At 36.7% G+C, this 71,705-nt stretch overlaps 4 protein-coding genes, 1 long non-coding RNA gene and 1 pseudogene across 7 annotated transcripts; 1 reads left to right on the top strand and 5 right to left on the bottom strand.

Moving 5' to 3' along the window:
* Positions 1-29,760: 29,760 nt before the first annotated feature.
* LOC114419088 lies at positions 29,761-38,445 on the top strand (annotated as a pseudogene).
* Positions 38,446-42,607: 4,162 nt separating this feature from the next.
* On the bottom strand, positions 42,608-43,889 carry LOC114417810. Its single transcript, XM_028382855.1, has 2 exons — positions 43,815-43,889; positions 42,608-43,304 (listed from the first exon to the last, which is right to left on the bottom strand). Exons 1-2 carry the CDS (start codon positions 43,850-43,852, stop codon positions 42,887-42,889), a joined length of 456 nt encoding a protein of 151 aa, XP_028238656.1. The 5' UTR covers positions 43,853-43,889; the 3' UTR covers positions 42,608-42,886.
* A 4,619-nt stretch (positions 43,890-48,508) lies between these two features.
* On the bottom strand, positions 48,509-53,956 carry LOC114419087 (chlorophyll synthase, chloroplastic-like). The gene is made up of 15 exons (XM_028384689.1): positions 53,812-53,956; positions 53,541-53,585; positions 53,339-53,427; positions 51,959-52,046; positions 51,672-51,757; positions 51,479-51,565; positions 51,327-51,392; positions 51,168-51,251; positions 51,006-51,067; positions 50,202-50,277; positions 50,044-50,106; positions 49,833-49,914; positions 49,277-49,353; positions 49,102-49,149; positions 48,509-48,970 (listed from the first exon to the last, which is right to left on the bottom strand). Exons 1-15 carry the CDS (start codon positions 53,927-53,929, stop codon positions 48,908-48,910), a joined length of 1,134 nt encoding a protein of 377 aa, XP_028240490.1. The 5' UTR covers positions 53,930-53,956; the 3' UTR covers positions 48,509-48,907.
* Positions 53,957-55,809: 1,853 nt separating this feature from the next.
* On the bottom strand, positions 55,810-59,383 carry LOC114419086 (protein SCO1 homolog 1, mitochondrial-like). 2 transcript variants are annotated; one of them, XR_003668165.1, is made up of 8 exons: positions 59,185-59,383; positions 58,797-59,015; positions 58,606-58,696; positions 57,579-57,791; positions 57,141-57,230; positions 56,851-56,983; positions 56,674-56,728; positions 55,810-56,215 (listed from the first exon to the last, which is right to left on the bottom strand). XR_003668165.1 is itself a non-coding variant. In XM_028384688.1 (7 exons), the coding sequence occupies exons 1-7, from the start codon at positions 59,326-59,328 to the stop codon at positions 56,107-56,109; spliced, it is 999 nt and encodes a 332-aa protein (XP_028240489.1). In that variant the 5' UTR covers positions 59,329-59,383; the 3' UTR covers positions 55,810-56,106. The 2 variants fall into 2 exon arrangements, 1 of the variants encoding a protein (XP_028240489.1); XM_028384688.1 differs by lacking the exon at positions 56,674-56,728.
* Positions 59,384-63,105: 3,722 nt separating this feature from the next.
* Positions 63,106-65,735, bottom strand: LOC114419085. The gene is made up of 5 exons (XR_003668164.1): positions 65,620-65,735; positions 65,340-65,443; positions 63,356-63,417; positions 63,211-63,269; positions 63,106-63,120 (listed from the first exon to the last, which is right to left on the bottom strand). It is a non-coding gene; the product is annotated as an uncharacterized LOC114419085 (long non-coding RNA).
* A 1,636-nt stretch (positions 65,736-67,371) lies between these two features.
* LOC114419084 (protein trichome birefringence-like 3) lies at positions 67,372-70,121 on the bottom strand. Of its 2 annotated transcripts, none has more exons than XM_028384685.1 (6): positions 69,818-70,121; positions 69,441-69,693; positions 69,143-69,314; positions 68,600-68,796; positions 68,285-68,443; positions 67,372-67,872 (listed from the first exon to the last, which is right to left on the bottom strand). In XM_028384685.1, the coding sequence occupies exons 1-6, from the start codon at positions 69,996-69,998 to the stop codon at positions 67,542-67,544; spliced, it is 1,293 nt and encodes a 430-aa protein (XP_028240486.1). In that variant the 5' UTR covers positions 69,999-70,121; the 3' UTR covers positions 67,372-67,541. The 2 variants fall into 2 exon arrangements, with proteins under 2 accessions (XP_028240486.1, XP_028240487.1); XM_028384686.1 differs by having other exon boundaries at positions 69,441-69,690.
* Between the last annotated feature and the right edge of the window lie 1,584 nt (positions 70,122-71,705).

Genomic DNA, 71,705 nt, shown 5'->3' with positions numbered 1-71,705 from the left:
TTTTCGCAAGATATATTTTAACCAAACAAAATTCGTTTAAGGTGTTGGACCATTAAACGATCTTTTGATTTTTGGAAAGGAGAGAAACGTTAAGGCGTTGGACCATTAACGATCTCTTGGTTTTGAAAGGAGAGAAACGTTAAGGCGTTGGACCATTAACGATCTCTTGGTTTTTAAAAGGAGAGAAACGTTAAGGCGTTGGACCATTAACGATCTCTTAGGGTGGTCGACAAAAGCAGGACTTTTGCTCCTACGTATCCTCAATTGCGATGAGGAAATCAGACCTACGTAGTTCATGCAGAAGCGGTAAAGTTATGTGTTGGTTTTATGCTTTGAATGGTCCATTTTAACCAACAAAAGCAAAGAGGATCGTTTAAGATGTTGGACCTTAAAACGGTTTTAAGTGACTTTTCCAAACAAAGCTTGATTTGTGAGTTGATTTTAGCATTAGTTTCACTTTGGTTATAAGTCAATTAATTCAAAGAAACTTTCAAAGAAAAATGTCCGATTGATTTTTTATTATTATTTTATTCAAATATATTTTGATGATTTTATTCAAAGATATTTTGATTATTTTATTATTATTTGTCTTTTTTTTATTTAATCTAGGTTACAACGCGAACAATCGGTTAGATTTCATTTTAACAGTGGTTAAACGAGATTACAACACAAATGATCGGTTGAAATTCATTTTATCAATTATTTGGCAAGATAACAACTTAAATTAACGGTTAAAGCACGTTAAAAATGGAAGAAGAGAAAACCGAAAGTGAACGAAATGAAAATAAAAGTAAACAAAACAAGAAATGAATTGAAAGTCTCGGATTTGAACACTTATCGGTTGAAGAACGAATAAAGAACGAAGAACAGATGAAGAACGGTGAAGAACGACGGAAAATATTCATGGATTTGCTCATGGAAACATCTCAGAAGCGTTACGGAAGCACCTCGACTTGGATTTTCTTCATGAAAACACATTTTTTTCACCCAAAATAGCCGAAATGCATAGCCTAGGGGTCATGAACATTTTTGAAACAGCCCCCTCCCCTATTTATAGGGAAAACAGGAGGTGCTTGCCGCCCAGAGGCTTGTTGAGGAAGATTTCCGAGCGCACCTTAATTACTAAGTTCACCCCCCTTTTCGTACTTTACAGAAAAGTTACGGAAGCCTTACGGGAGTGTTTCGGACTTGATTTTCCGCTTTTTTCTCTTCCCTTTCACCAATATTAAGTGAAATATGCTAACCTAAGATTTTCAAAAATTTTGCGGAAGCATTACCGAAGCCTCGGATGCCCCGGATGACATTTTTCAACAAACCGGGAAGGAGCTTGCCATCTAGTTGCTTCCTCCTTAAGCAAGCCTGCTTCCAAGATGTTCTGAAAGGGCCTAGATTCGAATTTCTATTTACACCCCTATCTTGATAAGTTCATCCCCTGTTTTTGTGTTTTTGGCTGTTTTCTTTTCGAAACCTCACGGAACTTTACGGATTCCACCGTGATGAGTGTTAAGCCTTCCGAAGTGATCAACAATGATCCCCAAATGAAATTAGAGTGTAACAATTTATTTACACACACCCCACTTTACTAAATACACTCCCGATTTCATGTGTTTAGCTAGTTTCTTCCTGAAACATCCTGGAACTTTACGGATTCCACAACGAAGGGTGTTAAACATTTTAAGGTGGTCAAACGAAGGTCACGTGCCAACAAACAATGGTCCCTGGAGGAAATTAAGGTATGACAGTTGCCACTCGTTACTTATCTTTTATTGGAGATAAAAGGGAAGTAAAGATAAGATATTAATTTCGTTCAAGCTGAATCTTTACCCGACCGGCATGAAGACATTGAAATTCCTTCTTTTCTCGTTTAATTCATTTTCATTTTCATTTTAACTTTTTTTATAAAAAAAACGTACAAACAAAGGACATCAAGTCCTATGAAGCACAGGGGAAAAGGATATTGAAGTTTTTGAGGTGAAGACATTGTCGTCTTCGAAATGCAAATGAAGACATTGTCGCCCTTCGAAGGCATGCAATGACTGAAGACATTGTCGTCTTCGAAATGTAAATGAGGGTCATTGTCGCCTTTTGAAGCATGCAATGATTGAAGACATTTTTGTCTTCGAAATGTGTGAGGACATTGTCGCCTTTGAATTCATGCAATGGTTGAAGACATTTTTTTCTTCGAAATGTGTGAGGCATTGTCGCCTTTGAAGGCATGCAATGGCTGAAGACATTTTTGTCTTGGAAATGTGTGCGGATTACCGTATAGGGCGTCTATGCATGCTACTTGACTTCTCACAGGTTGGGGTAGCATAAATGTGTGTACGGATAACCCTTGGGTGTCTTTGCATGTCACCTGATTCTCATAGGTCGGGGTAACAGATCTTTGTGTGTATGGATAACCGCTGGGTATCTCTGCATGCTACTTGACTTCTCAACGGTCGGGGTAGCAAAACTATGTGCGTACGGATAACTGCTGGATATATCCGCCTATCACCTGACTCATGGGTCAGGATCAACAGATGTTGTGTTTGTACGGATAACCACTCGGGGCATTTGTTGGATCAAGTGGCCTTGGAATAATTAAGAAGGGGGGTTGAATTAATTATTGATGAACCTTTACTAATTAAAAACTTATCCTTCTTAATTACTAGATTCAATTAGGCTTTTACTATAATGTTAAGAAAGTAAAGAACATAAATAGAAACTCAACCAAAAGTAAAAGCGCACAACGGAAATTAAAAAGTGTAGGAAAGAAGAAGACAAACACAATATTTTTATACTGGTTCGACAACAACCCGTGCCTACATCCAGTCCCCAAGCGAACTGCGGTCCTTGAGATTTATTTTCAACCTTGTAAAATCTTTTACAAGCAAAGATCCACAAGGGATGTACCCTCCCTTGTTCTCTTTGAACAACCAGGTGGATGTACCTCCACTTGAACTGATCCACAAGAGATGTACCCTCTCTTATTCTCAGTTACAACAACCCAAGTAGATGTACCCTCTACTTGTACCACAAAGGATGTACCCTCCAATGTGTTAAGACAAAGTTCTCAGGCGGTTAGTCCTTTGAAACTTTGTGAAGGGGAAATAAAAGATATCTTAGGCGGTTAGTCCTTTGAAATATTTTGTTTAAGGGAAAGGGAAGAATCAAAAGAATTCTCAGACTGTGTCGTTTTGAATTCTTTGAAAAGGGAGAAGGGAGACATAAAAGAATTCAGGCGGTTAGTCCTTCATTCTTTTGGAAAAGGGAGAAGAGAGACACAAAAAGAATCAGGCGGTTAGTCCTTGTCGAATTCTTTTTGGCAAAGGGAGAAGAGAATGAAAAAGATGAATAACACAAGTTTTTGAACAAAGAACTTTTCTTGAAAGAGAAAGTTTTGAACAAAAACTTTTAGAAAGATGAAGAGAAGATGAATTATAAAAAATCTGTTAAAAAACAGTTGTTCTAAAATTCATGCCATGGTCACATATTTATAATCATTTGATGACTCAAGTTAAAGTTTATGACTCTTGGCAATTTCTTTAAAACTAATCACTTTAAAAGGTTATGACTCTTTTAAAAAACTAGTCACTTTAAAAGTTGTGACTCTTTTGAAAACTAGTCACTTAGAAAAGTTGTGACTTTTGAAAGAATCTTCAGAAACAAGTCACTTGAAGAATTGTGACTTTTGGAAATGAGTTTTTTGAAAACAGTCACTGGTAATCGATTACACATCAACAGATGTGACTCTTCATTTTGAATTTTGAAAATCTTAACGTTTTAAAACACTGGTAATCGATTACAAGGATTGTGTAATCGATTACACAAGTTGAAAATGTTTAAACACAAGTTGTAACTCTTGAAATTTGAAATCTTAACGTTTAAAAACACTGGTAATCGATTACTTCCTTCTGGTAATCGATTACCAGAGAGTAAAACTCTTTGGTAATGATTTTGTGAAAAATTCTTGTATAACTCAATGTTTTGAAAAACTTTTTAATACTTACCTTGATTGAGTCTTCTCTTGATTCTTGAATCTTGATCTTGATTCTTGAATCTTGAATATTGAACTTCTCTTAAATCTTGAATCTTCTTGATTTCTTCTCATGAAACTTGAAATTAACCTTGATCTTGAACTTATTGACTCAATCTTGAAATCATTCTCTTGGGATCTTTGTCATCATCAAAACTACTTGAATCAACTTGATTCATCATCATGAAGCTTGCTTCTATAGTATTTCCGCCTGCCACCTGACGCATGGGTCAGAATTAACAGATGTTGTGTTTGTATGGATAACCACTTGGGGTATTTCCGCCTGCCACCTGACGCATGGGTCGGGATTAGTAGATATTGTCTTTGTACAGATAATCAGTTGGGTATATTCGTTTGTCACCTGATGCATAGGTCATGATCAGCAAATGTTGTGAGACCAAAAGAGTCTCAGCCGGAAGATGCTGACATCTCCAGAAAGGGTGCAGACAACCACATTGGTCTCTGCGTGTCAACGGGCTCGCTTGCCTCTTGTTGACGAAAGGTGCGGATAACCATAAAGTATTTCTGCATGCTACCGAACCCTTGAGTCACGATATCAAAGGTGAGACTTTTTCGCGGTCTCGGTCGGAAGACACTGACATCTCTGGAAAGGGTGCAAATGACGACATTGGTCTCTGCATGTCAACGGGCTCGCTTGCATCTAGTTGACAAAAGGCGCGGATAACCATAAGGTATCTCCGCATGCTACCGGACCCTCGAGTCACGATAGCAAAGGTGATACTTTTTTGCGGTCTCGGTCGGAAGACGCTGACATCTCCGGGAAGGTGCAGATGACCACATTGGTCCTTGCGTGTCAACGGGTTGGCTTACCTCTAGTTGACGAAAAGAGCGGATAACCATAAGGTATCTCCGCATGCTACCGAACCCTTGAGTCGAGATAGTAAAGGTGAGACTTTTTTGCGGTCTCAGCCGGAAGACGCCGACATCTCCGAGAAGGATGCAGATGACCACATTGGTCCTTGCGTGTCAACGGGCTCGCTTGCCTCTAGTTGACGAAAAGAGTGGATAACCATAAGGTATCTCCGCATGCTATCTGTCATACCCTAATTTCGTCCGGGGATTATTACTTGATGACATGCAACCTTTGGTTAGCCGCTTTGAGATACTTGGCGTCCTTTGTTGCACAATAAATGAAGTCCTGAGACGTCTCAGAAATCTAAAGGAAGCAGGCTTGCGCGATCCCTGAAATTCTGTAATGTGGCGGAAGTCGAAAAGAGGTGTTTTTGCGCAATCCGTAAGTTTCCGTAACTTCTTCGAAAGCTAAAAAAGAGTAAATACATAATCCGTAAGGATTCATAACCTTGCGGAAGAAAAATAAGTATCGTTACGAAATTCGTAAAGTTTCATAACATTACGGATAAAGAATCACAAAAAAAAGGCAGGGGGGTGTATTTAGTAAAAGTGGGGATGCAAATAGCAACCAGGCCCACTTGGGCCCTCCAGAAGATTCCTCCAGAAGGCTGTTGCTTCTGGAGGAAGCAACCTTGCTCGCTTGGGCGAGCTGGGTGGCAAGCTTTTCCCCCATTTTGCTATAAATATGGGGAGAAGTGAAGAAGAAAAGGGTTCAGCCCCTTAGGCACTTCTCTCTCTCTCTCGAAATAGCTGAGGAAAATTAGTTCCGTGAAGAAAATCCAAGCCGAGGCGTTTCCGTAACGTTTCCGTGAGTAATTACGCGATGATTCTCGATCGTTCTTCAAGATTCATCGTCCGTTCTTCGTTTTCTTCAGTCTTCAACGGGTAAGTACCTCAAACCAAGCTTTTCAATTCATTCTATGAACCCGTGGTGGTCCACATTTTGTTTCATGTATTTTTATTCTCGTTTTCATTCGCTTTTTATACCCCCTTTTGACGTGCTTAAGCCATTTATTTAAGTCATTTCTCGTTTAATCTAAAAATAAAATAAATTTCCACTGATCGTTTGAATTGTATCATCCGTTAATTTTGGTTAAAATGAATTCCGACCGTTCGGTCGTGCCGTAACCACGTTGGAAATAAAAAAAAAGGAGGTAAAATAATAATATAATAATTAAAAAAATACCTTTTAGTAAAGTAAAACGGAAAATCAATCGGACGTTTTCTCTTTGGGATTTCTCATTCTTAATTGAATTGACTAATAACTAAAGTGAAACTAAGGCTAAAATCAACTCGCCTAGTCAAGCTCGTCCACAAAAATAGGTTTTTGAAATTTTATCATTTGAGTTTCTTGCTAAGTAAAATGGATCATTTTTAAGGTCCAACGCCTTAAAATGATCACCTTTCAAGTAAAAAGAATCACTTGATTCACGCATAAGAAAAAACTACGTAGGTCTGATTTCCTCTCCAAAGGAGGGTACGTAGGAGCAAAAGCCCCGCTTTTGTCGACCTCAAAAAAAAAAAAAAAGAAATAAAGTTAAGATAACACAATTCCACAAATTCTAAAAAATAGGCTGTTGTCCTTTGAGACAAACGTAAGTGGTGCTAATACCTTCCTCAAACGTAAATACAACTCCCGAACTTAGAATTTTCATTTTGACCGGTTTCCTTCGGTTTTTCCGACGTTTTCCACAAATAAACGTTGGTGGCGACTCCGCGCATCTTTCCTCCTTTGGAAAGTGCACCCGTGAGCCTCGCCCTCGCTCGCCCGCGAAGGGCACGTTGCGACAGTTGGCGACTCCACTGGGGATCTATTTTTGTGAGTTAGGCCTATTTTGAGGAATTGTGGATTTTTGAAACTTCGTGTGTGCATTTGTTGAAATTGTGTAAAATGTAAATAACTACCGTCTATTTCACATTCTTTACACTGCATTCTAAGCACCCACGGGTTTGAGTAAAAAAGGGGCCCTACACCCGGGTTCATGGGAATTTAAGGAGTGGAGGTGAATCTATCATCATGCTAGGTCTCTGACTTGCTTGATAATAGTGAAACCTCGTCTAGAGCTTTCTCTCTTTATATTATGTTGTCGCTGGTATTCCATACCGCCACAATATTATTATCTTGAGTGATGATACCTCTAGAAAACAGCTGTGTGAGTTATGAATTGTTGGGGAATAGTTATTAGAGACCCCTAGATATTGTCCTATAGGTTTCCAAATAGGGGCAAAGAGCAAACACGCTCCGTGCCATTCGTTCTCATGCATTTTCGGTAAATAGCACTAGTTTATAGTTTTGCTAGTGATGTTTGGTTTCTTTAGAGTAATACGTAACCTTTTTAATACTACGTTGAGGCGCCATCATGCCCAAAACGTAGCATTAAAATTGGATCTCTGCGGTCTCGTATGTGTGAATTACCCCTTTGTGTTGTTTTCTTTTCGTTTCATGCATACGCATTGCATCATTCATGTCGGAGTCTTGATCCACCCCTTTTTTAGGTAAATGATGGGGACAAATCAAAACGGCAAAAGGTTTTATCAAGTCAAGGTTAAAAGTCTAGATGTCACTAGCCTCAAGGAATTGGGACGATTGATGGGACCTCTCCAAAGGCGAGCCTTCCGCAAAGTGTACGGGAAGATTCTAGATTTGGCCGCAGCGGAGGTATTTACAGAAGCTGTCGTATCCCTCGCCCAATTTTATGACCAGCCGTTGAGGTGTTTCACGTTTGGGGACTTCCAAATGGTACCAACTATTGAAGAGTTTGAGGAAATATTAGGATGCCCTCTTGGGGGGAGAAAACCGTATCTTTTCTCCGGCTTTCTTCTTCCTTGAGTAAGATTACGGCTGTGGTTGGTGATTCAGCGAAGGAGTTGGATTGCACGAAGAAAACTCGGAACGGTGTAGTGGGATTGCCTCGGAAATACTTGGAAGGTAAGGCAAGGGATATGGCAAGCCAAGAGAAGTGGGGCCCGTTTGCAGATATTTTAGCCTTGCTGATTTTTGGGGTTGTCCTCTTCCTGAACGTCGACGGTTTGGTAGACTTAGCCGCCATTGATGCTTTCCTCGCATATCACCATAGCAAGGAAAGTCCAGTGGTGGCTATCTTGGCAGATTTGTTTAACACCTTTGACCGGAGGTGTGAGAAAAACAGTGCACGGATTCTCTGTTGTTTACCCGCTCTCTGTGTATGGTTGATTTCACATCTATTCTGACAAGACACGAGACACCCGTGTCCGCTTCAAAGCTATCGCTCATGCGCCGAAAAAGGAAGAGTCGATTGGGACCAACATTTGGCTGGGATAGGGGGCAGCGCGATCAATTGGTTTCCTCGTTGGAAGGAAGGCAAGGAAGGAGTTCTTTTCTCGTGTGGGGACTACCCTAATGTTCCACTAATAGGGACTAGGGGTTGTATTAATTATAATCCCGCACTCGCCATAAGACAGCTAGGGTATCCCATGAGGGGAGCGCCAACCGAAGAAAGTCTCTCGCCTTTCCTTGTGAGGGATCTAGGCGCGCAAGGTCTCAAGGTTATACAAAGAATCCACAAGGCGTGGAGGAATCCATTGAAGAAAGACAAGGAGCTTAGGGGCATCCGAAATGGCGTCATTGGAGGTTATCATGGATGGCTAAGAATTCATGCGCGAGGGTTAGATTGGCTCTCCAAATTGAAAGTTATCGATGAGGAGAATTTCGAAGCTCCGGAGGAAGATGAAGAAGTCTGAGCTCTAAAATTAGAGCTAGGGAAGACAAGACTCGCCAAGGAGAAGTTCAAGTCAGCTGCTACACACATCCGGAAAGAGTGCACCGAGTTACAAGAGAAAAACGCGGCCACTACAAAAGCCCTTGAACAAGAAACCAAAAGGGCCCGCAAGGAGGAATATGGCCGAGAGAAATTCCGAGGAGCATTGTGGGGTAGTAACAATGAGCTCAAGCTCCGAAGAGAGGAGAGAGATCGGTCACGGGTGCATGGCATGATCTTAAAAGAAGAATTAGTTGCTTGCGCGAGGTCCAAAAGGAGTTTGGCTCAACACTTGGAAGCCACGGAGCGAAGCATGCTAGCTATCTTAGGGCAATACAAGGAAGAATTGAACCAGTCCATGGCCCATGAACAAAAGCTAGTGGAGGATTTTGCACAAGTGTATGCCGAAAAAGAAGCAAGAGGGAGGGTGATTGATGCGTTGCATCAAGAAGCGACTATGTGGATTGATAGGTTCGCCTTGACCTTAAATGGAAGTCAAGACCTCCCGCGTCTGTTAGCCAAAGCAAAAGCCATGGCCGAAGTGTGTACTGCCCCCGAGGAGATCCATGGGCTAATCAATTACTGTCAGCACATGATAGATTTGATGGCCCATATAATTAGGAATCGTTAGGTTCTTTTGTAACACCTTTGTATAATCTTGGCTAGATGAAAGCTTTGTTCTTTTTATAAAATGAGAAGTTCTGGACTCATTATGTTATCTAAAAATCTTGGGGTGGATCCAAGTGCTCCGATCATCCATTTGCATACTCATGTTTTGGTGGCATACTCACCGTTGTTTATTTCTTTGGGAATTTCATCATAACTAAGAAAACACCAAGGCACCCCTATAACACTCGATCCAGAAAAATGGATAATGAAGAGGGCGTGCAGGAACAGATGAAGGCCGATCTATCGGCCTTAAAAGATCAAATGGGCTCCATCTCGGAGGTCATGTTAAAACTTCAGAAAACCATAAAGGATAAAGCCACCACAACCGCCTCCAGTACAGTTAGGGAAGCGGAGCCGGTGCTGCAGCCCGCCTTGAATCCGGGCCTAGACAGAAACACGGCCGTGTTCGGTCGAAGGTATAGTCCGCAAGCTTATCCTTATGGCCTGCCTCCGGACTTCACCCCCCGTGCCACCCCGAAAGATTTAAGCCAAGCCCCTACTTTTGAGGGGCAACTCCCACCTTATGAAGACTATCCCGGGCAAGACGATGGGGAAGGAGATACCCATCTTGGCCCCCTGCCGAACATAGTCCGTCATACCCCGGCCTCACCCACACCCGTAAAAGAATCTGTTCCCTTTGCGGAAGATAAGGGAAAGATTGAGGCGCTTGAAGAGAGGTTAAGAGCAGTTGAGGGCCTTGGCAATTACCCATTCTCGGATTTAGCGAATTTATGTCTCGTGCCCAACATCGTCATCCCTCCCAAGTTCAAAGTACCGGACTTTGATAAGTACAAAGGGACGACATGTCCAAAAGGGCATCTCCGGATGTATTGCCGGAAGGTGAGGGCGTATTCTGCGGACAAAAAGTTGTTGGTCCATTTCTTTCAAGACAGCTTGACCGGGGCAGCTGTAGCATGGTATACCAATCTGGAAGCTTCCCAGATCCGATCATGGAAGGACATGGCAACTGCCTTCATTAGGCAGTACCAGTACAATACGGACATGGCTCCCGATCGGAACCAGCTTCAGGGTATGACTAAACGAGAGCATGAGTCCATTAAGGAATATGCCCAGAGATGGAGAGATCTCGCAGCCCAAGTCGTACTGCCCATGACGGAAAGGGAGATGATCACAATTATGGTAGATATGTTACCCACGTTCTACTATGAAAAACTGATAGGCTACATGCCAACTAACTTTGCGAACCTCGTCTTCGCCGGAGAAAGGATTGAATCCGGGCTACGAAAAGGCAAGTTCGAATATGCTGCCAATATGGCCCCCAACAACAACAGAAGAGCCCCAGCAGTAGGCGCGAGGAAAAAGGAAGGAGACGCCCACGCGGTCACCACCGCCCCAACATGGATGAAAGCACCCCAAAATATGCAAAGCTCATACTAGCCCAGTCCCCCAAATTTTTTAATCCGAGCCGGGAATTCCCTCCCGACTCAAGTAAAAGGACCACCCGCAGCAGAAAGAGCGTCGACCCAACGCACAGCCCCAACCGCACCCCGGCCAGTTAATAATACAGCCCCCGGCGCGACCTATAAATATGCACAGCACCCGCCCCCGAAAGACAACTTCCCTCCTATTCCCATGGCATACTCCGAGTTATGACCTTCATTATTGGAGAATCATTTGGTGGTGGCCATACCCGGGAAGGTTCTCCAGCCACCCAACCCCAAGTGGTATGACCCGGGTGCCAAGTGTGTGTACCATAGTGGAGTTCCCAGACACAATATTGACTCATGCATCCCGTTCAAGTATAAAGTGCAACAACTGATTAGTGCCGGCTGGCTAGCGTTTCAGGAGGAAGGCCCAAATGTTAAAACCAACCCGCTAGCTAGTCATGGAGGGGCTAGCGTGAATGCCGTCGAAGAGGACGGGCCATCACGGACAAAGAGGTTAGAAGAAGTGGTTACTTCTAGACGCTTCATCTATCAAACACTGCAAGCAGCATGCATGGTCCCCCAAGGTGGAGATGAAAGGGACGAATGTTTATTTCACCTCGGGGAGTCGCATGACATGGAAACCTGTCCCGCGGTGGAAGAATTGCTTCAGCGGCTCATGGATTGCGGGCAGCTTGAAGTGTCCATAGGAGGGAGGGAAGAACCACAAATTTGCATGCAGTCAGAAGAGAATAAGGTTCCTCTAACCCCCAAGGCCCTAGTAATATGTTTTAGGAAAGGGACCAGCTCCACACCCATATACCCCCGGGCGGCACCCAAGTTGACGCCATTTGCATATCAAAGTAATAAGGCCGTTCTGTGGAAGTATACCCCTCCCGCATCCAGCGAAAGAGTTGCAACCGAAGTTGACTCCCTATCAGCTAAGGTAACCAACATCACCGGCCTCAGTGGCGTAACCCGCAGTGGTCGGGTGTTCGCTTCCCCTCACCCGGCGGAATTGCCCTCTAAAGGGAAGGCGCCCATGGTCCAAGAGCCCACAAACATAGCCACCCCCTCGAAGGAAGTAGATCCTCCCGTGGCAAGAGGAGCCGAAAAGAAAGAGGGATTTCAAGGAAAAACAGTGACTTTGGAAGAGGCCCATGAGTTCCTCCGCCTCATCCAACAAAGCGAGTTTAAGGTAGTCGAGCAACTAAATAAAACTCCAGCAAGGATCTCTTTGCTTGAACTACTCATAAACTCCGAGCCTCATCGTGCGCTGTTGATGAAGGTTCTTAACGATGCCCATGTAGCACATGATATCTCAGTGGAGGGTTTCGAAGGCATCGTTAATCATATAACCACCAACAACTACATCGCGTTTGCGGAAGAAGAGATTCCCGTTGAGGGGAGAGAACACAACAAGGCTCTACATGTGTCGGTGAGATGTATGGACCACGTTGTCGCGAAGGTACTTATCGACAATGGATCGAGTTTAAATGTAATGCCGAAGACCACTTTGGAAAAGCTTCCTTTTAGTGCATCACGTTTAAAACCGAGCTCGATGGTGGTGCGGGCCTTTGATGGTACTCGGCGGGAAGTAATGGGGGAAATCGACATCCCCATTCAGATAGGCCCCCACACTTGCAATGTGGTGTTTCAAGTAATGGATATAAATCTTGCCTAAAGCTTCCTCTTGGGAAGACCGTGGATTCATGCCCTGGGAGTGGTCCCTTCAACGCTTCACCAGAAATTGAAGTTCGCAGTGGGTGGACTTTTAGTGATAGTGTCGGGTGAAGAGGATATGTTAGTGAGCTGCCCCTCCTCCGCTGATAGGATATGGCCCGGCCGTATTAGCCAGTGTTTCACCAGCGCTGGAATGGTGTCCGAGGAGGAGGTGGCCGCGATAGAAGAGGAGTTCCCTCAAGACCCACCAAGTTTTGTGCAACCATGCCACCCCGATTCCCAAGTGGGGAACTGGCGCGTGATAAGCCAGTCAGAAGTCTATACCGCCGATTCAATGTAATTAGAGCCTATAGATTTCCGTCCTCTTTTGTTTTGTGAAACCTACCTTATTAAATAAACAAAGAGATCTTGTTTCATCTGTTCTTGCAGTACCACCTTTTCTCATATCATTTTGCATGTTTTTGTTTCTTTTGTCTTGTTTGGTATAGATGTGAGGGTCGATTCTTTGAGGAACCTAACAACGAGGGTTTGACAATCGATTTCGATCGAGATATAAGCCAAACGATAAACAAGGAAGAGGAAGAGGACGTCCTGTCACCAGAGTTGGAGAGGCTGGTCGCTCAGGAAGAACGTGAAATGAAGCCTCACCAAGAAGAAACCGAATTGGTAAACTTGGGGACCACAGAGGAAAAGAAGGAAGTAAAGGTAGGAACCGGTATGACCGTGCCTATCCGCCAAGGCTTGATAACCCTTCTTAAAGAGTATCAAGATGTCTTTGCGTGGTCATATCAAGATATGCCCGGTCTGGATTCCGACATTGTGCAGCATAAGTTGCCTTTGAATCCTGGGTCTTCTCCGGTTAAACAAAAGTTACGAAGAATGAGACCCGAGATGTCTTTAAAAATTAAAGAAGAAGTAAGGAAGCAGTTTGATGCAGGTTTCTTAGCTGTGGCACGGTACCCGGAGTGGGTGGCCAACATTGTCCCAGTCCCGAAAAAGGACGGCAAGGTTCGAATGTGTGTAGACTACCGGGACTTGAACCGAGCCAGTCCTAAAGACAACTTTCCCCTGCCACACATTGACATATTGGTAGATAATACAGCCAAATTCGCCCTCTTCTCATTTATGGATGGTTTCTCGGGGTATAATCAAATAAAGATGGCACCCGAAGATGTAGAGAAGACCACTTTCGTCACCCTATGGGGAACGTTCTGCTATAAGGTGATGGCCTTCGGACTGAAAAATGCTAGGGCAACCTATCAGCGTGCCATGGTGGCGTTGTTCCATGACATGATGCATAAGGAAATAGAGGTCTACGTAGATGACATGATTGCCAAGTCTCGGACTGAGGACGAATACCTTGTCAATCTGCGTAAGCTGTTTGGACGGTTGCGGAAATACCAATTAAAACTAAACCCAACCAAATGCACCTTTGGGGTGAAGTCGGGGAAGCTGCTAGGATTTATCGTAAGTCAGAAAGGGATAGAGATAGATCCCGAGAAAGTGAAGGCCATCCTTGAAATGCCGGAACCCCGCACGGAGAAGCAAGTTCGGGGGTTTTTGGGCAGGTTGAATTATATCGCGAGATTTATCTCGCAACTCACCCCTACATGTGAGCCCATTTTTAAACTGTTACGTAAGAACCAAGCGGTCCTATGGAACAGTGACTGCCAAGAGGCCTTCAAGAAGATCAAACAGAGTCTCGCGAATCCCCTGGTGCTCATGCCACCTGTAACAGGAAGACCTCTTTTTCTGTACATGACCGTGTTGGACGAGTCTATGGGGTGCGTGTTGGGTCAGCATAATGATTCTGGGAAAAAGGAGCAAGCCATCTATTATCTGAGAAAGAAGTTTACCGCATGTGAGATGAATTACTCAATGCTGGAAAGGACATGTTGTGTTCTGGTATGGGCATCACATCGGCTTAGGCAGTACATGCTCAGCCATACCACGTGGCTTATTTCCAAAATGGATCCCGTGAAATACATCTTTGAAAAACCAGCCCTCACGGGACGAATCGCTAGATGGCAGGTACTATTATCTGAATTCGATATCGTTTACGTCACCCAAAAGGCGGTAAAGGGAAGTGCCTTAACGGATTATTTGGCCCAACAACCCCTCCAGGATTATCGACCGATGCACCCCGAGTTCCCAGATGAGGATATCATGGCCCTGTTTGAAGAGAAGGGAACGCATGAGGACCTAGACAAATGGATTGTTTGCTTCGATGGGGCATCAAATGCTTTGGGCCACGGAGTAGGGGCAGTCCTTGTATCCCCGGATGATCAGTGTATTCCTTTCACGGCTAGGCTAGGTTTTGATTGTACCAACAATATGGCCGAGTACGAAGCATGCGCCCTCGGGGTTCTGGCGGCCATTGATTTTGATGTAAAACTACTCAAGGTGTATGGAGACTCAGCTTTGGTGATACGCCAGTTGAAAGGAGAATGGGAAACTAGGGATTCGAAGTTGATACCCTATCAAACTCACATCTTGAGGTTAGCCAAGTACTTTGACGATATTTCCTTCCACCACATACCTCGGGAAGAGAATCAAATGGCTGATGCACTAGCCACCCTGGCATCCATGGTTCAACTTGCCCCACACGGGGATCTGCCGTACATCGAATTCAAATCCCAAGGCAGGCCGGCATATTGTTATGCAATAGAGGAAGAGCGGGATGGGAAACCGTGGTATTTCGACATCAAGCAGTATGTCGAGAACAAAGAATACCCACCAGGGATTTCTGACAATGACAAAAGGACGTTGAGGAGATTGGCTACTGGTTTCTTTGTAAGTGGTACCATCCTGTACAAACGAAACCACGACATGACCCTCCTACGATGCGTGGATGCCAAAGAGGCGAACTTCATGATTGAGGAAATCCACGAGGGTTCCTTTGGGACACATGCCAATGGGCATGCTATGGCCAGAAAAATTCTTAGGGCCGGTTATTATTGGCTCACCATGAAAAGCGATTGTTGTGCTCATGTCAGGAAATGTCATAAATGTCAGGCATACGCGGACATTGTCAATGTTCCCCCACATCCTCTGAATGTTATGTCCGCCCCTTGGCCTTTTTCTATGTGGGGAATAGATGTCATTGGGGCCATCGAGCCCAAAGCGATGAATGGTCACCGCTTCATTCTTGTGGCGATAGATTACTTCACCAAATGGGTCGAAGCAGCTTCTTATACTAATGTCACAAAGAATGTGGTAGTTAGATTCATAAAGAAGGAGCTGATTTGTCGATACGGACTCCCCAGGAAGATCATTACTGACAATGGCACCAATCTGAACAATAAGATGATGCAGGAGATGTGCGAAGACTTCAAGATCCAGCATCATAACTCTACCCCTTATCGGCCAAAGATGAATGGGGCTGTAGAGGCTGCGAATAAGAATATCAAGAAGATTGTTCAAAAGATGACAGTGTCATACAAAGATTGGCACGAGATGCTGCCTTTCGCCCTACACGGGTACAGAACTTCGGTGCGAACTTCTACTGGGGCAACGCCGTATTCCTTGGTTTATGGGATGGAGGCAGTACTCCCATTTGAGGTAGAGGTTCCTTCTCAGAGGATAATGGTAGAATCAGGCCTAGAAGAGTCAGAATGGGCTCAAGCACACTACGACCAACTTAACCTTATTGAAGGTAAGCGTTTGGCCGCCATGAGCCACGGGCGTTTGTATCACCGAAGGATAAAGAATGCATTCGACAAGAAGGTACGCCCGCGCAAGTTCAACGAGGGGGACCTCGTGTTGAAGAAGATGTCCCACGCTGTTAAAGATAATCGGGGCAAGTGGGCCCCAAATTATGAAGGACCTTTCATGGTGAAAAGAGCTTTTTCTGGGGGTGCTCTGATACTCACCCACATGGATGGCGAGGAATTGCCTTCGCCCGTGAACTCCGATGTAGTTAAACAATATTACGCTTGAAATCTGGGGCAATCGAGGGGACCGTTGCATGTTCTTTTAATTCTGAGTTTTTTGTTCTTCCTGGTTTCCTCCAGAGATTCCCTTCCTCTGTATTTGTTCTTGTTCTTTTAAAAAGAGGAAAAGTTGGGCGAGGTTTTAGTCCTCCCTTTGGTTTCAAACTTTGTGTTTTAGATTTGTTATAGGCATGAGCCCTCTTCGCTCGGTGTATGGGGTGCCCCAAACGCTTATTTAAAATTGAACCTAACCAGCCTTCACTAAAATAAAATCATCGCATTAGCAACATTCATACATGCACATGCACATGCATATCTTGTGATAGCAAGGAGCAGAATCGTCTCAGGTCACAGTTAGAAGTCAAGACAAGTTGACTGCGGGAATCAACCAAGGTAAGACGATGACCGGTCACGATTGGTCGCATATCATTTGGCTTGTACTTGCAGGTACTTAGGGATGGAAGCGAATGAAGGATAGGATCGCGACCGACCAAGCGCCACCCCTACCCGGCGCTAAACAAGCAGAGGACGTCGCTGCAAGGCAGCCCAGTATCCTTTGCGTTCACAGTTTCTTTTACTATTGTTTGTTTTAAATAAGTAATCAACACCTAATTCTAACTTAAGTAGGTTCAAGTTAGGCAAAACGCTAACCCGTAAGGGAGGAGGGGACATGGTTAATATTCCCCTAAAAAAAAAAAAGGGTAGCAGGTTAGCTCGCCTGGGCGAGCAACCCCTGCACCCAAATTATAAAAAACGAGGGAGGGGAACGTTTTGGCATCCAAAAACTCCCCCCCCCCCTCATTCAAGAAAGAAAGAACACGAAGGCTTGCAGTTCTTGCCCCCTCAAGCCACTTTTGGTTGCCTTTTGCTTTCATTTTTGGTGTTTCAATTCACTCCAACAAGTAAGTATTCCATCCTTGATGTTTTTGCTTCCCATTGATGTGCTTTCTTCATCTTTTGGTGCCTTAAATTGTGAGAACATGCTTATATTTGTGAGGCAGTTTTGGTTTGCTTTGGTGCTTGTTTTCTTGAATTGAGGATTTGAATGAAAAGGCCTTAGGCCTAGGTTGTATTCTTAAGCAATGGGGCATGCCACATTGCTCCCCTTCTCTTGCAATTCATGTCCAAACATGCGCTCACCAAGTGCTCGGTGAGATGCCCCAATGGTGTATGAATATGATTTTGTAAAAATTGGGATGGTGGGGCTGTTTTTATGTATGTAGGTACAACATAGGAGATTCAAAATAGGTGTTCAAATGCAATTCCAAGCTTAGGAACCCAAACTTGTAGCTTCAATGCAAGGAAACATGCTTATGGCTAGGAATCCAAAATTTGGTTTTAGGATTAGAAAAGCATGAAAATAGGGATTTGTTTGTAAGAATTTGGGCTGCCCCATGATTGGTACTTTGCACCTAAGTAACGTGGGAAATGCTTTTCAATGATGTGTAGATATATGTGTAAATATAAAGGGCATGAAATTCTTTGTAAAGGGTGAAGGAATATTGAGGTCCCTTCCTAAATGAATGTATGATAGCACGGGATTCCCTTTTGAATGCAAGTATGTGCATAATGTTATATATCTTGCCAATATGCGTAAGTGTATGTGAAACAATGAAAGTTTGTATGGTATATATATTTTGAGTGTGTGTAGGTAGTTTGTGATAGCAAGTGTTTAGGACATAGTTAAGTGTAAATTTTGACGCAATGCCTTAAGCGTGAGAATGTGTGTCCTTTCCAAAATGCATATATATGTATGACAATTAGAATGTGTTGGATGGCCTCTATGTTGATATAAATAGTAGGATATTCTACACATACGCATGTGCGTAAATGTGCTACTTTAAACGTGCGCATGATTTCGTTCTAAACCGGAGGGGTTAACATGACATTTTTGCGTTAAGACAAGTGTTATCTTGTAAAAGTAACTTCTAAATGTTTGTTCTCGCAGGAAATGGCCCCGAGGAAACTTGCCTCAAAGAGATCCAGGAAGGATAAAGCGGCTGAAGGAACCAGTTTCGCTCCCGAATATGACAGTCACCGCTTTAGGAGCGCTGAACACCAGCAGCGCTTCGAGGCCATCAAGGGATGGTCATTTCTCCGGGAGCGACGCGTCCAGCTCAGGGACGATGAGTATACCGATTTCCAGGAAGAAATAGTTCGCCGGCGGTGGGCATCACTGGTCACTCCCATGGCCAAGTTCGATCCAGACATAGTCCTCGAATTTTATGCCAACGCTTGGCCTACAGAGGAGGGCGTGCGTGATATGAGATCCTGGGTTAGGGGTCAGTGGATCCCGTTTGATGCAGATGCTATCGGCCAGCTCCTGGGATATCCTTTAGTGTTGGAAGAGGGCCAGGAATATGAGTATGGCCAGAGGAGGAACCGGTCCGATGGGTTCGATGAGGAGGCCATCGCCCAGTTGCTATGTATACCGGGGCAAGATTTTGCCCGGACTGCTGCCGGGAGACGGGTGCGGATCATGCGCACCAACATGACCACCCTGACTCAGATATGGATGACTTTGCTGCTCAGCAACATCCTGCCCAGCGACCATAATTCCGACCTCCCCCTGCCGAAGTGTCAGCTGGTGTACGCCATCCTGACGCGGATGAGCATTCATGTGGCTCAGTTAATTGCTGATGCCATCTATATATTTGCAGGTATGGCGCCTACCATGCACCCTCTGGACCCGGATAAGTCCAACAGGGCCCTGGGATTTCCCGCCTTGATCACAGGACTCTGCCAGTCGTTCGGCGTCCCCGTCGCACCTAGCAAGGTGATTCGGCCGCCCATCACCCGAGCTTTTATTGAGAAGTACTGCACGCAGAGACAGGTCCAGGGTGATGCACCACAGGCCGCGGACGCCGCCGCCACCATGCATGTACAGAAAGAGTTTGTTATGTACAAGAGTGTAGATATACAAAGAAAATTCCTTCATAGAAGACCATAGGTGTATAATTTTGTGAATATATAAAAAAAAACAAAAAAGAAAAAAAGAAAGAAAGACCGCAAAGTTCGACATGTTATAGTTAAGAAGTATAAATCATTCGTAAAGAGCAAACGTATCTTCTGGAAACAAGGGACTGATGCTAAGAGTTTATTTTCCAGAATGAACCAAGATAAGGGTGGATGAATTCATTGAACTGATGAAAGAACATAACTTGGAAACGTTGGGTCTGTCTGTGTAAATTCCCAACCGTAGTATCACAATGCCATAAACGGGATGCTTGAGTGCCCACCTGGTTGTAGCCATGACTAATTTTGCACGTTATTTTCAAATCATCATTGTCACGCGTGCCTTATGGAATAATACGGAAGTTCAGACCGAGAGCGACACCTTGACACCCATTGAAACACAACCTTGGACTTTTTTTGAACCTTGGCCTATCCAAAGAATCCTCCTCCTTTCCCCCGAAGCAAAGGACAGTGAAATCTCCTCAAGGGAGAGCGAATGGAATGTTAAAACCCGATTTCCCAAAGAAAGGGATGGGGAAGGAAAATTGAAGGAAGAAATGGAAAGAAAGAAAAAAAGAAAAAGATGAAAATAAAGAAAGAAACAAAAGAAAGAAAAGGAAGGATTCCCGATCAAAGATCGAAAAGAAGTGAAAAGGGAAAAGAAGCGATTCTCGATCAATGAAAGAAAGAAGACAGAAATTCTTCAAAGCCAGATTGCCACTCATAATCATTCTTGACTGGCAATATCCCACCCCACATGAGCAAAGAGGAAAAGACCGAAACACCCAGATTCCTCTCCAAAAACACTGACCTCGAGAAAATCCTATTGGTCCGTGATCGTACGTTTGATCTTTGATTCGATAGGAAGTCGCGTGCAAAATAGAGTCATGGTGCAGTTATGGTTTGGGAATAGGATAAAACACTTGCCTTGTGAGTCTTATACACTATGAGTGATTTATTTTCAGCTTAGCCCGATGTTTCCCCTGCGTGTTCATTTGAAAGCTAGAAGTTGACATCTTACTCTTCATTCTCGGTTACAAGGAAGATTACCCTTGGCACAAGTATATTGTTTCTCTAAGATGTGGTGCTCTCGCGAATGATTTATTTTTCTTTGCAAAAAGCATGTTATCCTTTTAGGTGGAAAAACCCGGTGGACCGTTCGGTCCCGCCAATCACCCTTTTCCGGAGCCACATGAATGTTATTGCTTAGGGCTGTCCATGTGTCCTCCACTTTCGAGTTTGGAGCTGTGTTCCATGATTGCCTAAGAGAGGACTCTCAAGGCAATCCTTCATTCTCACCCTTTTCCGGAGCCACATGAATGTTATTGCTTAGGGTTGTCCATGAGTCCTCCACTTTCGAGTTTGGAGCTGTGTTCCATGATTGCCTAAGAGAGGACCCTCAAGGCAATCCTCCATTCTCACCCTTTTCCGAAGTCACATGAATGAATTGCGTTGTCATTCACGTGTCCTCCATTTTCGAGTTTGGAGTTGTGTTCCATGATTTCCTAAGAGAGGACCCTCAAGGCAATCCTCCATTCTCATCCTTTTTCGGAGCCACATGAATGTTATTGCTTAGGGCTGTTCATGTGTCCTCCACTTTCGAGTTTGGAGTTGTGTTCCATGATTGCCTAAGAGAGGACCCTCAAGGCAATCCTCCATTCTCATCCTTTTTCGGAGCCACATGAATGTTATTGCTTAGGGCTGTTCATGTGTCCTCCACTTTCGAGTTTGGAGCTGTGTTCCATGATTGCCTAAGAGAGGACCCTCAAGGCAATCCTCCATTCTCATCCTTTTCCGGAGCCACATGAATGAATTGCGTTGTCATTCATGTGTCCTCCATTTTCGAGTTTGGAGCTGTGTTCCATGATTGCCTAAGAGAGAACCCTCAAGGCAATCCTCCATTCTCATCCTTTTCTGGAGCCACATGAATGTTATTGCTTAGGGCTGTTCATGTGTCCTCCACTTTCGAGTTTGGAGCTGAGTTTCATGATTGCCTAAGTGCGGACCCTCAAGGCAATCCTCCATACTCCACCTTTGTTCAGAGCACCATGAATGTCATTGCCTAGCGCTGTTCATGTGTTCTCCATTATCAAGTGCGAAGCTTCTGGTGACTGGGAAGCACGTTATTCTGTTGTTTTCCAGATCGGTTCCTTCGCCAAGTATGTGTATATGTGTATTATATTCGTTGTTCTGGTTGTTGTTTGTATTTTGTTTTGTGCAGAAGAAAAAAGAAGAAGTAGAGATGAGAGTCGTCATCACGAAAAGGGAAAGACGGACGAAATCAGTGTCCTATCTTTGCTTTCCTCTTATCTCCGATGAGAGGTAAGTAAAGAGGGGCAACTGTCATACCCTAATTTCGTCCGGGGATTATTACTTGATGACATGCAACCTTTGGTTAGCCGCTTTGAGATACTTGACGTCCTTTGTTGCACAATAAATGAAGTCTTGAGACGTCTCAGAAATCTAAAGGAAGCAAGCTTGCGCGATCCGTGAAATTCCGTAATGTGGCGGAAGTCGAAAAGAGGTGTTTTTGCGCAATCCGTAAGTTTCCGTAACTTCTTCGAAAGCTAAAAAAGAGTAAATACATAATCCGTAAGGATTCGTAACCTTGCGGAAGAAAAATAAGTATCGTTACGAAATTCGTAAAGTTTCGTAACATTACGAAAAAAGAATTACAAAAAAAAAGGCAGGGGGTGTATTTAGTAAAAGTGGGGGTGCAAATAGAAACCAGGCCCACTTGGGCCCTCCAGAAGATTCCTCCAGAAGGCTGTTGCTTCTGGAGGAAGCAACCTTGCTCGCCTGGGCGAGCTGGGTGGCAAGCTTCTCCCTCATTTTGCTATAAATAGAGGGAGGAGTGAAGAAGAAAAGGGTTCAGCACCTTAGGCACTTCCCTCTCTCTCGAAATAGCTGAGGAAAATTAGTTCCGTGAAGAAAATCCAAGCCGAGGCGCTTCCGTAACATTTCCGTAATGTTTCCGTGAGTAATTACGCGAAGATTCTCGATCATTCTTCAAGATTCATCGTCCGTTCTTCGTTTCCTTCAGTCTTCAACGGGTAAGTACCTCAAACCAAGCTTTTCAATTCATTCTATGAACCCGTGGTGGTCCACATTTTGTTTCATATATTTTTATTCTCGTTTTCATTCGCTTTTTATACCCCCTTTTGACGTGCTTAAGCCATTTATTTAAGTCATTTCTCGTTTAATCTAAAAATAAAATAAATTTCCACCGATCGTTTGAATTGTATCATCCGTTAATTTTGGTTAAAATGAATTCCGACCGTTCGGTCGTGCCATAACCAAGTTGGAAATCAAAAAAAGAGGTAAAATAATAATATAATAATTAAAAAAAATACCTTTTAGTAAAGTAAAGCGGAAAATCAATCGGACGTTTTCTCTTTGGGATTTCTCATTCTTAATTGAATTGACTAATAACTAAAGTGAAACTAAGGCTAAAATCAACTCGCCTAGTCAAGCTCGTCCACAAAAATAGGTTTTTGAAAGTTTATCATTTCAGTTTCTTGCTAAGTAAAATGGATCATTTTTAAGGTCCAACGCCTTAAAATGATCACCCTTCAAGTAAAAAGAATCACTTGATTCACGCATAAGAAAGAACTACGTAGGTCTGATTTCCTCTCCAAAGGAGGGTACGTAGGAGCAAAAGCCCCGCTTTTGTCGACCTCAAAAAAAAAATAAAAAGAAATAAAGTTAAGATAACGCAATTCCACAAATTCTAAAAAATAGGCTGTTGTCCTTTGAGACAAACGTAAGAGGTGCTAATACCTTCCTCAAACGTAAATATAACTCCCGAACTTAGAATTTTCATTTTGACCGGTTTCCTTCGGTTTTTCCGACGTTTTCCACAAATAAACGTTGGTGGTGACTCCGCGCATCTTTCCTCCTTTGGAAAGCGCACCCGTGAGCCTCGCCCTCGCTCGCCCGCGAAGGGCACGTTGCGACACTATCAAACCCTCAAGTCACGATAGCAAAGGTGAGACTTTTTCGCGGTCTCGGCCGAAAGACGCCGACATCTCCGAGAAGGGTGCAGATGACCACATTGGTCTCTGCGTGTCAACGGGCTCGTTTGCCTCTAGTTGACGAAGGTGCGGATAACCCTTGGGTATCTCCACATGTCATCAGACTTGCAGTATTGGATGACTAAGGTGTGAGACTAAAATAGTCTCGGTCAACAAGCTCGCTTGCCTCTAGTTGACAAAGGTGCAGATAACCCTTGGGTATCTCCGCATGTCATCAGACTTGCGGTCTTGGATGACTAAGGTGTGAGACTAAAATAGTCTCAGTCAACAGGTTCGCTTGCCTCTAGTTGACAAAGGTGCAGATACCTTGGGTATGTTTGTATGTTATCAGACTTGCCGTCTTTGGATGACAAAGGTGTGAGACTAAAATAGTCTCGATCAACAGGCTCGCTTGCCTCTAGTAGACAAAGGTGCGGATAACCCTTGGGTATCTCCGCATGCCACCTGACTCACAGGTCAGGGTGACAAAACTGTGGGGTGGTTGACAAAAGCGGGGCTTTTGCTCCTACGTATCCTCAATTTGGATGAGGAACTCAGACCTATGTAGTTCTTTAGCGATGTGAGACTAAAATAGTCTCTACCGGAAGATGTTGACATCTTCGGAAAGGGTGCAGATGACCACATTGGCCTTTGCTTGTCAATCGGACTTAGGGTCTCTTAATGACGAGGTGCGGATAACGATAAGGTGTCTCTGCATGCTACCGAACTCTCGGGTCATGATAGCAAAAGGTGTGTGCGGGTTACCGTATATGGCGTCTCCGCGTGCCACCGGACTCACAGGTCATGATAGCAAAAGGAGGGGTGGTTGACAAAAACGGGGCTTTTGCTCTTATGTATCCTCAATTTGTGATGAGGAACTCAGACCTACGTAGTTCTTGCTAAACAGTGTGAGACTAAAATAGTCTCGGTGTTCTCTCACTAAAATGTGAACATGCTTTAGTAAAGAAACAAAACCTCCAACCCATCAGAGCAACATATAATTTTTAGAGAAAACAATGTGTTTATTGGGGAAAGAGAGTATGCTGATGAAATTTTCTCATAACCACAAATGAGATTTTGGATGTTAGCGTTTCCTTTCTAAACAACCATTTAGAGGAAACACTGGGTCCAACAAAATAGAAGAAAATCACTTGAAGTGTATCAATCTCACACATGTAAGTGTTTTATCCTAATTCCAAACCATAGATATGTCATGACTTAATTTTGCAAATCATTTACTATCAAATCAAAGATTACATGCGTGATCATGGATCAATAGGACTTTTTCGGGAATGGTGTTTTGGTGAGAAATTTGGCTCTAAGTGTTTTGGCCTTTCCCCTTTTCTATTTTTGTTTAATGCGGGGCGAGAAAGTCGTCAGCGCACAAGATTTTGGTTGGCAATCAAAGGGAGAGGACCACTTCAATCGTGGTTTCCTTTATTTTCTTATTTGGTTGTGACTATTCTGTACTGTTTGGATATTTGTCTGGTCCGAAGACCCTTCTGTATAATTCTTTCATTTTATTCTGATCTTTGATTGGAGATTTTCTTTTTTCCTTTGTTTTCTTCCGATCTTTGATCGGGAACCTTCTTTTTTCCTTTTGTTTTCTTTCGATCTTTGATCGAGAACTTTCTTTTCTTTTTTGTTTTCTTCCGAGGGCGAGGATGAAAATTCTCATCTCGAGTCAAGGTTTAGGGCGAGTTGGGATTTTGGCTTAAAGCTTGTAGAACGACTGGACATGATATATGTCAGGGTGTTGGTTTGACCAGCGGTTCAGAGATAAAGGAATGTCCCACATTATTTCCATGACACGCGTGCAACAATGATGATTCAGAAATTTTATGCAAAACTGGTCATGCATGCACCTATGTGGACACTCAAGCATCAAGTTTTGTGGTCATGTGACACTAGGGCTCAGGATTCATTTTTCCTATTGAAGTCAACCCAGTGTTTCCAACACATGCCCTTTTGTCAATTCATGCATTCATCCGAGCCCATTTTGGGTGTTCGGGAAAATTTTCACAGCATTCACCCTTCATGTGTAACACATTTTTTCAACAAAAACTCTTTTGTGTTTTGATCGGTGAATCTTTTTCAAAGAAAGAGCTGGAGTTTTTTTCTTTTCGAAAGCGTCTTGGCTTTTTAGTCAAAAAAATATATTTTTTTGTTCTTGTTTGTTTTTGTTGTTTTTTTTGTTTTGGCCATTTTTCAAAAGATTAAAAATAGCTCGTAACCTAGGCACGGTTGATACCCGAGATTACATTTTATTGAAAAAGGTGTGTGAACGAAAGTACACCAGACTTACACACATTTTTGCGTTTTAGACAAATCATCGTAAAGTAAGTACGACCATATTCCAAAAGTGGTAAATTACTCACAATGCGACAGATAACTGCATGTGCAGTTCAATCACAATGGAAATAATAATTGGAAGCAGATGATGTCAAATCACAAGGGAAATAACAGAATAACTGAAAGCAGTAATGAAGGATAAATCGCAAGTTTGGCGATCCTGGTTGTATGGCTTTGCCTCCTCCAAGGAAGTGCAAAAGTTCATCATCCCTCAGCTGCCCCTATCTCTGTCTGAGGAATGACCATCCTTTGATGGCCTCGAAATGCTACTGATGTTCCGCACTCTGGAATTGGTGTTTGTCAAAGCTTGTGTCGGCTTGTGGGGCCGCACTGGAACCCTCTTCAATGGTTCCCTTCCTGGACTGCTTCGCGGGGAGCTTCTTTGTAGCCAATTCTAGGTTGCCTCCTAGTAGTGCTTCTTTAACGTCTTGGGTCGGACACATTATGACGACTTGTCGATCACGGGCCTAGTACCTGCTCGTACCTGCCCCGATGGTTGGCCACCTGCTGGTCGGCCACGTGTCGTAGGCAACGCTCCAGCTTTTGTAGATGAGCTGAGGTGGACTTTGGAGGTGGTGGCGGTGCGTCTGCTGCCCACTGTTGACTGTCCCCAAGCTGTTGTGGTGCCTCGCCCTACGCTTGCCTGGGGGCGTAGTACTTTTTGACAAGGGCTATGGTGATGGGAGGTCTGATGACCTTGCTGGGGGCGACAGACACCCTGTAGGACTGACAGAGGCCCGTAACCAGAGCTGGAAACCCCAGAACCCTTTTGGACTTCTCCGGGTCCACTGGATGTCTTGCGGGCGCGATCCCTGCAAACAGTAGATGACATCAGAAATTAGTTGAGTCATTGCATACTTACCTATGTCACGATGGCATGACCTTGCTAGGGGGGACAGACACCCTATAGGACTGACAGAGGCCCGTAACCAGAGTTGGAAACCCCAGGGCTCTGTTAGACTTCTCTGGGTCCACTGGGTGTCTTATGAGCGCGATCCCTGTAAATAGTGGATGGCATCAGAAATCAGTTGAGCCATGTGTATACTTACCTATGTCATGACGACACAGACCAACTGACACTTCGGCAGGGGGATGTTAACACATGGCAAGTGTACCAAATCGTTACAAGTAGTAAAGTTCTCGGAAGTCCGAGTGTCGAATCCACAGGTACTTTGTTTGTACTTAGATTAATGCAAATCCAATTTAAAAGCAAGAGATAAGAATTTAAAATAAAAGATAAAGAAAGATAGAAGATAAACTAAAGAAAAGATAAGATATTTAAAGATAAAATTAGAAGATAAAAGAAAAGATAAAAGATTGAAAGATCAAAATAGAAGATAAAATATTTAAATTGCGATATGATAAAGATAACTCCTTCTACGAAATTCAAATAAATAAAATCTAAATCTACTAAATCTAAATACTTACTCCTAAACCCCAACAGTAAAATAAGGAATAACTACTTCTAAGAAAAACCAACAATAAAAATATGGAATAAAATCTATATATTAAAATCGCTAAAACCTGACAAGTCTAATTAGCCTAGATATATGGATTCTGGATTTGTTTGTTATCAATACCAGTGAACTAATTCTGCCCCACATCTATCCATCTACTTGCCCCTGATGCCTCATGATGACAAGCCTACCTTAATTTCCTATCTTCCAAATGTCATTTGCGAAGACTCAATAACTAAGATGCCTTAAGATTACATTCTAGATGTTTGCTAAAGCATGGGCATTGAGACATTAAGTCATGCTAACCCAATGATTTCTTTCTTTAATTGTTCTATTAAGCGTTACCCTCTCCCGAGTGGCCTAACCCTTAAAACCGATTCACGCATTCATTCCTTATCCCTAATTAGGCTTTACCCTCTCCCGAGTGGCCTAAAGACTAACAGAAAACAAAATCCGAGATGCAGAATAAGCAAGAAAGAAAAGCAGATAAAAGAAACTGGAAGAAAAACCCTCTAAAAGATAACCCGATAATTTCCTCCTTTTAGTGTTCTTTTAAGCATTACCCTCTCCCGAGTGGCCTAACCCTTAAAACAGATTCAAGTATTCATTCTTTACCCCTAATTAGGCTTTACCCTCTCCCGAGTGGATTAAACCCTAACAGAAAGCAAGTTCAGAGATACAGGATGTAAAAAGAAAGAACGGTAAATAAATAAAGAACCTGGAGGGAATTCCTCTTTTTATTGATAACTCTTGAAATGCTCCATACATCATTGGCTTTTTAGGCTTGCCAAGCCCTAGCTAGGGGATTAGCCACTCATGGTCATGAGGGCTTTACAATGAGAAGGGGGTGAAAGAAAGAAAGTAAATGAAACCCCTAGGAGAGGGGGTTCTGTGGTGGTGTGTTCTGTCCCTTGGACTGACTCTCTATTTATAGCTGTTGAAGTGGGCTTTGGGCCTTCGTAGGCGCGCTTAGCGCGACACCCTATGCTTAGCGCGTGTACTTCCTGGCCCGCTTATCCCGTGACGCGCGCTGAGCGCGCGTATTGGGTTGGGCCTTCTTCAAATTTTCTTCTTTTCTTCAATTTTTCTGCCCTTTGTGCTTGTTACACCTCCAATTTTTATATCTGCACCCAAAAATTCAATTTAATTAATTTTCTAACTTTTAATCACAAATAACTGCTAAATAATTAATTTCAGGCCAATATTTGACTAATTTTCTACTATCAAAATACAATTATTTAGCAGTTATCAAAATCCCCCAAATTAAACTTTGCTTGTCCCCAAGCAAATAAAATTATTCCATTCTTAAGCAAAAATTTTCTCAAGTAAGTTCCAAGCATTCCAACACTCTCCATGACTTCAATTCCTTGATCCTTTGACTGGTCTCTTTGCATCTGTCATGATCTTAAAATAAAAGCATAAACACAAGAGCAGAAACAGGTCAATTATCTGGAATTCCAACAGGTCCGGCTTGCCTTACATCCTTACAAAGCTGGTGTTTCTCTCTGCTCACAAGTGTCTGGTCAAGTGTTTGCAATTTTAACAACCTGTAGATAAAACTCAAGAGTTTTGTACTTCATCTCAGTTAAGGTTAGCCTAAATTACCTTCGGTGGATCACTAAGGACTTCTATGGCTTGTAATGGGGCCTGACTAACAAAGAATCATGGTTTTTCTTGGAAATTCAAAATATAAGATTATAAGAGAGCATGCATTTCAAAAATTTGATTTCTTGCCAAGACCTATTTCCTACTTTAAGCCCCTTTTTGCCTTTAGCACTTTCCACTGACACCTCTCTTTTTCATTTTGGCCCTTTTTATTATATATATATATATATATATATATATATATATATATATATATATATATATATATTCTTTTTCTTTTTCCCTTTTTTTTCTCTTTTTTTTCTTTTTTTCTTCAATAATATGCATAATAATAACAATGGGCTCACAATTATTTAGAGGTGTTCTAGTGTGTGCTATTTCCTTGGCTACTTTACCCATTTGTTCAAAATCCCCCAAATTAAGGCCTTATTATCATTTGGAACCCTACTGCTCTCTTAGAATCCTACACAAGATCAAGAATATCAATTTCTTGGCTTAGGGTTCTACTCAGAATAAATCATTATAATTCTTTCGACTCAATATGGCTGCAAGGGATAAAATTATGTTGGGTTGGCTTTTTGGCTGAGTGGGTGAAATAAAGCAAACATGGCATTGATCATATCCACCTTAAGTAACTAATTTTAATAGTCCAAGAATGATGCAAAACTAAGAGTTTAAAAACAGGCATTTTCTCTCACAATTAAGGTCACACTCTCACCGGGATTAATTCAGTATTAGCGTACCAGATGTGTCTTCATTCCATCAAGCTAACCTTTCCTTTTCCGTGAATCATGTTTCATTCCTTGATCTGACTTTTGCTCTCAAGACCAGTGTTTTCCAATGACTAGTAGCCTTTCAAGTGTTGGACCTTTCAAAACAAACTCAGAATTGTCATTTCTCAAGTTATCATGCAATTTATTTATTCACGCATAAATTTAAACTACTGAAATTAAATTGCTGAAATCAAAATGCATAAAGTCAAAATAAAGAAATAACACAACTATCCTAAAAGAAACAAAATGCGATTAACTAAAAGAGAGATAAAGTAAGAAATCTTGGGTTGCGCTTCTTTAACGTCATTAGCTTGACGACTCAAATGCCTTCAAATTTGGATGATGGAGTTAAGATTAAACATAGGAGGTTTGGATGTCCGAAGCTCTAGAGATATATCGGTTGATACAAATGATACCTCTTTAGCTATCATTCTGCGGCCAGGATCTCCCATCACACTCATAGAAACTAATCCTCTTTTTGATAGGGTTAAATCCTCCGAAACAATATGGTTGGTTTCTGCATTTGAAAGTACTTGGAAAAAATTTGGCTCTAGTCTTTGGCTTCTTAGTTGATTTGTTTGACTTGGACAGGTATATAGATGATGATCAACTTGTTGTGAACTTCAAGAAACAGGACCCTGATTTGAGATGGCCTGACATCATGGAGTCCTGGGAATCACTTATTGCAGGATCTCCACAACTTTTGGAAGGGACATCCATCTATCTTGTTGGTGATTCAACCGAAATCAATCAAAAAGGGGGCCCGAAAGCTAGCAACTGGTCTTGGGTATCTTGAGTTCATTTGTGATTTTAATTATCGATATGAATCTTCTGCCCAATAACATATGAATCTTGTTTCCAGTTTTGCATAAATTTGTTACCACTTTTGAGAAAAATCTTTTTTTGCTACATGTCCAGCTCTAGATGTATTCAAAATTGTACCAACTTAAATGAAATTTTACAAAGACATTATAATATCAAGGGATGATGCACTTTAATGTTAGATGATTGGTTTGTAACTTTCATCATGGCTTATAAAATTTAGTGCTTGGTATCCTTCTCAGGTACACTCCACTGAGCACGAAAGAGTTACTGGAATTATATACTAAGCAGACTGTGGATTTATGTGAGTGTGATTGCTTTGTCTTGCTTCTTATTGATAAAGCTTTCTCTTTTTCCTCCGTTTTACAGGTTTCTGACAAATATGTAAATGAGACAGAGTTTTTATATTCTAATGTTATGTATCATCCTCAGCATTTGGAGTGACCTAAATGTTATATTTTGCAGTGTATTAACAAGTGTAACGAATTACAGGGCTGCTTGCTGAAGGCTCTAACTTAGTACCAGAAGCAGAAAGTGTTGTACTTGAAAGCATAAGTAGGTAAGTCAATGGTTTCATTTCATTTTCTGGATCATTTTTTTATCTCATGCATCTGAGTGGTTTGCAAATCATGCTAGGGCAGTAGTTGCATCATTAGGAGGGCAACACAGTGCTGCTAGAAGAGATGATAAATGGCAACATCTTTATGCAGGATTTACTGTCTGATTGTCAAAGACTAAAGCACTAGGTAATTTCTGTTATTCAATCTGGGTTTCCTTTTACAGGATATTTGCCTTTAGTTGGTTTTGGGTTATTTGACTGAGGATTCCCTGTGGTATATAACAGTAACCCATGTGTCAACAATACAAATTAATCTCTTTTTGGCTCATACTGACTAGCATTATTTATTTTTTCATGTTGGACATTACGTTGAAATTGGAATTCCCATGTTAATTTTGTTTGTTGTCTTCTCTTAGGTATTAATCAAATTCACATTTACGTGAAGTAAGCTAATCAAATTAACCTGTGACAAGCAAAGCGGAATGGATATTTCTACTATCTAAAGTGAAATTTTTTATGTTTCACTTTAATCCAATGCAGTGCTTTGACAGAAACATTCTTGACTTGAGTGATATGACTTTGAATTTGAAAAATGAGAACTTGTATGATAATTATTTGGTGAGGCCAAAGAAGGGCATATATTGTGAATGTCCAATATTTTCTGTTTATTCTCTATTGAAAAATATAGTTTTCTATTTCTGATTATTTCTTACTTTTTTCTTCAGTTTGCCTGAGGAACCATATGAACAAGGGAAAACTATTTTCATAATTGACAATCTGTATTATTGTCTGCAGGTTCAAGGAATAGGGATTTGATAAAGGTTGGGGCAACACTGCATGAAAGGTTAAAGAGACAATGAAATTGCTCTCTGAGGTACTAGAATCAGCAGGTCTAGTGAAATTGGAATCACTTTTCAGCAGGCTTCCAAATATGTTCAACATAGTTATCCTCTGTATTCGTGGATACTTTGGCCAAGCAGCTGTCCTAGGATTGCCAGACACCGGAGGCCAGGTGGGAATTTCTCCTATTCAATGATTTCATTTAAGAAAAAGCTATGCAGTAAAAAACTTTGTTCCTAAATCTTTTAATGATTTTATTTTGTCTAACAACCACTCTTGAATATAGCTGAACATGGTCAAAAGTATGACATTTTTTTTCTGGTTTTGTAACAATACTCTTTATTGAATAACTTCAATGAGGCTGGGGCTTTTTTTTTTTTTTTAACAGGTGGTATATATTCTTGATCAAGTAAGGGCCTTAGAGGAAGAGCTACTCCATAAGATTGAGCTGCAAGGCCTTGACGTGAAGCCTCAGATTCTTGTGGTAAGCTACTAAGTACTAACTACTAATACAAAAATATAATCTATGCTTCAAAAAGTAAAAGCTATTAATCATCACTTATCTTATTTTCATCATTCTTCTAGAGGCTTTAAGTCAATTTCTATACTTCTTGGAAGGAAAAACTTATCCTTTTGATTTTTTTATATTCATTTTACCAAAAAAATAAACTTAAATTTTATCTCTATGAAACTTTGACGTTCCTTCAGAGGTGTCATGTTGATGAGCACATATAAAACACTGCTTTTTTGTAGTGATCATGTGTTTGCATGTGTTGGAGCTTGAATAATCTCCTACTTCCATACTAGGTGATTTAATTCCTGATAACATGTCACCTGCTCAAGTTGGTTCCTCAGTGTTGCCTCATCCTGACTCTCTTTGTTCCTTAAGGTATCACCTAGACACCTACACCTGTGCCTGATTTGGATTAACTTCTCCACCACTTTGAATGTATTCCATCAGAAATTGTTGCCTCTGGACTTCCCCAAAGTATTCATTATATAGTAAATTGTCTTTTACAGCAACAAATTCAAAAGAGTAGTCAGCAGCATCTACAATGTTCTCTGCACCCTCTTTCAAGCCATCAGTCTGAGTCTCTCCAGAAGCAAGAAAAAAATGGTCCTGGAACCATAACTGTAGAGGGCAATGTGTCCAATACTTTACAAGGAAACAACCAGGTCAGTTGCGAATTTTGTTTATAGTACTTGTATTTCTAATGCTAAGTTTTAATCAATCATAAACAATGCTAGAAATTCTTGATAATTATTAATTACAAACCTACACTCTCTCGAGTATTAGATTATTTTGCTATTTACCTAAAGATAGATTCATTTTACTGTGTGTATTATATAAAAACTTAAATTTATATTAAGTCCTCTTTGATATTAATGTAATGACGTGACTATATAATTTACATCTTTTTTTGGTTTCGTTAAGCTTCAGTTTTTTCAAATATATAATATAATTTGTTTTATATTATTTACTCATTCCAAATCCTGTCTAGGGTAGCTTTGCTATTCTTAGCCGGTCCCAAGCCCGAATAAAAGGATAGGGTTGTGTTAGGCTTTCGACAGCCAACGTTAAACTTTGTCGAATCTCTATGACATGGATCAATTACGTAATAATGTGAATGCTAGGTCGTTGCCCGGAAGCAACGCGCTGTATGGCTCGAGTACAGTGTCAAAAGAGCAAGAGCCGCTGCATCGCCGCCCGGATGTAGTGAAAAGTAAGCAAGGGTTCCCACATTTTCGTGAACGGGTGTGGGTAAAGAAGCTAGTTCATGACAGGAGGATTCGCTTTGGTACATGGAATATAGGCACACTTACTGGAAAATCTATGGAAATAGTGGATGTTATGGTGAGGAGGAAGATCAATTTTATGTGCCTACAAGAAACTAAGTGGACAGGTGAAAAAGCGAAAGAATTAGACAACTCGGGATTTAAGCTGTGGTATACGGGAAAAATCCGATCAAGAAATGGGGTAGGGATTATTGTGGACAAGGAGTGGAAGAAGGATGTCGTGGATGTAAGAAGAGTAGGAGATCGTATCATAGTCTTAAAATTGGTAGTGGGACAGGACACCTTTAATGTTATTAGTGGGTACGCACCTCAGGTTGGGTTAGCAGAACACTTTAAGGTAAAATTTTGGGAGGATCTAGAAGGAGTACTTCAGGATATACCCCAAGGAGAGAAAGTTTTCCTAGGAGGGGATCTCAATGGACATGTAGGTAGCGTGGCTAGAGGTTTTGAGGGGGTGCATGGGGGTTTTGGCCTAGGGGAGATGAATGGGGAGGGTAAATCCATCTTGGAGTTTTCGGAGGCTTTGGATCTTTCTATAGCCAATACATGGTTTAAGAAAAGAGAGGAACATCTTATCACTTACAAAAGTGGAGGGACATGTTCTCAGATAGATTTCTTCCTTATCAGGAAGTCTGATAGGAAGTATTGCTTGAACTGTAAAGTTATCCCGGGAGAGAGCTTGACTACCCAACATAGAGTTTTGGTTATGGATGTAAGAATTAGAGATAGGGCAAAGAGAAGAAGTCCTATGGTAGCACCAAGGATCAAATGGTGGCACTTGAAGGGTGAGAAACAGGGAATCTTCCAACAAAAGATATGGGAGGGTTGGTGTGGACAATCACAAGGAAGTGCAAATGATATGTGGAACAAGATGTCCCAAGAGATTATTAAAGTGGATAAAGAGACGTTGGGTGAATCTAGAGGTTTTGGACCTAGGGGTAAAGAATCGTGGTGGTGGAATGAAAATGTTCAGAGCAAAGTTAGAGTAAAAAAGGAGTGTTTCAAGGAGTGGTCTAGGTGTAGAAATTCTGAAACTTGGGATAAGTATAAGATAGCTAGAAATGAAACCAAAAAGGCGGTGAGTGAGGCAAGAGCCCAAGCTTTTGACGGACTATACCAAGCTCTAGGAACCAGGGACGGAGAAAGATCTATATATAGGCTTGCTAAGAGTAGAGAGAGGAAGACTAGAGATTTGGATCAAGTAAAGTGTGTTAAGGATGAAGAAGGCAAAGTCTTAGTGCATGAAAAAGATATCAAGGAAAGGTGGAAGGTGTATTTCCACAACTTATTTAATGATGGATATGGATATGACTCTAGCAGTCTAGACACAAGAGAAGAGGACCGGAACTATAAGTACTACCGTCGGATTCAGAAACAGGAAGTAAAGGAAGCGTTGAAAAGAATGAGTAATGGTAAGGCGGTGGGGCCAGACAACATACCTATTGAAGTGTGGAAAACTCTTGGAGATAGAGGTCTTGAGTGGCTCACCGAACTCTTTAACGAAATTATGAGGTCAAAACGCATGCCGGAGGAATGGAGGAGAAGCACGTTAGTGCCAATCTATAAGAACAAGGGGGATATACAAAATTGTGCAAATTATAGGGGAATCAAGCTCATGAGTCATACCATGAAATTATAGGAAAGAGTGATCGAACGGAGATTAAGAAAGGAGACTCAAGTTACTGAGAATCAATTTGGTTTCATGCCGGGAAGGTTGACCATGGAAGCGATTTATTTATTACGGCGGGTGATGGAGCAATATCGTATGGCCCAACAAGACTTGCACTTGATTTTTATTGACTTGGAGAAAGTGTATGATAGAGTGCCTAGAGAGATTTTGTGGAAAGCTGTAGAGAAGAAAGGGGTTAGGGTTGCATATATTCGAGCTATCCAAGATATGTATGATAGGGTATCGACTAGTGTTAGGACACAGGGTGGAGAGTCAGACGATTTTCCCATCACAATTGGTTTACATCAAGGGTCAACCCTTAGCCCCTACCTTTTTACCTTAATTCTGGATGTCCTCACGGAACAAATCCAAGAGATAGCGCCGAGATGCATGCTTTTTGCAGATGACATAGTCCTCCTTGGAGAGTCGAGGGAGGAGTTGAATGAGAGGTTGGAAACTTGGAGACGAGCTCTAGAAACACATGGCTTTCGCCTAAGCAGAAGCAAATCGGAGTATATGGAATGTAAGTTCAACAAAAGAAGGAGGGTTTCTAACTCAGAGGTGAAAATAGAAGACCATATTATCCCTCAAGTCACACGGTTTAAATATCTTGGGTCTGTAATACAGGATGATGGGGAAATTGAAGGGGATGTGAATCATCGCATTCAAGCAGGATGGATGAAATGGAGAAAAGCATCGGGGGTGTTATGTGATGCAAAGGTACCGATCAAGCTAAAGGGAAAGTTTTATCGGACTGCGGTAAGACCGGCGATTTTGTACGGAACAGAATGTTGGGCGGTCAAGAGCCAACATGAGAATAAAGTAGGTGTAGCGGAGATGAGGATGTTGCGGTAGATGTGTGGTAAGACTCGACAGGATAAAATCAGAAACGAAGCTATTAGAGAGAGGGTTGGAGTAGCGCCTATTGTAGAGAAGATGGTGGAAAATAGACTTAGGTGGTTTGGGCATGTAGAGAGAAGACCGGTAGACTCTGTAGTGAGGAGAGTAGACCAGATGGAGAGAAGACAAACTATTCGAGGCAAAGGAAGACCCAAAAAGACTATAAGAGAGGTTATAAAAAAGGATCTCGAACATAATGATTTGGATAGAAGTATGGTACTTGATAGAACATTATGGCGGAAGTTGATCCATGTAGCCGACCCCACCTAGTGGGATAAGGCGTTGTTATTGTTGTTGTTGTATATTATTTACTCATTCCAATTGTAATTGTCTGTATGAACGACGTGTTTCCACCCCTCAAGTGATGAAGAAGTACTTCATTGGTAAATTGCTCTCATCCAAACTCTAACCAAATACTAGTGCCTTATATGCTATACTATAGTTTACTATGCTTAATAGTTAGTAATGTTTTATTTTCCTTATCTAAGAGTATGATTTGTTTAATATAAGGGGCATAATAGTGTTTGCTATTATGGAGGTGACATACATTAAGTTATGTGATGATTGATGGACAGGGTGTGCTGAGTGGGGGAGGGAGTGTTCGAGAAACAAATGCATCTGCTGAGACTTGGATCCAAATGGTGAATGGGATCCAAGTAACTAGTAAGTAACTATTTATTTATAGGCTTGCAGTAGTAACTACAAAAGGGCATATTTTGTTGGGGTCCAAATGGTGAATTCAATTCTCATATTTTTCTTATTGATAAGGATATGTAAATTAAACTTTATAAATTCTTGGTGGGGTTGATGGTCTTCTATAACCATACAAAAAGACATATCTTCTCCTAATTTAATTTTTTTTATTAAAAACATAGAGGGTTTGATTGAATGTTGTAAAAAATAATATCATTTCATAAGTAAATTAATAATTTACAAAATATTCCATGTAAATAATGTGTTTTAAGTACCATCCAATTTCTGATAGTATATTTCTGAAAGATTAATTTGCAAAACGAAAAATATTTTATTATTCTTTATAAATTAAAACAATATATTTTATTATAATACACTTAACTGAATCTTATTTCTAAAAATAATTAATGATACTATTGGATCTTATTTACCAACTAAATAAAATCAAACTTGCTTTCAAAATATCATATTCAAATATAAATCAAATTTTCAAAATTGATACCATTGATAGACAATGGCAGAAAAAACTCTTTATAATAAACAAAAGAGCTGACCATCCAAACAATAATAATTAATTACTAAGTAAAAATATAATTTATTAAATATTTAATTATTTGAAAATAGTAAATACTTTTTCATATTTTGAATAGAATAAGATTTTTTATATTGTTAGCTACTATGACGAATAATTTAAGAATAAAAAATACTATATTTCATTAAACATTTTTATTACTTAAAAATAGATATAAAAATATTTTTTATTTTAAAATATAATGATTAAAATTTAGCAATTTCATTAGTCCAGGGTAATAAATAAAACTTATTAAACTTATTTGATTAGTTCTCCAATAAAGCAATTGACGAGTACTTTTGGTTCTTTTAATCTAAATTAATTATGTGCCATTTTGGTTTTCTAAGTTTAGTTTTTTAGGCCAATTAAGTCTATTTTTAAAATCAGAAAATGGTCTTCCATCAAATTGAAGATGAGTAAACATGCAGCTTGTGATGTACCTTAGGTTTATTTTTTGGCATCAATATCTCCCAAGCGTTTAGTTTAATTTGATTCCTCTATATGTTAGTTGATTTCGTATTATTCTCAACGAATAAGATTACTTATTTGGTTGGTCTTTAATGATGATATTCAAGTTAAGTAAAGTAATGTCTGTTTTCAATTTGGTAACGGATAATTATCCCTTATATCCTATCCACTTTGTTTCAGGGAACAACATCAGTGGTCCTTGCAGGACTAGTTGCAGCTCTGAAATTGGTTGGGGGAGACTTGACTGATCACATGTTCTTGTTCCTTGGTGCTAGAGAGGTAAGTTAATACCATGTGTCCTTCTTCATTGTTTCTTGGAGATAAGAAAGTTCAATCATTTCCTGTTAGTACAAAGGTGTTGAATAAAAAGAGAGTATTGAACATCATCAGATATTCAGATAACTTTGAATTGTTCACTTACATTTCCTTACAAATAACTATTATATATTCCATGTCCTTGTGGATGAATTGTATGGTTTGTGGTTGCAAGCTGGCACTGGAATAGCAGAACTCATAGCACTTGAAACATCAAAACGAGTTAGATTTATGATGTGAGGCATTGCATGAATGATTTAGATTTATTGATTTTGTATTATGCTCAACGAATAAGATTACTTATTTACTTTGTTGCATGTCATGGTAAAAGAAAATACAGCAAATCAGTTAGATGTCCACTTCTAGTGTTGTTACTTTTTTAGTTGAATTTTTTATTCATTTGTGAGGAATACATCTGGAAAAAAATAGTTTTTAATTTTTTTTTAAAAAACGCATTCTAAGACGGTTCTCTGAAAAATAGTCTTAGAATCCTCAATATATTTTAAAAAAAATACATTCTAAGATAGTTCTATGAAGAACCGTCTTAGAATATATAGATTTTAAGACGGTTCTCTGAATAACCGTCTTAGAAATATATTTTTCTAATACGGTTTTTAGCTTAGAACCGTCGTAGAAAATGTTGTACTTTCTACGACGTTGGTTACATGACGGTTAATAATTGATGTAGAATGTCCGAAATAACCATCGTAGAAAAACATTTTTCTAGTAATGTATAATAGACGAAAATGTGACACATTCGCAGGTTTAGACATCTCTTGTCGAGATCACTTTGCCACAAAATAGTACGATAACAAATACCAATATTCCATCATTTTTTACTGCGAAGTATGTCACAATTTTTTGGTGATATGAACATCCCACAATTAAGTATGCCCATGCTTCAAAGTCAGCTTGTCATGCCACCTGTCATGGTTAGTGAAAGAACAAATAGGCATTGAAAACTTGGGGGCAGTAGTCATGAATAGTACTAAACAGTTAAGAAATTTGAGAGTTCCTACTTAAGATAGGATAACAAGTTATAGTAATATGATTTCGGTTGGAGTTTCTAATGATACTTTAATAATGTTTATACAACATATTGATTATAATAATCATGAAATGGTCAATATTTTGCCCAATCATATGATATCAAAATTGAATCCCATGTTAAAAACTACTAATGAAAGTTATCAATGTGATTTTGACTTGAGTTGGGGATGCTTTGGGTATCCCAACCTGTCAGGCCAGTAATGCAGGAAATTTCAATAAATGAACAGTCAATGCAAAATAATGTGGTCAATCCCTCGGTAGGATTGGTGAATCAAAATAATGTATGCCTAAATTAATTTCAACAATTCAACCATATATTAAACTATAATCATCATTTACTCAAATTTACTTGCACTAAAAGTTAAGTACGAGTTACATGACATGATTTCTGCCGTAAAGAAGTCAGATTTACCATTTATTTGTGTTTGTGTGAGATTTACCTCAAGTCCATCATTTCTATTTTTTGACTGACATCAATTTTGCATTCATATCTTCATTTAAACATTTGAGTGGAAATATAACTGAGCAGTGAGCACCCTCCATTAAGCTTATTCAATCAATCCAATAATAGATTCTTTCTGACTCGAGTAGAAATTCATCATAAAAAAAGGAAACCATAAAAAATACCAAGCAAAGCATAATTGAGAAACAATGACACTAAACAAGTGTGAACGGAGTTTGCTTTTGTCTAGAGAGGCAGCAACCCTGAGCTTCTTTGAGGAACAACATAGATATACACAAACAATGTCAAAATTCCAACCCACAAGGCCAAAGTGATAATAGCAACAGTGAATGAGATGATGATCAAAGCCAGAAATGAAGCAGCACCTCCAACAATAAGCATGGCACAAGTTATCAAAGGAAGAAGATTTATGTTATGTTTCTGAAGTATTGTTTCAATGATCACCAAGAAGGAGTATACGACAATGCTCAAACCCAGAAGCATCATCAGCTTGGGCTATTTCATGAACAAAGAGTATGTTGATGTAATAAGGGCAAACAACAGTGTTGAGAATTTGTTAATGATCTCTGACAACTCTTTGAATAGGTTCCTAACCACATTCATTAAGACAAAATAGATTTATGAAAAAGGAAATTAAAAAAAATGAAGAGGGTGTGTGAGTGAGGCATGTAAAAGGCATGAATAACTATTTTTTGGGATATATAGAGTGGTAATAATTATATACTGATTATTACTGACCTTATTGAAGTGGAGTGAATGGAATCCATAGCAGACATGTCTTGTTTTTTCTTTCTTGATTTCTTTTTTACTCCTAGTTGCTAAACTTCTGAGCAGTGAACAAATGATTCGGTTTTGTTTGAGGGAATGAGAGTGGTTCATTGATGTAGCTACGATGAGAGTATTTATATGTAGTTGTTGGTAACTTAGAATGAAAAGTAGCCAAATACTAACAAAATCAAAGTTTGACAACTTTTCTGCTTTATTCCCAACGTTCTAAACATTTTCGTTTTAAACGTGTTTTATGCCAAACAGACCAATAGGCCATCGTTAATTGATTTCTCTCTTTCACTGTCACAAAATCTTTCTTTGAGAAATTTTCCAGTTCTTGTTGAATGTCAACTTGAACTTTAGAATAGTTAGACATACTAGATTATTATGCAGCTTAATTTGCTAGAAACAAAAAATGTTCAATTGGTGAATAATAGAAAGCAGTGACAGATATACATTACAGCCAGGAGACATCTCTCATTTTAAAAAATTACATTAGAATATGTATATTTTGTTTCTTTTAATTTTATATATTTGAACTTTATTAATTATTCCTAAGATGAGATAGAGTGCTTTTCCGTTTGAGCTAGAATTGTTAATTGGTGTTAAACTGTTGAATGTTTAATATGGAGGCTGATGATATGGGAAACCAAAGAATACAATTGACTCAAAATTTCAAAATATGGGCCCCCCAAGTACTAAAAGTGCTTCCTTATAGATATTGACTTGTTTAAATTTATTTGTGTATTTATTTTAATGAAAAATAGTTTTTTATATTTTATTTGTCTAAATTGTTTCTATTCAAAATAAATAGTTTTCTGATTATTTTGAAGAACAAATCTTATGACTATATGCTTATTAAATAAGCGCTTTTTATTTTTTTTTAAATTATTTATTATAAGTTTAAACAAAATCACTCATTATATATATATTTTTATTTTATTTTACCTCTGGCAGACACATATGCATCACAGTCATTATTACTCAGCTCATTAAGAACAAAACTCTTTTGTAAATTAGGCACGCATTATTGGTAAATGTTAACTTTTGTTTTTCATTTTTCAACTTCACGAAATTATTCTTGTGTGTTCGGAGGACTTGTTTTAAACTAGGTTCTATAGTTATTGATAACCATAAATGCCAGTTTTTTTTAATAATAAAATTTAAACTTAGTGTTTAATGGAACTGCACTGTGTATTTATATTTAATGACTAATGATTTTAATAAAAAAATATAAATTATAATTTTAGTCTCCCTTAATTTTTTATTAACAAGTTTGAACCTTATTTTTTCCGCAATATTAGTTTCCAAATTTTTAAAAATATGCCATTTTGATTCAATACTCAATTTTATATTTTTTTTTATTTTCTATATTTTATTTAATTATTTAATTTAATTACTAAATATTAATTTCTACCTCATCAAAATACTGACACATAATTAATCAACCGTTAAATGATCAATGTAGAAATAAATTTAAGAGTAGATCAAAATTATAGATTTCTAAAATTTAGAGAATAAAATTGCAAAAAAAAATGATCAAAATAGTAGATCATGAATTAAAAGGAGATTAAAATCACAATTAAGTAAAAAAAAATGGGAAGGTGCATTCACACGGTGTAAAATATCATATTTGACAACTTTTTCTTAACATTGTTAATGAATTGTCTTACAAGGACGTCTCAATTCTATGCTAGTCCCAAAACTTTTGATAATCTAACTGATTATATTAATGTTCTTATTAGTGAAATGATATGAACACTTCAGGAAAAAAACATTGTTGGGATATATTTTGATAAAATAAACAACACAGTAGGAAATCTAACAATTTTTTCAGTAACACGTACACAAATCCGTTATCATTTTTTTATACATATTCGGTTATCATAATTCATAATATTGCAATTAAACTTAAAAGACTAAAAAATATAAATTTGCCAAATAAAAATTTAGAAACGTTGGATTTAATAGGAATGTCAAACTATGAATGGCATTTGCATCAGTAGTAAACTAGGAAAGTCTAAATATGTGATTAGGATTTCATGTACCTGTACTTCAACAATGATTCTGTTATATTATTTAAATAAAATCAATTCTTTTATATCCAGTATTATTTTCTTTAAATCAACTTTTTAATATTAATTCTTTCAAAATCAATTTTCTTTTTCTGTTTCTATTTTTCAATCTTCTTCAACTTTTAGGACGGTTAAGCTTATATACACGAGCATTAATAAAAAAAATAATATCAAAATCAACCATTTTGGCATTCTTTACTCCATTAATAATACAAAGAGCTAGATAAAATAAAAATCGACTAAGCATTACAAAGAAGAGTTACTTTCATCAATTCGACTACAGATGCTTCCTGAATCAAGAATCTAGGATCCAAACTCAAACTAAAACAAAGAAAAAGCATAACAACCACAAAATACAACAGAACTGAGAAACTCTTAACTCCATGTGAACAGAGTATAGAATCAGAGTTTGCCAATGGTACTTTCTCCAGAGAAGCATCAACCTTAGTCCCATGTGATGTGACCCTTAATCCAACTCTTAATTTTTTTAAGAGCACCATACTCATGAGCAATCAATGTGAATATTCCAACCCAGATGGCCAAAGTCATCCAAGCAAGGGTGCTTGAGATGAAACTCAAAGCCAGAATTGAAACAACACTTCCCAACATAAGCATAGCACATGTTATGATAGGAAGAAGAAGGTTTGTGTTCCGGTAATTATGTGTATGAAGTATTGTCCCAAGCGTAGCCAAGAAGGAGTAAAGAACAAGGGCCAAAACCAAAGACATCATCAGCTTGTGTTGTTTTGCGAACAAAGAATTTCCCGTGTCACTGTTTTTTGCTGCAACCAAGGAAATCATCAGTGCTAAGAATTTGTCATGGATCTCTTTCAATTCCTTGAATAAATTGTCCACTTGGTCCCTAAGAACATTCAATAAGGGACAAAAGATTAAAAAAAAAGTTAGACATACCAGAATTATGATGCAGTTTTGCTAGAAATAAATGAAGCTCAATGCAGAATACGATTGAAAACACAAACACAACCAAAAATATCAAATTGGTCAACAATAGAAAGAAGAAATCGGGTAAAATAATTAGCAGGGTGTGCAAATGAAGCTTGTAAAAGATGGTGAAATGGTAAGTTAGCAGAATACTAGAATCATCGTCAAATAAGGTTATGGGAAAGAACATATAGCAACATATTTGTGGTAATAGAGTAGTTATAATTTATAAACAATTTTATCCGAACCGGACCGATTTATTCGGTTCAAACGCTGGGTTGAAGACGTATCACTGGGCTAATATCATAAACGATCAAGTAATTGTATCAGCTCGGCCTTGAATCCAGTTTTCGGTCTAACTGGTTGAATTTGCCGGACCTAGACAAATCTAATAACACTGGTTATAGACAAAACTACACTAAGTACTAACCTCATTGAAGTGAAATGAGTGGAATTCGGGACAGGCATGTTTGCTTCTGGCTTCCCTGATATGAGAATAAGTGCTTTTCTGTTTGAGAATTGTTCGTTGGTGTGTGCTCTTATGTCTTGTTAAATAGGGGCATAGGAGATGGGACCCCATATGATACAATACATTGATGGATAAACAATCAGTTTAGTTTTGTCCTCAAAGTATAATTCGTTCACAAATACGATACTTGAAAGATGAAAATATAAAATTTAATTTTTGGAAGTGTAAAATGTGCGACAAATATATATTGTCATTAACTTTCATCCGTCACCATTAATAAAGTCACTTACGTGGCACTAAAGGATAAATTTGTCACTAAAATAATTACCAACATAAATTGTGTCAATATAAAGGCATATTTATCATATTTGAGGTATATATATACATTTTATTGATTAAGAAAAAAAACTTATAATTTTACTTTAGTTCTATCTAGTTTAAATTTCCTGTGACTTTTTTTAAAAAAAATAATTGATTGTATTATTTATAAAAAATAAATAAATAAATTTGGTCATGTGCTCGTTTTGTTTTTTTTTTACTCGAAACACTTGACATATTAATTTTAATCTAAATATTAGAGTACTTAAGTTGAAATTGGGATATAAAATAATTTTAAAAATTAAAAGTGAGAAATTTAGTAGAAATTTAATAAAATTATAAAATATAAGATAAAATTTTTTTAACAGTAAATATTAAGGTTTGACGAAGAAATCAAAATAATAATAATATAGATATTAAAAAATAATTCAAAAATATATTATATAAGTACTAAACGAATAACAGTAAATTATAAACACATAATAATAATAATAATAATAATAATAATAATAATAATAATAATAATAAGTTACAATTTATTAATAACTTCCGAATATATTTGTATGTCCCTATGCTGACAATACAATCATGTAAGTGATAAATTTTGTACCACGTAAGCGACTTTATTAAGGATGAAAAAAAATATATTTGTCACACCTTTTATATCATGAATTAAATTTTGTATTTTTATCTTTTAAAGACGTATTTATTAATAAATTACTCATTGAAAAATAAAAATGATTATTTATCCTACATTGATTCAGAAAATTCTCAAATATGAGACCACCCAAATATTAAACGCGCTTCGTTTTATACGTATTTTATTTTTAGTCCCATAGAGACACACACATACTCTGATACACGTCACTTTTTTGTTAAATTGGCATGCGTTATTGCTTAACGTTATTGTTAGCTTTGTTTTTCAACTTCAGAAAATTCTTGCTGTTTCGGAGCTAGACTCTTTTGACACATTTTATTAAATTGAGAGAGTTATTGCAAAAAATTTGTTAGTTTGATTATAGTTTTCAGTATCACGTAAGTTTTTTTTAAAAAAAAAAATGAATTTTGATTTATTAATATCTATCGGTTTTATTTTCTTGACAAGGGAACGAAAATAGTCGTATATAAAACACTCAACTCCAATTTTTAGGAATACGCCTTCACACATAAGTTGGTCTATCCAAACTTACAAATATATGTATTATGAACACCCAATTTTATTTGGATAAAAATAAAAATGAATAGAAAGTGAATGAAAAATTATAATTATAACAACAGTAAAATCAAATAATTAAAAAGAAAGGGGTGTGTTTATTTATTGTTTATTTTAACCAAATAAAACTCAAAAATTATATTTTATTTTACTAAAAGGAGACAAACAACACTGGAAAACTACCGTTTGACATTTTGATTAGAGCTTTTAGTGTTACCTAAGTTTTTTCTTTAAATTTTGATTTATTAATGTCATGTGAGACACTGCAATGTTAATAACATTTTTTTATATCACTATTAACAATTTAATGTCTGAAATGAACACCACCTAACATTAATAAAATAAAGGTTTAACTATCTAGCTATAAGCTTTTAAATTTATTAATTTTAATGTATATGGTCATGAATTTTTTAATCTTAAAGTTTATATTTTAATTTTTAAAAAATTTATCGTTAGAATTCTTTAACTAACAGAATTAAGAATTTCAAACACCTTTTAGAAATTAAAATGTAAATTCCAGGAATTAAAAAAATTTATTTATTAAATTTTAGGAACTAAAAAATTCACTTATTAATTATAAGTACTAAAAAGGAAAAGTTTGGAAATTATAAAAATTAAATGGATAATTAAACCTAAAATAAACTTTGTTTTTTTAAGGAAAAAAAAATGATATGTAACAGGAAACTCTAGTCAGATTAGAATTTTAGTGTTCACTGCCTCAATTTGGTAAAATGATTCAAAAGAGCCATAGTTTAGTAGTTTGTTTGTAAAATACTGCCCTTTTGGCCAATCAGTTGTCTAATTAGCACTAAAATGGAAAAAAATTGCTAGTAATATCCTCTTTTAAAAATTTTCTATTATTACTAAGATTTTATCGTAAATAATAAAATTTAGTAGGTTTCTCTTAATTAATTAAATTCAATTCACTCATAATTGTCTAAAAATATTGCTAGTAGCATTTATTGGTATACTTGTAACATTTTCAATTATAAAATTGCATACCAATAAATTTTTGTTTTTATCTAAAATTAGATAGACATAATCATCAAGAAAATATCACATGATTTAATAGTTAGATGTATTGAATTTGTTATTTGTTTTTCTGCAAACATATTGAATTTATAGTCATTGCGTGAAATAAGTGGCAAAGAAAAGTAATTTGAGTACATTATTATAATTGCGAAAAAAATTACACAATCATGAAAATTGGATCTATTTATCGTGCTTTTAATTATTTTAAACATTGTCATTGTACTATTTTTAAAGCAGATAGATTTTTCCATTCTTTTATGTAATAAACTTACTTTAATTATCTGCAAGATTATATATATTGTCATGTCTACTTTTATATGTCAAACATAATACTTGAGATTGTTATGTGTCCAAAGTTTGACTCTGATACTTTATTGATTTCGTTTTATGCAATTATAGAAAAATGTTCAACGATCTTGAGATGAAAATAGTCTTCAAATTTTCCATTAGATAGTCAAATAGTCATTTGATGATGGAATCTTCAAACTGTTGTCCCGTATAGTCTGAAGACAATATTCATGGATTGTATATCTTTCAATAAGATGAATTATCATTATTCAATCTCTATATACTTCAGTGACATTAGCCTCAATCCTAAAATAAGTAGATTACTCACACATAATCATAAGAGCACAATTAAAAAAATAAAGAAAGAAAGACATCAAACTGAAAAGAGAGAGAGGAGAAGAGAAATCCTAAGTTCTCGCTCTATGCCCAATCGCTATGAATTGATTGTCTAATTTATTTTTTACCCGTTAAAACTATACGATTGTTGAATCATATTTCCTTAACAATCGGTTTGACAGGTTAATACCCAATTTATGCGCACCAATTGTGCAAGCACAAATGAACTAGTTGTTGGATCTGTTTCCATTTCAATCTAACTATTTAATATGTCTTTTCTTAAACCATAAATTTCAAATTCAATGGTTATATAATAATAGGGAATGCATGTTGATTAGCTTTTCTAGTCACGTATTTGAGCAGCTTGCTGCTATATATCATCACAATTTAATTGCACTTGTAGCGATTGCAAGTACACTTGTGCATTTATATTCCTAAATCACTAAAATCTATCTGTTGTTTTACAAATTATATTTCGTATAACTCGTATATATGTAGGAATCAGATACAGGCGAATACAGGTATTAAGGGATAAGGGGTTTACGTTTATAATAACACTCGCCTATCTTGTTTAACCAATTGAACTAAATTCCTTTATCAAGAACATACATGTTAATTGTCAATTTTTTTCATTGAAGTATTTGTGTTTACTTTATAAAAAATGAGTTTTTATGATGTGAATGAATTTGTAGGAAGGAACCGTGGAGGGCAGACGAGGAAACAGCAGCTAGGGTCAGAGGGGTATCATGAGATGGGAACCAAAGGAGGGCAGACGAGGAAGGAGCAGATGGGGAGAGAAGGGTACCAAGAAATGGGACGCAAAGGAGGCCTCAGCACCATGGACAAGTCTGGTGTAGAGCGTGCTGAAGAAGAAGGCATAGACATCGATGAGTCTAAGTTTAAGAATAAATAAAGCATGTTTGAGCAAGTAGTGTTATGTTGTTGCTTTAGCAAATATGTGTTTCGATGTAGTAGTGAATATGTGTAGGAGACTAGTACTACAAAATATATGTTTTGATGCTCCTGTTTGGTAGGAATGGGTAGGTATTTAATTTAGGTTTAGGAACCTTAGGTAGTCTTTATCTTAGGGCAAGAAATGGATCATGCTTATCATGATGGTGTTGTAGGAAGTGTTAAACTATCACTGGAGACTCTTTTACTACTTATAATACATGTTCTCTTATTTTTAAACGTTTGAGTTCCATCAAGCAGCTTTTAAGAGTGGTCTTAAGGAAGTTGAATTTAGAATATAAGGAACAAGGAGGGTAGAGAGAAACTAATGAGATTGAAAGGCCGGATACATATTACACAATCAAGGCATGTTTTAGTAGTGTATAAATTTGATCAATGTGGAAGAATGGACATCATGCAATAAAATCAAGTTTTGTGTTGTTTGTAAGTTGTGTAAATACATGTTAAATGAATTCTGTAATGAACTCAATAACGTGAGTGGTGGAACGGATGAAGAGTCGAGAACAATAACTAAAGTTTCACGTTTTCATCTCAAATCAATGATGGGCCAAACATAAGGGTCCCAGATTCAAGGGAACAATAACATGTATGTGTCTACCCTTTGTACAATTTATTGTCTTTTAAAGCTTCCTAAAAAGAAACCCCTTCTCATCCTAAAATAATCAAAACTTGAACAAGTGGAAAAGAGGATAACAAGATAAGGAAAAAAAAAACACAATACTGGACAAGCCTAGGTCATACTCCTCCTTGAATGTAGGGTGGCCAACAAAAGCTATGCCACAAATCTTGAATGCAGGTACCTAAGAGAAGCCACTCTTATCCTTCTAACCGGTGGCTCCCTTCATCTTTATTCTATGAATTTAATGCCCCTTTGGCAACTTTTGCACATCAAAGATCAGTGGCTAGTTGCTAGAGCAGTAACCAACAAACCAAGCACCAAAAATGGCTGTGCACTAGCCTGCAAACACGAGTGTTCAATTAGTTTAGAATAATTTACTCTAAAAAGATGTCATTGTCATAGGGCATTGCTCATTTGGCCACTTCTCCATTTTGTTATGCTTAGAAGCTAAATTTAAGGTCAATATGTACCTGATATTTAACATCATATTTCACAGGGTCCTTGAGGAAATACTTGAACTGCAAGGCACAAGATGATAAGAACCAGTGAGATGCTAACATAAATTTAGAAAGAACGGTTTAGCGAGTATGCAGCAGTCACATGATTGTATACAATATTTTAACATGTGTGCAATTCTGTACTTACCTGAAAAAAGACTTGTGGAATTATTAGGCCAAGTAAAGCTAACGCATAAAACGGTTTATCAGCCCCAAGTAGATATCCTGCAACCATATGTTACAATTTAAATCCATTTTGCATTTCTTGTTACAAAATAATGATTTATAATGAGAAATACTGAATTATGAATCATATGAAAAAAAAGCACAAAATCCTCGTAACCTATCCTAAAAACCTGGTTTCCAATATTAATTCGGTGTTGATTATAATATTGCTTTTACTTGTCAATTTGAAATCACCGGTCATGCTGATGCCAACAATTTATGATAACCAGTGCTAGAGTTTTTCTGAGACCTAAGTTTAGATAGAACTTTACAAACTGTGACTGACAAAATAAAAAATGGCCATCTTGGTTATAACCAAGTACAAATATGGTTTAGACAAAAGATAAAAGCAAAAATCAAAACTACAAGTAATAAACAAGGACAAGGATAATGATTAAGTAAATATGGTGATAAGTTTCTAACTGTTTTGTTTGTATATAGAGTAATTATTTGTATATATTTGAGGGATCAAAATTTACCAGCTACAGATAATTGTGTAATGTCAATAGCGCCAACACATATCCACTTTGCAGTTTCAGAACCAAAAGCAACTGGAAGAGACTACTCAAAGAAGGTAGCCAATACAAAAGTCAGTAGAAGCTACTTTAATGACTGTACATGATTAGAATTTCTAAAACATGAATGAGTTCAGAGTACTCTTATTGAAAGGCAAAGGACAATAGAGTAGACCTGAAGCCCTAGAGCCCTATCCCCTTCAACACTTTTGAAGTCATTGACAATAGCAATTCCCAACTGCAATGTGATACAACAACAGTATTAATAACCATTCTTATTTGGCATATTATCATATTCATATCCAACAAAGTGCCATGTAGAATATTACATACTCCAGCTATGCTGTATAGGAGTGTGAGAACAATTATATCTGGTGTAAGAGTTCCAAACAAAGCCTGACCTGCCCACCTGTCAGTAAGAAACCAATCAAGATCTTCTGAGATACAGTGCAAGTCCAGAAAATAGAACTTAACACTTATTAGTAAATAAAAAAGGATCAGTTTAATCATAATTCTCTGTTGATGAAATGTAGGATTAACCCAATTATGCTTTTATAGCAATAATTGCCACATTCCAAAAGTAAAATGCCATCCAAAAGCAATAATATTTAATATATTATAAAAAGAGCTCCATGTCGCCCATCCTACCAAGTGGAGAAAGGCTTAATTGTTGTTGGAGTGCTACTAACACATTGTTATTGACTAAAATTTATTAAAAATTAAAAAATAATAAGTGAAACTCATTAAATATGTAGGAGCTACAAAATTGTGTTTTGCCAATAAATTTCAATCGATAATAGTGTATTAAAAGTATGCTAACATTTCTCTAGTTGTATAAAAAGGGCGGCGTAGTGCAGCTGGCTTCCACTTGCTGGTGTCTGGGAAAAGTAGATGTAGTAATGTATGCCACCATGGCCCACCCACTTAATATTTTAATTATATTATACAAAAATATTTTGTAAAAAAAAAGATATTGGCCATGCATATTGCATATAAAAGCTAAGAACCATTCTTGCTCAGCAACTCATTTATCTCAGTATACAAATAACCAAAGGATTAACTGAAAACATGTGCATAACCACGATAACAGTTTAAATCTATAGCAATTAGAGTTTATCGAAGTAGAAGATACCACACCATGGCAAGCTAATGTAACTTGCTCCAAGGGCAAAGTTTCCAATCCATCCATTTTGTTTTAACTAGAAAGAAATGTAGAACTTGGTCAAATGATCAAAATAAGCAAGAGAAATAGAAAATATAAAGAAAAAATCAGGACATTTAAAAAAAAAAAAAAACTACCTTTAAAGGAGGCGCGGAATATATATAAGACAGTAGGGCTCCACCCACTGCAAGGTAAAATACTATAGGGAAATCATGCCCTGCCTGTAAAGGAGAATACTTTTACCAATCAAGCTTCTGATAAAAAACGACCATGAGACTATTGTGTATTGTACCCACCCATATGTCCAATATACCAGCCAGAGAAAGACCACCAAGCAGCAACACCCATATTTGAGTGATTACCTGCAAGATTTTGAGCAAAAGGTAAAACAATAAAAATGAAACATGGCAACTGGAAAAGGCATCTCAGTCTCAGGTTTACAACATACCTCATTCTCAGATATTGCCCCAGAAGGAATTGGTCTATAAGGTTCATTTATTGCGTCAATTTCTCGGTCATACCAATCATTCAGAGTCTAAAAAATTAACAACCCAATAATTCAAAGTTATACTTATGTCAGTGAGATATTCCCATCCAATAGCAGCTGGCAAAACTTTATATAAATAAGAAAAAAACACTACCTGTGTATATCCTGTCAGGAATGGGCCGGACATCATCATGCACACAATTGATTTAGCAACATCCTCAAAATTCCAATGAAAATTTCCTGACCGGAGATCATAGTAGATTGAGGACTTCAAGAAGTTGTCTCAAATAAAATATAAGATTCTATACCATGAAGGATGGAGCATTAAATATAGAACTTTGAACATGTGTAAACAATTATCACATTAATATGAAGGACCAAACATTTTTGTGAAAATGCATGTCAAGTTTTAACATTATGCTAGTTGATAGAATTTAGTACCCGAGGCAGCAGCACCACAAACTACACCCCAAACTAACGGAGGCCAAGTGACAGGCTTTGTGAGTTGAAGACGAATCTTCCATTTATTCTGCACCATATATTACCCAATCAATTAAGAAACACAATATTTTTTTAAAAAAAAGTTATCTAATAACTGCATTAATTTACAGTTATCTGGTAACTGCATAATTTTACAAAGCTATATAAACTTGCAAATGTAATTGTTAGTAATTTAGAACCAAAGTCAAGCTTACCATGTCTCAAAATATTAAAATAAATTTTCAATAATGTGTACGAAAATAAGAATAGATTAATGGGCATTGGTGGATTGTAAAAGACACATATTCAGATTAATATACAGTGCACCAGTGAAGTCAGCAAATTTTTTGGAAGAGTTTGCAAATAACAATATAAAGACAATTTCCTACAAGATCAGTTTAGGAATTTAGATTCATATCAGCTTGTTTACCAATGATGCATCATGCATGGTTCACCATTTTAGTTGCAAATGATGGCACTTTTTTTTCCCAACCCTTCAATCAGTTCAATCGTATCTTACATATTTCACGGGTTAAACGGAATAGCCATTTGGAAAGCCAGTTAGTTATGTGTCTAACAGAAATTTGCAAACCTTGATTTCAAAGGAAGGAAGTGCCTATTTAATATAAAGTAGTTTATCAATTGCTAAATATGCCATTATGAAAACCTATTGTCTTCACCTACTTTAAGCCTTTGCAGATTGAGATTACCCAAAAAGTTTATGGAAGCAACCCAGGCTATTCTAAGGTAAGCTAAAAAGAAAATAGTTAAAGTTCACTATGTGATCTAATTCATGCCACTTTGTCCTTGTACTACACTCTGCTAATAGTAAGCACTATTTGTAATTACGTTTTGACATATTAAAACAGACACATAATACTTTCATCAACCAATTTAAACCAACACCAAATTTATTAATTTAGTGGTTCTTAGTTGACTTGTGAAGCAAAATTCCTGCCCAAGGAATCACGTGGAAAGGTTTCAGATGACATTTGCCTGCAATTTTTCACAATATCAAATAGAGCAACAAAATCATAACCGCAACTGCAAGTTGAAACCTTGTCACTTGGTAATAAAATTGTTGCAATTCTCTTTATTTAGATTGATTCTATGACTGTAGTTACCCAATCACTTAGGGGACTATATATAAGGCTTTTTGGCTAGCCATGAACTGCTATAAACACACACAAGCACGCAAAAGCAAAATTTCTGCCCAAGGAATCAAGTGATTGCAATTCTCTGAATTTAGACTGATTCTATGACTGTAGTTACGCAATCAACAAATCTACATCAGATAATGGAAAGAAAATTGCAATTGCAGAACAGTTGAGGTAGACTCACTGTTTCTTGGGCAGCTCCTTTGATACCAAGAAGCTGATTGAAGCTTGAACCATCTTTAGATGGCGCTGCACCCGGTGCCTGAGATTGAACTGCTCAAATTAAACACCCCACCAATTGGGGCAAAAAAAAAAAATTCTGTGAGAAACACAAAAATAATGGGAAATGAGCAGCACCACCAAACCAAAAAAAAAAACCAAAACACCTTCATTGGTATCAGTTTCTGTTGCTCTAATTGATAGTCTCCTCCCTGCAATGTCCATAAAAACACCAAGAATTTCAAATCCACTGAAACAAGCCACATCAAAAAAGCATAAAAACTGCAACTTTGACCATCTTGGTCGCTAAGAAACTATTAGAACATGATTGGTTAGCACATTGAAGATGGGGAAATAAAAGAAGGGCCAAAAGGGTATTCAGAACACACAAGAGTTGACTGAAAGAGCAACCAGAAAGAGGTGGTGTGAGCCACCTACTGGAAAATGAGACAGAAAAGGGTGGCAAAACGGGTCGAGCTTGAAGCGAAGCGATTCTGGTGTGTGAGGTTGGTGATATTCTTGGTGGAACCGAAACCATGTTGAGTAGAGAAGCCATTGCAGATTCAGAGCTTGAAGATGCCTTGGATACACAGAAAAAGACACGGGTTATCGATCCTTTAAGTGGTAGTGATAAACTAGTTGGAATAAACAAAGACAATTGTCAGTTACTGCTGACTCAAACCGGGTTCTATTTGACCCGATTCTCGCTCCAAATTTAGTTTTTTACTTAACCTTCTTAATTAAGTCCATTCTAAATCTAATGGATCTACAAATTAAGTTCAAGAATCCAAGTATATATTTAACCTTCTTATTTCTTAAAGGCACCAAGTTATCATTAAAAAAATTGTCATTAATGTCTCTCTGGTATGATTTCCAACACATTTTGAATGTAGTAAATTTCAATATAAAAATTTTCTATTTAAAATTCCTCAACCAATACCCTAATTGAAAAATCCTATATTTAATTATGAATGTACAAATTCTTACATTAATCAACTGCAAATCATTAGTTTGTGATTGGATGAAAATATAATAATATTTCATTTAATTACTAAAATATTCCTAATTTTTATTTAATTTTAAAAAAAATTCTTGAAACGAGTTTTGATAAATAGTTAGATGAGAGGACATCTTAAAAATTAATTAATGAAAAACTAATGAATAACTAATTTTAGCTCATGATTTTTTTTTCTTATTTTCTTCTCATAAAAGTACTTACATAGAAACCTGTGAATTAATAATACTTTTACCCTTAGTTTTTTTATATATGTTACTTCAAAAAATTAATTTAATGCATTTCATCTCATCTTTTAAAAAATTTAAGAATTTTACCCTTTGTCTTTCTATTCATAACACAGTTGTATTTTTTATTCTCAATTCTTTTTTTGATAAAATTCGTCAAAAATTTAAAAGTTGAGAGTAAAGATGCAATTAGGTCAATAATATATTATCTGTTTTTAAAAAGACACGGTTTTTGAATAATAAAAAAATGAGACGGTTTATATATATATATATATATATATATATATATATATATATATATATATATATATATATATATATATATAAAAGCAACCATTAAGTACTCCAAGAAAAAACAACCATTAAGTTGCTGAAAATACTTATTTCCTAAGCTGATTTTGAGAAATTTGTGATATTTAAAAAATTGAGAAACATAAATTACACTTAATAAAAAATTAAGTAAACTGATTTGAAAGAATTAATAAAGTATTTATGGTATTTGTAGAGCTTTATGTCTCATCGTGAGATTGGTGTATGCCTCTCATGTTTGTTGAGGTGTCAACCTAGTTAGGATTATTTCAACTATCATGTCATGGGAAAAAAGAAATAGAAGGAAATGTGAATAAAAAATTGACAGGCTTACGTCAATACATTCCAGGGGACTGTTATATTATACCCAAGCATTTGGTGCAAAAAGTATAAGTGATGAGACACAAACTTTCATATCGAGTATGAAATGCTTCACCAAATATGCTTTGCATGTGATAGATTCAACCATAAAGTAAAATTCGTTTAAAAGCAGACAAGGTGAAAAGGAAGGATCACAGAAGCAGTAGGAAACCTTAACGCAGGGGGTGAAAAGAGTGTTGGGGCTGACATCATCATGCACGTTAGGGGTAGCTAGGCAAAACCATCAAACGCTATAAATGAGCGTGAAAAATAAGGCACAATAGGATACACTGAGCGTAGCTTAACAGTGACTTCAAATTATTTTATCATTTTTTAGTTATTCGAACTTTAGCTAATTTAAGTTGTCCTAAATTTGTAACTAGCCACATTTAAACCAGCATACATAAATTCATGCAAATGATCGATGGAGAGTGTAACATTCAAAAGGGTATTGCTACCAATGAAAGAAAGGAAACCAATCAGATTCATTTTAATTGTAAGCTCTTCCCTGTAGAAAGATCGTAATTTAATATATCATCAATATAAACCATGGTATTTCTTATTATAGATGCCACCTCTGATGTAAGGCATGTTGAACATGACAATTGTAATGTTGTTGCATCTCAAAATACACCAATAACATATCACCAAAAAAAATAATTCAAGCACAATGCTAAACAACAACATTGAAACAATGACACCAATAAGTTGCTTTGTAAAACCAGACATGCTGGTGTAGTTTACTACCACAAGGCCAAAATTCATTGACAATTTCGTTTCCACGATAAAGAAATGAGGGTATCAATAGCCTGGTTGTGCAGGTTATTTCTTATGCTGCGTTACCTCTTTAATAACACCATCAGCAAGTGAGTCAACATCATTGTTCTTGCCAAAAAACTTTACGAATTCCATCTCAGGACTCATCAAGTATCTGGAAAGAATAACCATATTATCAAATTAGTATTCATCATGCAACAAGAAACATCCTTCATTAGAACAATATTATCCTGCAGATGCAATTACATTTACAAATACAATTACATGTCTGCAAATGCATAAGCATAACCAGAGAGTCAATAGATAGGGGAAATCAGGACACTGAAACTATCTGGCTATGCAAGCTAATAGCTAAACAAATAGCCAAAATATCCAATATCTGGTATGATGACACTAATAACTGAAACACAAATGGAAATTTATTAGAAATGTTCAATTTTTCTATTAATTCAATATGGTCAAAAGTTATTGAAATATGTCTAGGACCATCATAGACTTCTAAGTTCTAAATAAGATGGATATACATGTGTACATGGCATGCACGTGAAGTTAACAGTCAGTCATGATGGGTATATTTCAAAGAAAGGTTATTCACAACTTTATGGAGATTACCTCCACTATTTCTACTCTCATCCTTGCCATTGAAATATTTCAAAGATTAGATCATCTGCAAATTTCATTTCCAATCATCAAGATTCCAAATTCATAGACAGACTACTAGCATACAGCATCAAGAGCAATTGGTAAAACAGAATGCCGTATTATTGAAGCACAAACAGTATTACATACATAACAATGGAGTGATCAACAAGATAATCTGAGTCTTCCTCTGCTGTCTTCATGTAATAAACGCGATATGCACGAGCAACATTCTTGACCTCATCGGGGCTACCAGTTAATCCAATTAACTTCGGATGAAATTCTGAAAAGTATAAATTAACACAATGACCTTAGAATTCAATAACTGATATAATAAATCAATCTATGTATCCCCCCTCCCCCTCCGCATCCAGGAAAAACAAATAGGAAACAAACACAATAGACCATAAAAGTAATTTAAGAAGTATGATGCCAAGCACCTTTGACATATTCACCGACTTGTTCAACAGTATCCCTCTCAGGATCAACAGAGATAAAAACCGGAACAGTTTCAATTCCAGCTTTCTCCTCTGCAAGGAACCAAAAGAGACATGGATATGATTACCATTAGTACATTATCACAAGAACAAAACTTGAAGATTCAAAAACTGCAATGTGCTTTCTTAACAGCCATTGGTTAAATCATTTTGCCAAGAACAACAAACACTTCCAATGTCATTTGCATCGCTATCCCATTGAATCTCAACAGATCAACCACACTCCAGACCTGTACATCTCATGAATTTCGTTATTTCAGACATCACTTGGTATTTTAATTGTTCAATGGCCACTATAATGAGAATAAAATAGCATATTTTGCTCTGTATAGTATGAAACTTAGCTTGACATACACCAACAAATCACCTACAAAATCTTACTTATTTTATCAACAGCAGCTGCTAACTTCTGTAGTTCCTCTGGACAGATATCCGGGCAGTGAGTAAAGCCAAAATATAACAAAGTCCACTTTCCCATGAAATCCTTTTCAGTTACATGTTTTCCGTGATGGTTGATAAGGCAAAATGGACCCCCAATTGCAGCTTTTCCTGCAGAAGGTCCCTGCTTAACAGCCTCCGTATTAGTACGTATCCCTGCAGCAATAAAAGTTGAATCAATAGATGGAAGAAGAAAACATCACAGTACCTCAGAATCAAATTGAAATGCATCAGGAAACAGGACTATTTGATCTGATTTGTTTTCATGCCACCCATAAAACCCAAATATGTGGCACTGTATATCCTGTACTGCTGTACACAAACTTCACCCTCAAACTAGATTCGACCTGGCTAATAATGTTCTAACAAATACACAAAGAAACATGCCACAATTTTTTTAACAACCACTCAAAAAGATACATATCTACTTTTTTATTATAAATTTATAAATTAAAATACATAACTTGCATAATGAAACTCTATCCCTCTCTACTCTCAATTAGACATTCTCACTTCTATTCTCTTCTCTCCTTTAGATGTACATTTCACGTACTACTCCAGCAACAAGCCAAAAGAATTCTCTCAACCATCTCAAACTTTAAACTTGACTTTCTTAACTGTCTATTCCTTTTGATCTACTCTTTTATATCTTATTTCTAAATTAAATTTTAAATTTTAAATTTTTTTCATAAAAGATAATCTTATATCACAATTTAAATTGTTTGTTGTAAATCCAAATACAATTTATATATTCAAAGATGTTTATTTATTAAGAATTTTAATTTAATACAATTTATATATTAAAATATGCATTTATTATGAAATTAACTACATAAAAATATACATTCATCTTGCAAAATGCACAAACTAAACTACCAGCAATAATATAAGCAAACAATAAACATGCCATTAACAACGACACCACCACATTTCTAACCACAAAAAAACTAAACTCACCATAGTAATCTACCTTCGATATGTCGTTTCTTTTCCCTGTCGTAGTAGAACACTAGTCCAGCTCCAGTGAGAACCAACAAGAGAAAGCTCAACCAAGAAACAGGCTGCAAATAACCCCATCACATAAAATTCACATCAACTGAAAAAAAAAATGCTCAAGGAAGAAAAACCACATTGCTAACAATAATAATTTTAGATACACACCCCTCCACGAACAGATTTCCCAGCATCACTTTTCTGATCCTGTCCTCCTCCACTCCCAGACTCTCTCTCTTTGCCAGAACCATCTTTTGCAGATTGATCTGAATCCAATGCTGGTTTTTCTCCACTAACATTAGCAGCAGAAGCATCAGAAGAAGAAGAAGAAGATAGAAGCCTTGGGCACAACCCCAACGACCCATTTCCATAACCTTGATTCCCAACCTAGAAAATCAACAGAAAGTGACACCCAATGAGAATTGAAGCTGACCCAATTGAGGTGAGAGAAGAAGAACGATAGATAGAATCAAAGCAATGGACTTTATGTGTAAAAATTGAATTTTTTTTTTTGTTGCTCTCTTTAGGGGTGAATAACAGAGAAAGGAAAGTGAACCTGGTGAGGGTGATGGAGTGGTTGAAGATGAGAAGAGAAGGGTGGTAAAAGCGTGGAGGGTCTGCCATGGCGAAGAAGGTGTGAGAAGAGAAGGCGCGTGGAATAGCGAAATTGGTTAACCTTGCTGGATACGATGTACGCCATTAGAGGAATTATGTGAAAACCTTAACCTTAAACCATCGCAGACAAAGGACCAGGGTTTAGTAGTTGGAGAATGTTTCCTCAAGTTGCATTTAATAATGTTTTTTTTTAAAAAAAAAAAACAAATTTTTTCGTCAAATCACACTTTTTTTAATATATTTTTTGTCAATTAAAATTTACTAAAATATCATAAACTCATTGGTTCATTACCAGAGTCCATTAAATAAGTTTTTCGAAAAATACTTTCATATAAGAAAATCAATTAAATTATTTATTATCGTAAACAAAATTAATTTATGTATACCGAGTTTTTTTTAAAATAAAATAAATAGTTTTATAAAAATTAAATAATAAGTGAATTTTAATTTACAAGATAAATTTATTTTATTATATTTTTATATAAGTTATTACCAAAAAAATGTTTGAACCATATGATGGCCTTATGAAGAATCAAAATTTATGTTTTTATTATAAATTTTATATTTTTTATGGGTAAATATTAATTGTTATTATTTTATCAGAAAGAGAGATTTGAATATAAGATTCTTCCTCTCTCTTTCTTCGTGTAATCACCCAATGAATCTTAAAATTCTACATTTTTTATTTTTAAAATTTGTAAAATTTAGGAAATACAAATTAAAAATTTGTAAAATTTAGGAAATACGATAAAAAAACTAGGAAATATAACATGACATTTTTCATCAGCAGTGATTTAGGACTAATAGTGATAATGTCTCTTTTCAAAATCATACTCCTTTCAATGACCAACATCGTTGGACACCACCACCTCTAGGTACTATGGAATGTAATGTTGATGTCTCTTTCTTCAAAGAATTGAATTGTATTGATTTTTGGGTGTGCATCAGATAGAGGTAAGGAAATGTAATGGTTGCTAGGTCTAAGTGGAGGAACCCTTGTTTTGACGTCTAAGAAGGTGAAACCTTGAGTTTAATTTTTGTTATTTGATAATGATGTTGAATCGTTTCAAAACAAATTAGGATTCCAATAATTTTATAATATAGAAATAAGGTAGGTTGATTTAGAGACACAACTCAATATGGTTCGAACTTCAATTCACTTATAAATCCGAGCAAGGGATTTCATCGAGCAGTTTGTAGGCAATTAAAATTGAGAAACAAAATTACAAAATTAACAGGATTATGAAATAGATTTAAGGAACATCAATCAAATTCACCAAATTCAAGCAATTTGAATTATCATAGTTTTCTAGAGATGATGATTTTATTATGAAGGTCCAGTCAATCTAATTAGAGGTAATTCAATTGAACTAATCCCTAATTAAATTGAGATCACAAATCAAATTGAAGTATCATTCAATTAATCTGTAATTAGGATTCAAATTAAGAAATTAATTAATTACCCAATTCATTTCCAATCCTAAACATATTCATAATCATAAATACGAAAATAGAATTGGAGAAGATGATGAACATTTACAACAGAATTCGAAATTGCTAACCAAAACTCAAATTCATCATTGCTTGAAGTGAATCATTGAAATGATTAGTTGTTTAGTCTTCAACGATCATCACAAATGGAAGAACAACGAGAATTGAAAAAGAAAGAAGAAGAATAAAGTTGAAGAGATGAAGAAATATAAAGAACAAGTGAAAGAAGAGTTTTATCTAAAACTTGTACTAGAAGTTTCTAAAAAGTGTTTATTATAGAAAGTGACTCTCACTAACTAACTAACTCTAAAAATCATAATTGTGAAACTTGATCCGATCATTGACCCGATCAAGATAGTGGGCCAATGGTCCAACCAGTAATTGACCCAGTTTGACCTGATATATATTAAAAATTTAAAATTATATATGTATTTATTATATATAAATATATAACTAACATTATTTGAGTAAAAAAATTAATCCATACTTCAAAATTCAAAATAATAATTGATAATAATAATAATAAAGGCATCAAAATGACATAGTCCATTTTTTTTTTTTTGTAAAATTGGTCATGTTGGACCAGTTTAACTAAGGTCCGGTGACCTAACCGGCCAAGTTAATTGCATGACCATCCAATTGTGTGACCAATTCAATAGTGGAATTGGCCCAGTTAGACCACCGGGTCTAAGTTGGACCGATTTGTCTGACTGGACCAAATTGGATTTCACAATTATGCTAAAAATACACTAAATAAACTAATATATACTCTAACTAATTAGAAGTAATGGACAAGCCCTGATTAGACCCACCTAATCTCTCTAATTAAGCTAATTACAAAATACAAAGGCCCAAACTTCACAATACAAAATCCAAGTGCAGAGACTTTAACTTCCAAGCCTAAAATGAGCTTGAAAGCGGCAAGGTTCTCACAAAATTGTAGCTCTTTTCATTAACTTTTTAGGGATTACTCATATGCTCTATTTGGAGTTCTGTAACATCCTATAGGTCCTACACAAGACAGATATATCAAGTAAGTACAAGTCTGAAAGTAAACAATGATCATCAATTAAGTTCAATTATTTATCTAAAAGAAATACTGAATTAAGATGAAAAACTAAGAGTCAAAGAAAGGTTCAAATAAACTAAAAAAAATACAAAAATAATAAATTAAAAATGCTCTATCATTATTCAGGCTACAAGTTCAATGGGGCTACAAGAAGCAGAATCTTTTTTCTTCTTCTCTTACTTCTTACCAACCAACCTTATAGTTCTTATTGCAAATTAAATTTGACTCTAAGGTTGTCATGAATAAAATAAATGGCATTGTTAAAGATGTTTCTGAGCTAGGTAACATTTTAAATAAGTGTAAGCCCTTATTGTTAATCAATCAAACCTTTTATATTAGTTATATAAGGAGACAAACTAATGGTGTGACTCATGTCCCGGTAACACCTTTTCCTAGTCTCCAACTTTTTCAGCGTATTCCTCTTTATATTGCTTCTTTGGTTATTATTGAAATTTACATAAGCTTGTTTCTCAAAAAAGAAAAAAAAAAGTATAGCCTGGCCATTTCAGCCAATTGTTAGTTCGTAAAAGAGAAGTGGCCTATCCAACACTTTTCACCACTCAAAATTTTAACACACAAAATAATAAGAGGAACTAGTTAAGCAAAATGGATCCATATGGAAATATCTTTATACAAAAAATTTCACCACTTAAAACATTTCACACAATTGTGCCTTTATCATCTTAGTTGTATCTTTACAAAAAAAATATTAAATTTGTATGACTCTTATTATTTTCTTTTTGTGTGAATATTTTAACTCAAATGGATCCATATGATTCATATTTCGACAGTAAGCTTGAATGAAAATTTAAAAATGAGTTAATGACATTCAACCCCAACATAAATTATTGAGAAATTAAATGAGAAACGTATGCAAAAACAAGGTAACAATTCTAGACAACATGCTGGTGAAAGAAGTCGCTTACAAATGATTTGGCAAGAGGCCTATTTGTGCCCTGAATTCACATATAATTCCCTAGAAGAACAAATTGAATGTAAAAGGTATCATTTTTATTCCGTAATAATCCGTCCTCTATAGTTTCAAATAATAAGGCAAACTAATATTGGTGGCAAAGTGATAGTATCGTAAACTAGCAATAATATCCTCCTAATCCTGTTTTCAGTTCACCAAGCAAACTGAAAAACCCTTGCATCCCAACTTTTGAGATCACGAGTTAAGAACCAAAATATATTACAACAAAAGAAATTTACAAACACCCAGCCTTGTCACCAGCAACATCTTTGGCTAAAGAAAATCAGGACTCCATTAACTTCAGCAATGTAGCAAGAATACCAAAATTACTGGTTCTTGAATGACTGGAAGCAACAAAAGAAGAAGGAAAAGTTAAATGATGATAATCACATTGTCAACAGCTGATTTAAATATTAGTTTTGTCAGCATACAACCTCCATATTTTTTGAGATGTCCTTGATCTGCTCAGCTAGCTCCTGCCTCTTCTGAACAGCTGCCGGAATATATAACACAAGTGTGAAACTGATCTATTCACATGGTCAATAAAACATCAAAAGACAATCATTTTGCTCCTATTACCTTTGTTAGAAATATCTCCAATTCTTTTTGATGTCCTCACTGCAAACCTCTGAAATGCAGGGCTGTGAAATCACAATGAAACATTAACATAATAATGTCAGTAAACAAAAAAACAAGAACTAAAAGGGTAAAAGAATTTTGTGTAAATTAAAATGGATAATTCAAAAGCTGGAACGCCTTGGACATTGAATAGACCAGCATTCTAAAAATGTGTACTTGATTTGGAATTCACAAGGCAATAATTGAAGCATATCATGGATTGGAGACTAGGGACCTGCTTGATTATTATTCTCTTAAAAAAACCTTTAAAAACCAAAAAATGAAAAAACATCTTTTTGGCTGCACATATTTTTTATCTGATTATTTTGAAAACTTGTCCTCCATAATTACTTTTAGACTAAAAAAATAGGGAGCACATTTTAGTTGTTTTTGTTTCTCTACTCCCACCTAAACCCACCCAACCAGTACATTTTCCTCTGCATGCATCACTGGTTCCCCACAGCTGCCAACAAAACAAAGGTTTCCAACCTTCATGAAGCCTAAGCCTTAGCCTTCAGACAAACTCCGAACAACACCAATGTACTAAAGAGGGGGATCAATGCCTTTCAATAGGACAGGGTGTTCTGCATTAACATAAAGTTGTGCAGTGGAAAGAAAAAAGCATTCCGTGTCATACAGTAGGAGATTTACAGTTTGAGTTGGATTACAATCTTTGCCTCAAATAACATAGACTCCCATGAGGAGATTGTCCAGGAGAATATGTCTGAAGAGAAATAGATAGGTAGAATGGGAAAACATTTCAGAAGACGATGCGTGTCCTTGATCATTCAAAACTTGTTTTCAGAAAAAGTATCAAACAAATTTAGGAATATTTATACTCTATAAAATATTTCCTTGAAATAATTCTTAAAAACAAGAAAACAAAAAAGAATCAAACAGTCCCTAGAAACTAGAAAGATGCAATCTTGAATGGATTGATGGCATGCATATATAACTGTACTCAAATGCCTTCACAGGAAACAACACTCAGCATAAACATTTAACAAAGAAGCAAGTCATCTTGAACAAGAACACAACTATAAAATTAATAAAGCCCATCAGATGCAAAAAAAAAGGGAGGGAAAATCACGGGAAAAATTGGGTTGGAAAGCATGGAAAATGAGGGCAAAGATGGGTTGTACCCCTGGGCATAAATCATACTATTGGCTGCAGCAGTGGGCACGACATAAAAAAATACGCAATGCTTACAACCTGTAGCATTAACAGGCTGCAACGTTAAGATGCTATAATAGCACACGATTGACAAACCTGATGTCAAGCTTTTCTGTAATTAATGAATACTTCCAAAACATAGAAATTGAAGTTAATTCTACTAATCAATGCAATATTATAGCTGGGTCATCCTATGGGGAGTTTTCAAGCACAGGCACAAATATGGTTGATTCAAGGTTTCCAAATTTTCCATGTCTCTCTTACTCCTCTTGTTTGAGTCCGTCAATCCAAAATCAGAGTGTCGGCAATAAAAAAAATCTTAACAAATATGTTTGCTCCAATCAACACAACCATTTTTTTTTCCACCAAGGATATTCTCCACCCCATCAGAAACTAATTGCTCTCAAGCCGTAGAGATCACTAAGTTTTGCCTTAAAAAACACAACGCAACCATATGATTCATGTACAATCCACATTAAAATCTAGCTAAAATTTCTAAATATCAGCACAGGAAAAACTAATACAACAAAACGCATATTACCAATTATCATAGGAATATATGTGCCCATGCAGCAAACCTTTCAAACACCTTAAACTTACAGTGCAACCATGTTGTCCAGGAGACACTTAAAAAAAACTGAAAAATCCCCAGAACAGAAATTTCCGACAGCCAGAGAAGGAAGCATACAACCTCAACAATCAAACGCATAGATCAAAAACAAAATTATAAAAATTAAAAAATATAAAATTAAAAAGTTGTTGCATCACGTACGTACCTGTTGGCAAGACCATTGACAACCACTTCATTCACCACGTAAGAGAGAACCCTCTGCACGAAATTCGCACCACCGGCCATGATTATTTCTCAGCTTCAAACTGCAAGCGATTCCAACGTTACCCAGAAAATAAAAAAACGCAAAATCGCCCGAAAATTAAAACTTTTCAGGTAGCTATCAACAATCCCTAAGTTTTCTTTTCTAGAAAGCGAAGAAACTGGAGAAGAAAAACAGAAATCCGAAGCTGAGAATTGAAAAGGGTAATTAATCGCAAACCTTGATTGAGAGGAGACGAGGGGAGATTGATTGAAGATGTTTCTGGAATCAGAATAAGGCGGCGAAAGGGCATAAACTGAGCGTTGAGTTTCGTTTATATTGGTGCTTACACTTCTTGACATTATATTGAAACGCTAAAATATTTGGATGATTTTTAGGATAAATTTTTATGAGTGCATGAATTATTTTAATTTTTTAATTTAGTCTTTATTTTTAATATTTAATTTTTTAATTAATTTTTACTGTAGTTACAATAAATAACTACACGGAATTGAGTAATGACTCAAAAATTAATATTGTCACCTTCTATTTAGGTTTGTATTGGTATTTTTATTTTTATTTTTATTTCTTCACAAGCCTATTCCGTTACATTCAATAACAACTTTGCTTTGGACTCACTCAATTGACCTAGACAATTAATTTTTCATAATCAACAGTTAAACAAAAGGATCCAATTAAAAACTAAATAGAAGTTTAAGAATGTAATTGGAAATAAAAATAGTCCAAATACCTATTTAAAAACAACAAATAGAGACCTAAGAACTAGCTTAACCTTGTTCTTATTCTCTATACAAATTTAATATATATTTTTAGGAATTTAATTTGTTTTTAGTTTTTAACTAATTGGATAAAATAATAATTTCTAATACTAGGAATATATTTTTTTGACACACTCTTTTAAACACAATTTTTATTTATTTATTGTAATTTTTAATACATTCTAACCAATTAAAGATAACATGTTTTTATCACTCCTCTTAAAATATATATTACTATATTAGAATGAATGTGCTAAATATTTTACCAGTAATCTGCTTTAATTTAGACGAAGTTAAATTTACAAGATAAATAATTTTATATATTTTACAATAGTTAATTATTAACTTTAAATATTTTTTTTGTAATTTATTAAAATGATTAATAAAAGATACAGGTGGTACGTGCGTCTAGCGAATATTAGTAACTCGGTCAAACCACCCACAACCATTTATAATTGACTGGGGGAGTAACTTCTCGTTTATTATGATCCACAACTCTCCGAGCATAAAGAGTAAAAGCGATTTAGAGTAAAGTGGTTGAAAAAAATGTTTAAACACATAGTTATGTAATCAAAATCATCCTAAATCTGTCTTTGATTTAGGAGAAGAAAAAAAAATAGAAGAGAAATTTTGTGAATATATATGAGATTCACACTTTTTATATTTTATTTTAATTTTAAAAAAATTCTTTTATTTTCATCATATCTATTTTTATACTCTAAACTAAGCATAACATAAGTGTTTGTAAGTGGAGTAGAGAATTTTCCTATCAAACTAAAATTAAATTTACAAATCTTTATTCTTCTCTAGTTTAATTGAATTTCTTATTTCATTTTGGGTTAAAACAATTTTTTAAAGTTATTAATATTTGTACATTTAATTACTATAAAATAATCATTTTATGGATATATCAATGTTGTCATGGGATTTATTCAGTTTCCATCTTTCTTAACCATGCCCTAAATCCAAACTCATTTCCAAAGATCACATTGAAAAACTCTTTTGATTTTTACACAAAAAATATAGTTTTGCATTTTTTCTTATTTTAAATAAATTTAGTGACGGGGACAACTTGTGACAATAGGTCATAAGCTATGGAATTTCAGGATCTTCCTTTCACTTGCATTCACGGTGACAACAGAGGTTGGCTGTGTAGATGTCAGATGACTATGTATGTATAAATGTAACATGGTGACAATGTGACCCTTTTTGGTTTCACAACGTATTCTATTGTCAACTCTATTCATGATGCACGTATGTTTATATCACACAAATGGCATTTCAACTTGAATGTACACAAAACCAAATAGTTGACATGTTCATGTCACAAGAGTTAAGAAAAAAAAGGGGCATGGATCTTTGTGCAAGATATATATTTGTTTGTTACAACATAGCCAAAAGTATTTGATTCCACGTATCAGGAACTCCAGGCAAACACCAGTGTATGCAATCTGCATTTTGTGGATTAGCCCTTTCCTCTTCAGTCAACAATTTCCCTCCGGTTTCAGTGTAAACTGAACAATGTCCATCAATTCTGTACTCTGATATCTGTGTTATGTTGATGAATGTCACTGGAACTTTCATTTTCTTCGTCACTTTTGCCACCACACTCATTATTCTCTTGTCAGAACCAGTGCCCCAGTGCTTCTTTTTCCTCACTGGCTTTGTCTCATTGAAGCACTTCACACCTTCCATGTTGCCCCAGTCTTGGCTTCTGAGAAGCAACACATTTGACTTGTTACAATCTTGAGACATTTTACTTAGAGACATAAATGAAGCAAAGAACAACACTTGACTTATCATGAAAAATTGATTTTGAAGTCATCTAATTTATGTTTGGATTTTTGTTCTAATAGTAAGTTAATAGTAAACTTTAGTATAAATTTTTTTATCCAATGCATAAGTTACCTAAATTGCTTCAACTTAAAATCTATTTTTTAGATTTAGAATCAATTCATTTATGTGGAACTAAGCATATGAATATTTTCACCTAAAATCAAGTTAGATGGTAATTTCAACGTGATTTTAGATGATTCAACGTGAATCCAAACACACATTTAACTTATAGCTTAAGTTGTTGCTATAAAAAGTTTAACTTCATTAAGGTTTCCTTAAGATAGAGAGACCTTGTATGTGTTGGTGACATAGTGGTGAAAAAGACCCGTGTTTTGTTTGGATTGATGGTTGAGTCAATCCAGTTGGCCCACGTTTTCAAAGCTAACTTGTAAGCAACTGGGGTGTCAAACTCTTCATACCCTTCTTGTCCATTAGCAAATGAACCCCATCTGAAATTTGTAAACTAGAGGTTAGACATGTTATCTTGCTTTTGGCTAAAGATAAAATGCTGCAAGAGACTGTTGAATGCTTGTCATGAACAACAGAAGAAGAATGACACACATATTATGCTGCTGATTTAGTAGTGAGTATCCAAGAAAGCTTACATTGTTTTGATCCTAATACCACTCATCCACCATACGTAGGTGTTGAAAACAAGGATGTCCACGCCCGTCCAATCTTTGGCTCTTTCAGCTATGGCATCCACTTTTATTATCCTTTTCTTTATATCTATGATGTCAATGTCACTGTTGGACTCCACAAGATATGGTGCCCAATAGAATTCTATAGTTGCATTGTAAGCCTACGAAAGCACAGATACAAAAATAATGAGCTTGAGTTTTCCAAAAAAGAAGCATGATGTGTAAGAGTTAGTGCGGTTATTTGAAAGAATTCCTTCTAGTAATAGCTTTTATTGTGTTAGTATCAATTACATAATTAAGAGCCGGTAGAGCCTATGATTAAGTTAAGGAAAAAACTTATGCAATTTCATGTGCTTTTGTTATTGTTTTCTAATCAGATCACCGAGGTAAAATTCTAATTTTAATTGAAAAACAACACCGAAAACTGCATCTAAGTATTGTTTTTAAGAGCTGATTGAGTTGAGTCAACATCTTTGACCATAATATATTCAACGCATGTATCAATACCTTGGCTGTGAAGACTGAATGAACTCTTCCTAGTTGCATAGATTTATGCTTATGAGGTATGACCCATTCTACCAAGCAGACAAAAGATTCCCATTGGTTTCTTTGCAGTGAATCCCCCACAAATAGCAGCCTTTTCCCTTGAAGCTTTCTGAGGGCTAGCTCTGGGTTGAAACTGCAAAAAATAGTTATTTTAGAATGTAGGTTTTATAAACTAAACATACATATCTATGACCAAAAAGTATACATACTTAAAACAAATTCTTCAATTACAATTGACATGTTGGAGTGTGGAACTTACCGTGGCAAGGTGCAATCTTCTGGCTGCCACTCCCAATGGCGATAGTCAGAATCATTCCTCCCATTCTTGACACAAGAAAATTGTCTATCTATGTATGGACAGCTTATGTCAGAGTAGAGAGGCTTTATTGAATGGTTAAACACCCATTTCCCATTTGCAACATTGCACTCCTCAGGGTCAAAATCAAACCTGTCATCAATCCATGTTGATGCATTCACAACCACAACCTCCTCATCTGCTTTTTTGTCACCTACTAGGACAATCATAATATGAGATATCATTGCATTAGAATCAAATTGATAAACAAAAAACATAAAAAGGAATATAATATGAGATAAGGTGAGATAGATGTTGTGGTTTATGTAAAGCAGACTTACTAGACTTTGTTTTGGTGGTTTTTCTAGGACATGGTTTGAACTTGAAAATGGACTTGGAAGAGAGGAAACTGAGCCTCTCTACATACAAGATAGCCACAAAAACAAGAACACATGTTGTGATGACAATGATGGGAAGAGGAAGCTTTCCTCTGGGATACTTCATTATTCCTGAAGGGATCATGGGGGATGAGTAATGGAGCTTAACGGTGAGAAGAAAGAGTTAATGAAGTGGTGCTCAACACAACAGAATGATGATGACATTGTACAAAGGGTTTAGAGGGGGAGGTTTTATGCATTTTTTGAGTAGGAGTGAAGTTAAAGCATAGTATACTTTGGCATGACTAAAAAATGCTAAAAAGATACTGGAGGTTAAGGAATGGGTTGAAAGGCTAACATCTTTGGCACCTCATACAATTTGGCCAGGTAGAGGAAGCTATGCATTTAGCCATACATCATGTTTTCTAGTTTCTGCATCATCAAGTAGACCCTGTAGAATATTCATTTGGTGGGAAATATACTATTCTTGTCAAGTTTTTGTCTCTCACTCTTATGACTCCTTGAATATTCAATAATCAGTAGTTCTGTTTACACCATCAAGTAGATGCTGGTCCCAAATGATTATTTTACTAAATTGTGTCTTACTCCATTTTTTGGGCACTACTTTTTGATGTACGGAATAAGCATTGTGTATGCCTCACACATAGATCTATTGTATAGGAGTTGATGAATCCCTTACTAGTATTTGCAATGTAAATCAGAATTCATGCAAATGAAAGATTGAGTTAGATTTATAATATAATTTGTTTTGAAAATTTGAATTTGTATAAGCATTGAAAAAGGGAACCCTTTAAATTATATGGATATTTTATAAAAAGTCATTATCTGAAATTTTTATATTACGATGACATTAAATCAAGTCGTTATGGTATTTGAGTAAAATTATACACCTAATATAATCATGAATCTCTATCATTCTCCATTTAAAAGGAGGAATCATGTTCACCAATTGAATGTTGTTCTCTACACAAACAGCTACCAAACAAGAATGTTAAGACTTAAGATCACAAACCACGTTTGGATGTGATTCCTCTTTACCCAAACATGCCTTTCTCTGTAGCACATAATAAGTCCAGCAATCTTGTTCTTCCACTATACACACAATATATCGATTTATGCAAGGTTGTTCCAATATTGAGTGAGACATGATAGCTTCCAATATGTTCTTATTTCAATACTCAACTTATCCTTTTCTTTTTTTGATAGCAACTATTAGTTGCATGGGCAACATTTTTTCTTTATTGGCTCCCGGTATGTCCATTTGTCCTTTTGTGGTTTTAGAGGAATCTTGAAAAATTGTTCCTTCTCACCTTTTTGCTATTCTATTCCTTCCAAATCCTTGCTAGCTAGATTTGGACGTCAATATTTAAATGCTAGAAAATTTGGGTAGAAAAGACCTTGTGTTTTCTTTTTAGTAGAAATTGATATTTATGTTACTCTTTGTAGTGCTGTATGATTTCTTCAGAACTTTTACCTTTATGCAAAAAGGGGAAGAGATGGTTCAAATGTACTCAATTGAGTTTTAGGGACAGAGAGAGAGAGAGAGAGGAAAAAATAAGTAGTTGCAAGAGTGACATAATTGATCCAATTTAATTAAGATGAAGTAAGCAGAGAGAAAAGGGTATGGAAATAAAGCAAACAAACAAAGTTGTAATTGATTAAGTAAAGTTCTTAAAAAGAAATAGAGGGTTAGGGGTTGAATTGCGTAGGAGACTTAAAGTAGGTGAGATACACTATTTGAATGTACTTGAAAGTTACCTTGAAAGGGAAACTTATATAGCTGAATTTGACCGTATTGGAATAGGAATTTGTTTCTATACATGATTTAGTG

The sequence above is a fragment of the Glycine soja genome, chromosome 7, assembly GCF_004193775.1.
Source record: "Glycine soja cultivar W05 chromosome 7, ASM419377v2, whole genome shotgun sequence".
NCBI classification, from domain to species: Eukaryota; Viridiplantae; Streptophyta; class Magnoliopsida; order Fabales; family Fabaceae; genus Glycine; species Glycine soja.
This window is presented reverse-complemented; position numbering and strand designations above follow the sequence as displayed.

Coding starts and splice junctions, on each gene's coding strand:
- LOC114417810 (XM_028382855.1), bottom strand. CDS start 43,852: ATGCCTGTCCCGAATTCCACTCATTTCACTTCAATGAG. Junction 43,305..43,814: donor ACTCATTTCACTTCAATGAG/GTTAGTACTTAG, acceptor GAATGTTCTTAG/GGACCAAGTGGACAATTTAT.
- LOC114419087 (XM_028384689.1), bottom strand. CDS start 53,929: ATGGCTTCTCTACTCAACATGGTTTCGGTTCCACCAAGAATATCACCA. Junction 52,047..53,338: donor AAGGAGCTGCCCAAGAAACA/GTGAGTCTACCT, acceptor TATATGGTGCAG/AATAAATGGAAGATTCGTCT. Junction 51,252..51,326: donor CTGGTATATTGGACATATGG/GTGGGTACAATA, acceptor TCTCCTTTACAG/GCAGGGCATGATTTCCCTAT.
- LOC114419086 (XM_028384688.1), bottom strand. CDS start 59,328: ATGGCGTACATCGTATCCAGCAAGGTTAACCAATTTCGCTATTCCACG. Junction 57,792..58,605: donor AAAGAAACGACATATCGAAG/GTAGATTACTAT, acceptor TTATTGCTGCAG/GGATACGTACTAATACGGAG. Junction 56,216..56,850: donor GTTGATCACTCCATTGTTAT/GTATGTAATACT, acceptor TATTCTTTCCAG/ATACTTGATGAGTCCTGAGA.
- LOC114419084 (XM_028384685.1), bottom strand. CDS start 69,998: ATGATCCCTTCAGGAATAATGAAGTATCCCAGAGGAAAGCTTCCTCTT. Junction 69,694..69,817: donor AACCACCAAAACAAAGTCTA/GTAAGTCTGCTT, acceptor TGATTGTCCTAG/TAGGTGACAAAAAAGCAGAT. Junction 68,444..68,599: donor GGTATTAGGATCAAAACAAT/GTAAGCTTTCTT, acceptor TACAAATTTCAG/ATGGGGTTCATTTGCTAATG.